We start from the raw sequence: 72,089 nt of genomic DNA, 5'->3' as shown, positions 1-72,089 counted from the left end.
CCACTAGCATATATAAGTGGACTAGTTTACCTGGTGAGTTACCCCAACTAAAGAAATAACCGCTCCTTGGAGTTACACAGTACAGGTCTTACGCCTAAAGTGAAAATTCAGGATCTCAGGACCAGCAAGGCAGCATTGGGTAGCCTGGCTAGGACTAAGAAAACTAAGCAAGGGGAGCCTATAAAGTGCGGGGAAACACTGATGCTGAGAGCAAGATTCATTCATCCACAAGGTATTTATGAGTATCTCGTATGTCCTGGGAATTCAACTAGGCAGGAGAGAGAGAGAAACAGAGAAGACATAGACACTGCCTTCAGGAAGTTCACAGTCATGTTGAGGAGATGAAAAAGAAAACAAATAATTGCAAACCAGTGAGCAATATTTACAGGATGAACTAGGTACAGTTATACCCACAGAGGAGTCATTGGTCAAACTTGACCAAAGAAATCAAGGAAGGCTTCATATGGGAGAAGGTATTTAAGTTTGATTTTGAAGGCTATGTTTTTCAGTTAATCAATGGGCTTTCCTTTCACTCACAATAAGTATCAAGGACCCTGCAGGGCTACAGAGTCCTGCATGACCTGTTCTCCTGCACCTCACCACTCTGGTCTCATTTCTTACTCTGCCTCCTGCTCACTCTGCTCCAGCCACACTGGCCTCCTAATCGCTCCTGAATGTGCCAAGCGCACCTCTGAACCAAAACCTTTGTACTGGTTATTCTCTTTGCTGCTCTTCTTCTTTGTTCACGTGGATAATTCCCTCACCACCTCTTAAGTTTTTGTTCAAATGTCGTCTTGTCAACCCTGTTATGTTCTTTGTAAAACTGCAGCTTCCTGCACACCACCTCTATGAACTCTTGGTTCTCCTTATTCTGCCTTTTCTTTTTCATTTTTACCATTGCATTTATACCTTTCCCGTGTACTCTGTAGTTTACTAATTTATTTATTATGTTTTGGGCTTCCCTGGTGGCTCAGAGGTTAAAGCGTCTGCCTGGAATGCAGGAGACCCGGGTTCAATCCCTGGGTCAGGAAGATCCCCTGGAGAAGGAAATGGCAACCCATTCCTGTATTATTGCCTGGAGAATCCCATGGAGGGAGGAGCCTGGTAGGCTACAGTCCATGGGGTCGCAAACTGTTTTTGTCTGAGTAGGGTAAAAATATAAGCTGAAAAAAAAGTCAGCAATCTTTATTTTGTTCACTGATATATCCAGAGTGCCTAGAAGAGTGTCTGTTCCATGGGCATGTCATAAATGTATGTGGAATGAATAAAGGATGAACGAAAGGATTAGCCAGACACCTCTTTTTTTCAGACATCTTTTTTACAGGTGTCTTCCTGAGAACATATAGGACACGGGTTTGCAGAATGCAGTGGTAGAATACACTTTTGATACTCACTATAAGGAATTATGTTCCCAGAAAAAAGCTCAAAAATAAGCCACTCATATTTTATTACCCAAGCTCAGTAGAAACTTAGAAATGTATCATTTGAGCAGTGCTAAAAATAAACATTTTGCAATTGTTCCTGTCATCTATAAAATTCTCTGGATTGGAAAGTATGTTTCATCAAACCGTTCATATATATTCTACACCCACTGCATCGATTTCTTCATCTCTGTTTAACTTTGCAATCCAACTTCTGCTTTTTTAATAACCATTTTAAATAACTATTTTTGCTGTATTTATATTCAGCCTGGTTCTATGATATTTTTTAGCTCCCGAGGGCATCTGCTGAGAACCTCTAGTTTAAGAACAACTTCTCAAAGGTAAGAACTCTACTGTTTACACCTTAAAAGCTACTCTGAAGTGCATTTTAACATTTTAACAATGGCAAAACAGATATATTCAGATTAAATATATCACCCTCATCAGTTCAGTTCAGTCGCTCAGTCATATCCAACTCTTTGTGACCCCATGAATCGCAGCATGCCAGGCCTCCCTGTCCATCACCAACTCCTGGAGTTCACCCAAACTCATGTCCATTGAGTCAGTGATGCCATCCAACCATCTCATCCTCTGTCATCCCCTTCTCCTCCTGCCCTCAATCTTTCCCAGCATCAGGGTCTTTCCAAATGAGTCAGCTCTTTGCATTAGGTGGCCAAAGTATTGGAGTTTCAGTTTCAACATCAGTCCTTCCAATGAACACCCAGGACTGATCTCCTTTAGGCTGGACTGGTTGGATCTCCTTGTAGTCCAAGGGACTCTCAAGAGTCTTCTCCAAAACCACAGTTCAAAAGCATCAATTCTTCAGCACTCAGCTTTCTTTATAGTCCAACTCTCACATCCATACATGACTACTGGACAAACTATAGCCTTGACTAGATGGACCTTTGTTGGCAAAGTAATGTCTCTGCTTTTTAATATGCTGTCTAGGTTGGTCATAACTTTCCTTCCAAGGAGTAAGCGTCTTTTAATTTCATGGCTGCAATCACCATCTGCAGTGATTTTGGAGCCCCCCCCACCCTGAAAAATAAAGTCAGCCACTGTTTTCACTGTTTCCCAGTCTATTTGCTTTGAAGTGATGGGATCGGATGCCATGATCTTAGTTTTCTGAATGTTGAGCTTTAAGCCAAATTTTTCACTGTCCTCTTTCATCAAGAGGCTCTTTAGCTCTTCTTCATAAGAGAGTGAAAAACATTTTTTGTAACTGTGTGTGTTGACAATGTTAACTAGACATTGGTGGTGATCATTTCTCAATGATATACAAACATTGAATCATTGCATTGTACATCTGAAACTAATGTAATATGTCAATTATACCTAAAAAACAACCTCCCATTCAGTCCCATTACTGCTTGGTAACTTCTGAGACTGTAAATCACTGCACATGGAAAATGTCAGGCAGAAGTCACAAGTGGATTCTGAAATGTTAGTCCATTCAATAATCTTGTTAATAACTCCAGTTAAAAGACACTTACTCCTTGGAAGGAAAGTTATGACCAACCTAGATAGCATATGGAAAAGCAGAGACATTACTTTGCCAACAAAAGTCCGTCTAGTCAAGGCTATAGTTTTTCCTGTGGTCATGTATGGATGTAAGAGTTGGACTGTGAAGAAGGCTGAGCACCGAAGAATTGATGCTTTTGAACTGTGGTGTTGGAGGAGACTCTTGAGAGTCCCTTGGACTGCAAGGAGATCCAACCAGTCCATTCTGAAGGAGATCAGCCCTGGGATTTCTTTGGAAGGAATGATGCTAAAGCTGAAAGTCCAGTACTTTGGCCACCTCATGCGAAGAGTTGACTCATTGGAAAAGACTCTGATGCTGGTAGGGATTGGGGGCAGGAGGAGAAGGGGATGACAGAGGATGAGATGGTTGCATGGCATCACTGACTGGATGGACGTGAGTCTGAGTGAACTCCGGGAGTTGGTGATGGACAGGGAGGCCTGGCGTGCTGCGGTTCATGGGGTTGCAAAGAGTAGGACATGACTGAACGACTGAACTGAACTGAACTGAATGATATTCCAGTTAATAATCTTATTCTATAAAACTCATGCAAACATCTACTGGTGTCCCAGCCCTTCCTGACTTAGTCTTAGTCAGTTTGGACTTCCATAATGAAATACCATAAACTGAATGGCTTATAAAAACAGAAATTTATTCCTGCCAGTTATGGAGGCTAGAAGTCTGAGATCAGTGTGCAGCATGGTCAAGATCTGATGAGAGTCCTCTTCTGGGTTGTAGACTGCAGCGTCTAGGTGTATCCTCACATTATAGAGAGCAGAACATAGGAAGCTGGCTCTTGTGACTCTTGTAAAGGCACTAATCTCATGCGTGAGGGCTCTATCCTTATGACAGGATTTAATCCTAATTACTTTTAAATGCCTGCCTCGTAATGCCGTCATACCAGGGATTAGAGTTTCAACATAAGAATCTGGGAGTAGGACGCAAACATTCAGTCCATCTGAACACTCATTCACTCTCTGTATACCAAAGTAAAGTGAGTGGTGAATATTTAGCGGACAAGCCCACAGAAACTTCTTGAGTATCTATTATTGTCAGCTATAAGAAATATTTTCTTCCCTGACAATTCATGTGAGCAGAGATATAAAAAGCAACATAGAATGACTATCAGTGGAATAATATCAGCATGAGTCCTACAAAAGATTAAAGAGAGGAGAACGTGGCAGGATGGCATCATCAAAGACCACAGCAACTTTTGTGGTGGAGAAGAACCTGGAGCTGAGACTTTAGAAAGTGCTTCAACTTTTGTGCTACACAGAAGGTTCTGAAGATCACACAGATTACAAAGTACTCTCATCCACAGACCTGTGAGGTAGGTTTCATTACCATAAAGACCAGTGGCTTCTACCTTGGCTACCTGACCCATGGGTTGAAAAGCTGGAATGAATTAGACTTTGTCCCAAGTGTAAGGAATAAAAGAAGATAAGTGCCTGTTAAGTCAACAGACTGTCAAGTTTTCTTCATCTGAGTGCCACTCACCTGGGTGTTTTCACTTTGTGAAATTTAGCCATATACCCACAACTTGGATACATTTCTATATATGTTATATTTTAATCTATAATTTCACTTCAAAATACTTCTTCATTTAATTTAAATACTAAAAAATCATCTTAACATCTCTGGAAAACTTAAGAGGGTTGGTCATTCACAAATTGGGATAAATTGGTTTATCATTAGTGTTACCAGTGCCCAGTGTAAGCTACCTGTGTTGTTCAGTTTCCCAGTCATGTCTGACTCTTTGCCACTCCATGGACTGCAGCACACCAGGCCTTCCTGTCCCTCACCATCTCCCAGAGTTTGCTCAAGTTCATGTCCATTGCATCAATGATGTCATCCAGCCATCTCATCCTCTGATGCCCTCTTTTTCTTCTACCCTTGATCTTTCCCAGCATCAGGGACTTTTCCAATGAGTTGGCTCTTCACATCAATTGACCAAAATACTGGAGCTTCAGCTTCAGCATCAGTCTTTCCAACGAGTATTCAGGGTTGATTTTCTTTAAGATTGACTGGTTTGAGCTCCTTGCTGCCCAAGGGACTCAGGAGTCTTCTCTGGAACCACAGTTCAAAGGCATCAATTCCTTGGCACTCTACCTTCTTTATGGTCCAGCTCTCACAACTGTACATGACCATGAGGAAGCCCAAATCCTTGACTATACAGACCTTTGTTGGCAGACTGATGTCTCTGCTTTTCAACACTGTCTAGATTTGTCATAGCTTTTCAGCCAAGAAGCAAACATCCTCTGATTTCATGACTGTAGTCACCATCCTCATTGATTTTCGAGTTTAAGAAGAGGAAATGTCACTCCTTCCACCTTTTCCCCTCCTAATTACCATGAAGTAATGGGCCCAGATGCCATGATCTTAGTTTTTTGAATGTTGAGTTTTAAGCCAGCTTTTTCTCTCTCCTCCTTCACCCTCATCAAGAGATTCTTTAGTTTCTCTTCACTTTCTGCTAGTAGAGTGGTATCATCCTCATGTCTGAGGCTGTTGATCTTTCTACCGCCTATCTTGATTCCAACTTGTGACTCATCCAGCCTGGCATTTCTCATGATGTGCTCAGCGTATAAGTTAAATAAACAGGGAAACAATAGACAATCCTGTCGTTTTCCTTCTCAATCCTAAACCAATCAGTTGTTCCATACAGGGTTCTAACTGTTGCTTCTTGACCTGCATACAGATTTCTCAAGAGACAGGTAAGATGGTCTGGTATTCCCATCTCTTTAAGAGCTTTCCACAGTTTGTCATGATCCACAAAGCCAAAGGCTTTAGCATACTCAATGAAACAGAGGTAGATGTTTTTCTGGGATTCCCTTGTTTTCTCTATGATCCAGCAAATGTTTGTAATTTGATTTCTGGTTCTTCTGCCTTTTCTCAACCCAGCTTGTACATCTGGAAGTTCTTGGTACACATGATACAGAAGCCTAGCATGCAAGATTTTAAGCTTGACCTTACTAGAGATGAGAGCAATTGTCAAATGGTTAGAACATTCTTTAGTACTGCCCTTCTTGGGATTTGGGATAAGTTAAAAGAAAGGGAGAAAGGGAAAGTTATACCCAACTAAATGCAGAGTTCTAAAGCAGAGCAAGGAGAGACAAGAAGGTCTTCTTCAGTGAACAATACATAAAAACAAAGGAAAACATTAGAAGGGGGAAGAATAGAGATCTCTTCAGGAAAATTGGAAATATCAAGGGAACATTTCACCCAAAGATGGGCACAATAAAGGACAGAAGTGGTAGAGACCTAGTATGACCTTGGACAAATTACTTAGCTTCTTAATGACCACAGTTTCCTCTTCTGTAAAATTAAGACAGTAATAGTATATGCACCTCAGGGGTGGATCTGAAGATTAAACTAATTAATGTATGTAAGGTGTGTAGAGCAATGCCTGACACATGTATTTTACTTTTTATTTATTTATTTTAATTGAAGACTAATTACTTTACAACATTGTAGTGGTTTTTGCCATACATTGACATGAATCAGCCATGTGTGTACATGTGTTCTGCATCCTGAATCCCCCTCCCATCTCCCTCCCCATCCCATCCCTCTGGGTCATCCCAGTGTACCAGCCCTGAACACCCTGTCTCATGCATGGAACCTGGACTGGTGATCTGTTTCACATATGACAATATACATGTTTCAGTGCTCTTCTTTCAAATCATCCCACCCTTTGCGTCTCCCACAGAGTCCAAAAGATTGTTCTATACATCTGTGCTGTCTCACGTACAGGGTTATCATTACCATCTTTCTAAAAATTCCATACATATGCGTTAGTATACTGTATTGGTGTTTTTCTTTCTGACTTACTTCACTCTGAGTAATAGGCTCCAGTTTTATCCACCTCATTAGAACTGATTCAAATGTATTCTTTTTAATGGCTGAGTAATATTCCATTGTGTATATGTACCACAGCTTTCTTATCCATTCATCTACTGATGGACGTCTATGTTGCTTCCAAGTCCCGGCTATTATAAACAGTGCTGCGATGAACATTGGGGTACACATGTCTCTTTCAATTCTGGTTTCCTCTGTGTTTATGCCTAGCAGTGGGATTGCTGGGTCATTTGGAAGTTTTATTTCCAGTTTTTTAAGGAATCTCCACACTGTTCTCCATAGTGGCTGTACTACTTGGCATTCCTATCAACAGTGTAAGAGGGTTCCCTTTTTTCTGCACCCTCTCCAGCATTTTTTGCTTGTAGACTTTGGGATAGCAGCTATTCTGACTGGCTTGAGATGGTACTTCATTGTGGTTTTGGTTTGCATTTCTCTGATAATGAGTGATGTTGGGCATCTTTTCATGTGTTTGTCAGTCATCTGTATGTCTTCTTTGGAGAAATGTCTGTTTAGTTTTTTAGGCGATTTTTTGATTGGGTTGTTTATTTTTCTGGAATTGAGCTGCAGGAGTTGCTTGTATATTTTTGAGATTAATTCTTAGTCCGTTGCTTCATTTGCTATTATTTTTTCCCATTCTGAAGGCTGTCTTTTCACCTTGCTTATAGGTGCAAGGTTTCCTTCATTGTGCAAAAGATTTTAAGTTTAATTAGGTCCCGTTTGTTTATTTTTGCTTTTATTTCCATTACTCTGGGGGTGGGTCATAAAGGATGCTGCTGTGATTTATGTCAGAGAGTGTTTTGCCTATGTTTTCCTCTAGGAGTTTTATAGTTTATGGTCTTATGTTTAGATCTTTAATCCATTTTGAGTTTATTTTTGTGTATGGTGTTAGAAAGTGTTCTAGTCTCATTCTTTTACAAGTGGTTGACCAGTTTTCCCAGCACTACTTGTTAAAGAGAGTATCTTTTCTCCATTGTATATTCTTGCCTCCTTTGTCAAAGATAAGGTGTCCATAGGTGTGCGGATTTATCTCTGGGCTTTCTATTTTGTTCCGTTGATCTATATTTCTGACTTTATGGCAGTACCATACTGTCTTGATGACTGTAGCTTTGTAGTATAGCCTGAAGTCAGGGAGGTTGATTCCTCCATTTCCATTCTTCTTTCTCAATATTGCTGTGGCTCTTGGAGGTTTTTTGTATTTCTATACAAATTGTGAAATTATTTGTTCTAGTTCTGTGACGAATATCATTGGTAGCTTGATAGGGATTGCATTGAATCTATAGATTGCTGTGGATAGTATACTCATTTTCACTATATTCTTCTGATCCATGAACATGGTATATTTCTCCATCTATTTATGTCCTCTTTGATTTCTTTCATCAGTATTTTATAGTTTTCTATATATAGGTCTTTTGTTTCTTTAGGTAGATATATTCCTAAGTATTTTATTCTTTTCGTTGCAATGGTGAATGGAATTGTTTCCTTAATTTCTCTTTCTTTTTTTCTCAGTGCATAGAAATGAAAGGGATTTCTGTGGGTTAATTTTATATCCTGAAACTTTACTATATTCATTGATTAACTTTAGTAATTTTCTGGTGGAGTCTTTAGGGTTTTCTATGTAGAGGATCATGTCATCTGCAAACAGTGAGAGTTTTACTTCTTCTTTTCCAATCTGGATTCCTTTTATTTCTTTCTTCTCTGATAGCTGTGGCTGAAACTTCCAAAACTATGTTGAATAGTAGTGGTGAAAGTGGGCACCCTTGTCTTGTTCCTGACTTTACGGGAAATGCTTTCAATTTTTCACCATTGAGGATAATGTTTGCTGTGGGTTTGTCATATATAGCTTTTCTTATGTTGAGGTATGTTCCTTCTATTCCTGCTTTCTGGAGGGTTTTTATCATAAATGGATGTTGAATTTTGTCAAAGGCTTTCTCTGCATCTATTCAGATAATCATACGGTTTTTATCTTTCAATTTGTTAATGTGCTGTATTACATTGATTGATTTGTGGATATTGAAGAATCCTTGCATCCCTGGGATAAAGCCCACTTAGTCATGATGTATGATCTTTTTAATATGTTGTTGGATTCTGTTTGCTAGAATTTTGTTAAGGATTTTTGCATGTATGTTCATCAGTGACATTGGCCTGTAGTTTTCTTTTTTTGTGGCATTGTTGTCAGGTTTTGGTATTAGGGTGATGGTGGCCTCATAGAGTGAGTTTGGAAGTTTACCTTCCTCTGCAATTTTCTGGAAGAGTTTGAGTAGGATAGGTGTTAGCTCTTCTCTGAATTTTTGGTAGAATTCAGCTGTGAAGCCGTCTGGTCCTGGGCTTTTGTTTGTTGGAAGATTTCTGATTACAGTTTCCATTTCTGTGCTTGTGATGGGTCTGTTAAGATTTTCTATTTCTTTCAGGTTCAGTTTTGGAAAGTTGTACTTTTCTAAGAATTTGTCCATTTCTTCCACGTTGTCCATTTTATTTGCATGTGGTTCCTGATAGTAGTCTCTTATGATCCTTTGTATTTCTGTGTTGTCTGTTGTGATCTCTGCATTTTCATTTCTAATTTTGTTGATTTGATTCTTCTCTCTTTGTTTCTTGATGAGTCTGGCTAATGGTTTGTCAATTCTATTTATCTTCTCAAAGAACCAGCTTTTAGCTTTGTTGAGTTTTGCTATGGTCTCTTTTGTTTCTTTTGCATTTATTTCCTCCCTTATTTTTAAGATTTCTTTCCTTCTACTAACCCTGGGGTTCTTCATTTCTTCCTTTTCTAGTTGCTGTAGGTGTAGAGTTAGGTTATTTATTTGACTTTTTCCTTGTTTCTTGAGGTAAGCCTGTATTGCTATGAATCTTCCCTTTAGCACTGCTTTTACAGTGTCCCGTAGGGTTTGGGTTGTTGTGTTTTCATTTTCATTTGTTTCTATGCATATTTTGGTTTCTTTTTTGATTTCTTCTGTGATTTGTTGGTTATTCAGCAGCGTGTTTTTCAGCCTCCATGTGTTCGAATTTTTAATAGTTTTTCTGCTGTAATTGACATCTAATCTTACTGCATTGTGGTCAGAAAATATGCTTGGAATGATTTCAGTTTTTTTGAATTTACCAAGGCTGGATTTCTGGCCCAGGATGTGATCTATCCTGGAGGAGGTTCCATGTGCACTTTAGAAAAAGGTGAAATTCATTGTTTTGGGATGAAATGTCCTATAGATATCAATTAGGTCTAACTGGTCTGTTGTATTGTTTAAAGTTTGTGTTTCCTTGTTAATTTTCTGTTTAGTTGATCTATCCATAGCTGTGAGTGGGGTATTAAAGTCTCCCACTATTATTGTGTTATTGTTAATTTCCCCTTTCATACTTATTAGCATTTGTATTACATACTGCAGTGCTCCTATGTTGGGTGCATATATAACTTATATTTTCTTCTTGGATTGATCCTTTGATAATTGTGTAGTGTCCTTCTTTGTCTCTTTTCACAGCCTTTGTTTTAAAGTCTATTTTGTCTGATATGAGTATTGCTAGTCCTGCTTTCTTTTGGTCTCCATTTGCATGGAATATCTTTTTCCAGACCTTCACTTTCAGTCTGTATGTGTCCCTTGTTTCGAGGTGGGTCTCTTGTAGACAACATATATAGGGGTCTTGTTTTTGTATCCATTCAGCCAGTCTTTGTCTTTTGGTTGGGGCATTCAACCCATTTGCACTTAAGGTAATTATGCACTTAAGGTAATTATTGATAAGTATGATCCCATTGCCATTTACTTTATCACTTTGGGTTTGAGTTTATACACCCTTTCTGTGTTTCCTGTCTAGAGAAGGTCCTTTAGCATTTGTTGAAGAGCTGGTTTGCTGGTGCTGAATTCTCTCAGCTTTTGCTTGTCTGTAAAGCCTTTGATTTCTCCTTCATATTTGAATGAGATCCTTGCTGGGTACAGTAATCTGGTTTTCAGGTTTTCTCTTTCATCACTTTAAATATGTCCTGCCATTCCCTTCTGGCCTGAAGAGTTTCTATTGAAAGATCAGTGGTTATCCTTATGGGAATCCCCTTGTGTGTTATTTGTTGTTTTTACCCTGCTGCTTTTAATATGGTTCTTTGTGTTTGACCTTTGTTAATTTGATTAATATGTATCTTGGGGTGTTTGCCTTGGGTTTATCCTGTTTGGGACTCTCTGGGTTTCTTGGACTTGGGTGACTATTTCCTTCCCCATTTTAGGGAAGTTTTCAACTATTATCTCCTCAAGTATTTTCTCATTTTTTTTTTTTTTTTGTCTTCTTCTTCTGGGACCCCTATGATTTGAATGTTGGGGTGTTTAACATTGTCCCAGAGGTCTCTGAGGTTCTCCTCGTTTCTTTTAAATCTTTTTTCTTTTTTCCTCTCTGCTTCATTTCTTTCTTTTTTTTTTTTTAATTTTTTTAATTTTAATTTTTTTTTTTGCTTCATTTATTTCTACCATTCTATTTTCTATCTCACTTTTCCTATCTTCTGCCTCCGTTATTCTCCTGTTGGTTCCCTCCAGAGTGTTTTTTATCTCATTTATTGCATTATTTATTATTTATTGACTTTTTTATTTCTTCTAGGTCCTTGTTAAACCTTTCTTTCATCTTCTCAATCCTTGTCTCCAGGCTATTTATCTGTAACTCCAATTTGTTTTCAAGATTTTGTATCATTTTCACTATCATTATTTGGAATTCTTTATCAGGTGGATTTCCTATTTCTTCCTTGTTTAGTTTGGTGGGCATTTATCCTGTTCCTTTGCCTGCTGGGTATTTCTCTGCCTTTTCATCTTGTTTAGATTGCTGTGTTTGGGGTGGCCTTTCTGTATTCTGGCAGTTTGTGGTTCCTCTTTATTGTGGAGGTTGCTTGCTGTGAGTGGGGTTGGACAAGTGGCTTGTCAAGGTTTCCTGGTTGGGGAAGCTTGCGTCAGTGTTCTGGTGGGTGTAGCTGGATTTCTTCTCTCTGGAGTGCAATGAAGTGTCCAGTAATGAGTTTTGAGATGTCTATGGGTTCGGTGTGACTTTGGGGAGCCCGTATATTGAAGCTCAGGGCTATGTTCCTGTGTTGCTAGAGAATTTGTATGACATGTCTTGCTCTGGAACTTGTTGGCTCTTTGATGGTGCTTGATTTCAGTGTAGGTGGAGGCTTTTGGATGAGCTTCTATCAATTAACGTTCCCTGGTGTCAGGAGTTTTCTGGTGTTTTCAGGTTTGGACTTAAGCCTCCTGCCTCTGGTTTTCAGTCTTATTCTTACAGTAGCCTCAAGACTTCTCCATCCATACTGCACTGATGATAAAACATCTAGGTTAATGGTGAAAAGATTCTCCACAGTGAGGGACACCCTGAGAGCTTCACAGAGTTACATGGAGAAGAGAAGTGGGAGGAGGGAGATAGATGTAACCAGGAGAAGAGGGGGAATTAAAAGGGGAGAAAGCAGTCTAGCCACTAATCAATTCCCTATGCACTCTCCACAGTCTGGAGCCCTCAGAGAGCTTCAAGAGTTACATAGAGAAGAGAAGAGGGAGGAAGGAGATAGAGGTGATCAGGAGGAGAAAAGAGGGAATCAAAAGGAGAGAGACAGATCTAGCCAGTAACCAGTTCCTAAGTGTTCTCCACAGCCTGGAACACACAAAGAGATTCACAGAGTTTTGTAGAGAAGAGAAGGGGGTGGGAGGAGATAGAGGTGACCTGGGGGAGAAAAAGGAGAGTCAAAAAGGGGAGAGAGTAATTAGGCAGTAATCACACTCCTATGTAAAAATGGGTACTGAAGATTGGATTCTTAAAGGTACAAAATTGATTTAAAAAATACCAAAAAGTAAGGATTAAAAATCTAGAGTAGAGGTTAGACTCTCAAAAATACAATATTAAAAAAATCACAAAAATTAAAAAATATATATATGAAGTTTTCTTTAAAATAGGGGGCTTTTTTGCAAGATAATCAGTTCAGTTCAGTCACTCAGTCATGTCCAACTCTTTGCGACTCCATGAATCGCAGCATGCCAGGCCTCCCTGTCCATCACCAGTCCTGGAGTTTACCCAAACTCATGTCCATTGAGTCGATGATGCCATCCAGCCATCTCATCCTCTGTCGTCCCCTTCTCTTCCTTCCCTCAATCCCTCCCAGCATCAGGGTCTTTTCCAATGAGTTAACGCTTCGCATGAGGTGGCCTAAATATTGAAATTTCAGCTTCAGCATCAGTCCTTCCAATGAACACCCAGGACTGATCTCCTTTAGGATGGACTGGTTGGATCTCCTTGCAGTCCAAGGGACTCTCAAGAGTCTTCTCCAACACCACAGTTCAAAAGCATCAATTCTTTGGTGTTTGACGCTCAGCTTTCTTCACAGTCCAACTCTCACATCCATACATGACCACTGGAAAAACCATAGCATTGACTAGATGGACCTTTGTTGGCAAAGTAATGTTTCTGTAGGTTATAAATATATATATATATATATATATATATATATATATATATATATATATATATATTAAAGTTTAAAAAACGATAATAGTAAAAATATATCTAGGACTTTCTCTGGAGCTGTTGTGGCCAGTGTGGGGTCAGTTCAGTTTCAGATAGTTCCTTGTTCCAGCTTATACTTCTCAAGATCTATAGGCCCCTTTCAACGTAGCCAGTGCTAACTACAGGGTTTTAATCTATTGCACCTGTCACTTCCAAAGCGGTTCCCTCTGTTTATTTGGCTTCTTCTGTTTGCAGGTCTCTTCAGTGTCTAATTTCCTCCCTGACACAAGGGGGCGGAGGTGGTCTCTTGTTTAGGCTCACTTGTTCAGTCGTGCTGTGGGGAGGGAGGAACACTGCAAACAAATATCACTGGCGTGTGTGGTGAGTGCTCGCAGTGTCTGGGCCACACTGGGTTTGCCCCCGCTTACGGCGTGCGTGCTTTCCCAGTCTACACTGCTCAGGCTCTGGGTTGCTCTGGAGAGGAACTGTCTAAAGTGGGCCCTGGGTTGCGTGTACTTCCCAGGTCTAAGCCACTTAGGTTCAGGTTCTCGGGTACTCCACAAAGGCACAGACTCGGTTGGGCCTGTGTTTTGTGCCCTTCCCAGGTCTGAGCAGCTCAGGTGACTAGGTGCTTCATGAGCGCACTTTCCCCAGGTAGGGGGTGCATCTTATCGCCGCCTCCATCCCAGCCACTCTCAGGCCTGCTGTGTGTCTCTTCTGGGGAGCTGATCTCTGACTGCGACCCTCGGTGGATGTCAACCATCCAGAGTCCCAGGAAGTCTTGGTTAGCAACTGGGAGGCTGCATGAAGTTTGGTAGAGCATGCTGTCTCTGGGGCCGAGATTGTCCCTTTCTGGCTCTGGCTGCCACCCGCCTGCCTCCCTGCCTCCAGCGGGGGATGGGCCAGTCCAAAGATGGCTAGCTCTCCTCTGGTATTCTCTCAGCCCTTTGTTCTGTGAGCCGTCTGCAGTTAGGTTTAAGAGCCTTAGGTTAGGGCTTTTTATGGGATAGTTTCTCTCTCTCTCTCTCTCTCTCTCTCTCTCTCTCTCTGGCTCTCCCACAGTTTCGGTTGCTATCTCATGTTAGTTCCCTCAGATTGCCCTCAGGGTGTTCAGGGCCGGTCCTTACCCTAAGCAATGCAGCCTGTGCCTCCCTGTTCAGCCCCCACTTGCTGGTGGTGGATGAAAGTCTCTGGGCTACTTCTCTGGGAGTTGCCATTAGGCCCGAAATCTGTGGGTTATTTATTTTTCCTCTCGGTTATGTCGCCCTCTGAGATTCCAAAACTCCCCATAGACCCTCTGGTGAGGGGATTCCCTGGTGTTTGGAAACTTCTCCTCCCGTTCCTGGGATGGGTCTCCATCCCTAACTCTTTTGTCTCTCTTTTTATCTTTTATATTTTGTCCTACCTCCTTTTGAAGACAATGGGCTGCCTTTCTGGGTGCCTGATGTCCTCTGCCAGCGTTCAGAAGTTGTTTTTGAGGAATTTGCTTGGCGTTCAAATGTTCTTTTGATGAATTTGTGGGACAGAAAGTGGTCGCCCCGTCCTATTCCTCCGCCATCTTAGGACCGCCCCCATAAGTATTTTAAAGAAAGAAAAATAAAAAGCAGATGTTCTTGGCTTATTTCACTCTTGTAGTCACAAAATATCTAAATCAGAGTTTACAGTCAGGTTCCATGGAAACTTCACATGTGAGTTCAGTGAGAAATTGTGAATGAAAACTTATCATTTTTATATGTTATGTGCTGCTCAGTGCTAGTGCTTACAGTGGGGGATGGTGACCCAACAGCCCTGCTAGCAATTTCATTCAGAGGTCTTTAGCCCCACTGTGTGACACACAGTAGGACCATGTTCGTTAAGTTAGCGTATTCTCAGTTTTCAATGTGACAATTGCTGAGCACTGTACTGCATGGATAGGGTGATTATAGGCTGATGATATCGGCCTCTTTTTTCCATTTGTCTCCCCAAACCTCCTCTTGTAAGCCACCAAGCCACCAGCTGCCTTAAAAGTGGTGAGGAAACTTAACTAGTGTAATGGAAAATCCCAGGGAAATTTTTATTCTAAAGAAGGAAATTTGGTGTGCCACAACTCAGCTATTCATGTAGCTTTGCTATTATTGTAAACATTGCAGAACATGGATTATTTGTTGTATGTAAATTTTAAATTGTATTGTAAAGTCTTCACATTCCTTGCAATCTTCTCATTTGGTTATGTTTTTATACCTTTCCATTTTATATTAATAATTATATTTTACATGACCAATGATCACCTGTGATGATTTTCAAAGATGAGTCATAAGATGAAAGAGAAAAAGTTTAGACCTAGGCTGTGAAAAGTTCTCTTGAGGTTAATGATGAAATGACAGTCATTTGAAGAATTTCACTGCACTGATAAAATAAAAGACATAAAAGAAGTCCATTTATACAGTGAAGGCTGATTATCAATGGCTTTTACACGGGCTGGTATTTGAAGTTGTCCTAGTCCATTTTGGTAGGCTCATGATGACTCCTATAGCCAAGTCCATTTCTGTTCCCCAGAACCTGTGAATGTTACTTTGTTTGGAAGAAATGGTCTTTGCAGATGTGGCAAATGGTTTTAAGATGAGGATATTATCTCGTACTGTATGGTGATGCAGTCACATGTTCTTATAAGAGGGAGATGACAAGGGCAGTTGACATAGAGAAGAAGGTGATGTAAAGACAGAGCAGAGTTAACATTCACAGTTTCTAGGGATATCTTTGGGGGGCATTTTTTAGTCTACTGCATGTAATATGAGACACTGAGAATGTTCCACTCTCAAAAGTACAATAAATCAACACAGCAATGACAAGTCACATGATACTGAAGAGGCTTTGTATAAAAAACTGAAGAAGCAGAATTTCTTTACCCAGGTTGATGAGTTAACAGACCTCAGAAGTAAATATTCTGTAGCATTTGTAAGATTTTTTAATGATGATAATATTTAAAAAAAACCTTTTCTGTGGCAAAGGGTAGAGCAAAGCAAGAAAAACACAGGAAATGTTGAGTGTCTTTGTTTCTAGAAAAGATGGTTATCCTGGGTGCAAGTATAAATAACAATGTTCCATTAAAGGCTGGTTCCATGAGAGGTTTCACCATGAGTTATTAAAAAAAAATCCTGATATTATCACAGCAGACTGACTTCTTCAAAGAGAGGTGCTATTGAAAAACTCTGGGAAATGATTTAAAAAACTTATGGTGATGCTACAAAAAAATGCTTAACTTTATTAAACAGAGACCTATTCATTCAAAAATGTTTAAAAGTCTATGAAAAAAAAACTGGACAAAGAACACAAGTGTCCTGCTACCCACAGATATCTGGTGACTGGCAAAGGAAGACTTCTTAACAGGGGTTTGAACTGAAAGGTGAATTGCAGGACTGCTTTCAAGAAACTAGAAGGCCAGATTTTGCTGGGTACTTTGAAGATGAAGAATAGCTACAGAAACCAGCATTCTAGGCAGACATTTTTGATCCCATGAACAAGCTGAATAAGTCTCTGTAAGCTCCTGAAGAAAATGTCTGAACTTAAGTGACAAGATTTGTATTTATAAATACAAATTTGTAAATACAAGATCTTGTATTTAAAAGGAAACTTGAGTCTTTGAAAAAATCACATTGTAAAGCGAAATTTCAAACATGTTTCACCGCTGCTTTGGATTAGAAGAAACCAGCAAGTTTTGAGTCTTACTAAAAATGACCTGGAAATAACAGAGAACAAAACTGAACAGTTTTTTTTTTTTTTTTTTCCTGCTTCCAATCCAAATGGATGACTGGGTGAGGAAACTTTTTTTTTTTCCCCCTGAATGTTCTGTGCTTGGCTATGATAGAAGAGAAAGAAATTCGTGATCTACAATTTGATCACACACCAAAGATGAGATGTACTGTCTTGCCCCTAGACAAGTTTTGGATTTTGGCAAAATAAGGGTATCCTGCCATTCATAGAAAAACTATGATGGAATTCCCTGGTAGTCCAGTGGCTGAGACTTCAAGCTCCTGATGCAGGGAGCCTGGGTTTGATCCCTGGTCAGGGAACTAGATATCACATGCCACAATTAAGTGTTCACAAGCTGCAACCAAAGATCCCACATGCTGCAACTAAGACCCGGCACAGCCAAATTTTAAAAGGAAAGAAAGGGGCGATCCTAAGATGGCAGAGGAATAGGATGGGGAGACCACTTTCTCCCCCACAAATTCATCAAAAGAACATTTGAACGCCAAGCAAATTCCACAAAACAACTTCTAAATGCTGGTGGAGGACATCAGGCACCCAGAAAGGCAGCCCATTGTCTTCGAAAGGAGGTAGGACAAAATATAAAATATAAAAAGAGAGACAAAAGAGGTAGGGATGGAGATCCGTCCCGGGAAGGGAGTCTTAAAAAGAGAGAAGTTTCCAAACACCAGGAAACACTCTCTCTGGTGGGTCTGTGGCAAGCCTTGGAATCTCAGAGGGCAAAAAAACCAGGAGGAAAAATAAATAAATAATTAAAACCCACAGATTATGTGCCTAACAGCAACTCCCAGCGGAGCAGCAGCCCAGATGCTTGCATCCCCCACTAGCAAGTGGGGGCTGGACAGGGATGCGCGGGCTGCACTGCTTAGGGTAAGGACTGGGCCTGAATGCCCTGAGGGCAATCTGAGGGACCTAGCTTGTGATAGCAACCCAGACTGTGGGATAGCTATCCCTCAAAAAGCCCTAACCTAAGACACCACCCACTCCAGTGTTCTTGCCTAGAGAATCCCAGGGGTGGGGAAGCCTAGTGGGCTGCCATCTCTGGGGTTGCACAGAATCGGACACGACTGAAGCGACTTAGCAGCAGCAGCAGCAGCAAGACATCACCAGGCCTGCTCACAGAACAAAGGACTGAGCAGAGCTAACCGGCTGTGGACCGGCCCATCCCCCATCAGAGATAGGCAGGCGAGGGCAGCCAGAGCCAGAAGGAGGCAATTGTGGCCCCAGAGAGGCATCCTCTACCAAACTGCAAGCAGGCTTCGTTGCTAACCAAGACTTCTTGGGATTCTGGATGGTCGACATCCACCGAGAGGGTCGCAGCCAGAGATCAGCTCCCAAGAAGAGACATATGGCACACCTGAGAAGGCATGCCTGTTGTACATCCAGAAAACCAAGTGGCAGGGATGGGGGAGGCGATAAGTTGCAGCTTTCAACTGGGGATGACTGTGCTCGCCAAGCACCTCACCTGAGCTACTCGGACCTGGGACAGGCACAAAACGCAGGCCCACAAAGTCTGCACTTTTGTGGAGTACCTGAGAACCTGAACCTGAGCGGCTTAGACCTGGGGAGTGCATACAACCCAGAGCCAGCATCAGACAGCTCCCGGCAGAGCAACCTAGAGCCTGAGTAGTGTAGACTGGGCAAGCACACTCGCTGTGAGCAGAGGCAAACCCAGTGTGGCTGAATCACTGTGAGGACATGCCAGTGATATATGTTTGCAGTGTTTCTCCCTCCCCACAGCACGACTGAACAAGTGAGCCTAAAAAAAGTGACCACCACCACCCCCCTTGTGTCAGGGCAGAAATTAGACACTGAAGAGACCAGCAAACAGAAGAAGCCAAAATAAACAGAGGGAGCCACTTTGGAAGTGACAGGTGCAATAGATTAAAACCCTGCAGTTAGCACTGACTACATAGGAAGGGGCCTATAGACCTTGAGAAGTACAAGGTGGACCAAGGAACTATCTGGAAATGAACTGACCCCACACTGTCCACAACAGCTCCAGAGAAAGTCCTAGATATATTTTACTATTATCATTTTTTAAATTAAAAAAAAAAAATTAAGTCCCCTATTACTCCTTTAATTTTCATTTTCACAACCTACTATTACCTTGCCAAAAAACCCTATTTTAAAGCAAACTTCATATATATATATTTTAATTTTTGTGACTTTTTTTAATATTGTATTTTTGAGAATCTAACCTCTAGATTTTTTATCTTTGCTTTTTGATATTTGTTATCAACTTTGTACCTTTACAAACCCAATCTTCAGTACCTACCCATTTTTACTTGGGAGTGAGATTACTGGCTTGACTGCTCTCTCCTCCTTTGGACTCGCCTTTTTCTTCACCAGGTCATCTCTATCTCCTCCCTCCCCCTTCTCTTCTCTACCCAACTCTGTGAATCTCTTTGTGTGTTCCAGGCTGTGAACACTTGCTGCTGCTAAGTCACTTCAGTCGTGTCCGACTCTGTGCGACCCCATAGATGGCAGCCCACCAGGCTCCGCCATCCCTGGGACTCTCCAGGCAAGAACACTGGAGTGGGTTACCATTTCCTTATCCAATGCATGAAAGGGAAAAGTGAAAGTGAAGTCACTCAGTTGTGTCCGACTCTTTGCGACTCCATGGACTGCAGCCCACCAGGCTCCTCTGTCCATGGGATTTTCCAGGCAAGAGTACTGGAGTGGGTGGCCATTGCCTTCTCCAACGGAGAAGCGGAGAACACTTAGGGAACTGATTACTGGCTGGATCTGTCTCTCTCCTTTTGATTCCCCCTATATCCTGCTGACCACCTCTGTCTCCTTCCTCCCTCTTCTCTGTATAACTCCGTAAACATTTCTGAGGGATCCAGACTGTGGAGAGCACATAGGGAAGTGATTATTGGCTAGCTTGTTCTCACCTCTTTTGATTCCCCCTCTTCTCCTCCTGATTACCTCTATCTCCCTCCCCACTCTTCTCTTCTCCATGTAATTCTGTGAACCTCTCCAGGTGTTTCTCACTGTGGAGGAGCTTTTCATCATTAACCTAGATGTTTTATCATTGATGCTGTATAGATGGAGAAGTCTTGAGGCTACTGTAAGAATAAGACTGAAAACCAGAGGCAGGAGGCTTAAGTCCAAATCCTGAGAACACTAGAGAACTCCTGACTCCAGGGAACATTAATCAATAGGAGCTCATCAAATGCCTCCATACCTACACTGAAACCAAGCACTATCCAAGGGCCAACAAGTTCCAGAGCAAGACATACCATACAAATTCTCCAGCAACACAGGAACATAGACCTGAGCTTCAATATACAGGCTGCCCAAAGTCACACCAAACCCATTGACATCTCAAAACATTACTGGACACTTCATTGCACTCCAGAGAGAAGAAATCCAGCTCCACCCACCAGAACATTGATGCAAGCTTCCCCAACTAGAAAACCTTGACAAGCCACCCGTACAACCCCACCCATAGCAAGCAACCTCCACAATAAAGAGGAACCACAAACTGCCAGAATACAGAAAGGCCACCCCAAACACAGCAATCTAAACAAGATGAAAAGGCAGAGAAGTACCCAGCAGGCAAAGGAACAGGATAAATGCCCACCAAACTAAACAAGGAAGAAATAGGGAATCTACCTGATAAAGAATTCCGAATAATGATAGTAAAAATGATACAAAACCTTGAAAACAAATTGGAGTTACAGATAAATAGCCTGGAGACCAGGATCGAGAAGATGCAAGAAAGGTTTAACAAGGACCTAGAAGAAATAAAAAAAGAGTCAATCAATAATGAATAATGCAATAAATGAGATCAAAAACACTCTGGAGGGAACCAATAGGAGAATAACAGAGGCAGAAGATAGGATAAGTGAGATAGAAGATAGAATGGTAAAAATAAATGAAGCAGATAGGAAAAAAGAAAAAAGAATTAAAAGAAATGAGGACAACCTCAGAGACCTCTGGGACAATGTTAAACGCCCCAACATTCAAATCATAGGGGTCCCAGAAGAAAAAAAAAAAAAAAACCATGAGAAAATGCTTGAGGAGATAATAGTTGAATACTTCCCTAAAATGGGGAAGGAAATAATAAACCAAGTCCAAGTAACCCAGAGAGTCCCAAACAGGATAAACCCAAGGCAAAATATCCCAAGACACATATTAATCAAATTAACAAGGTCAAACACAAAGAACAATATTAAAAGCAGCAGGGGAAAAACAACAAATAACACACAAGGGGATTCCCATAAGGATAACCACTGATCTTTCAATAGAAACTCTTCAAGCCAGAGGGAATGGCAAGATATACTTAAAGTGGTGAAAGAAAATAACCTACAGCCAAGATTACTGTACCCAGCAAGGATCTCATTCAAATATGAAGAAGAAATCAAAAGCTTTACAGACAAGCAAAAGCTGAGAGAATTCAGCACCAGCAAACCAGCTCTTCAACAAATGCTAAAGGATTTCTTTAGACAGGAAACACAGAAAGGGTATACAAACTCGAACCCAAAATAATAAAGTAAATAGCAATGGGATCATACTTATCAATAATTACCTTAAATGTCAATGGGTTGAATACCTCAACCAAAAGACAAAGACTGGCTGAATGGATACAAAAACAAGACCCCCTATATATGTTGTCTACAAGAGACCCACCTCGAAACAAGGGACACATACAGACTGAAAGTGAAGGTCTAGAAAAAGATATTCCATGCAAATGGAGACCAAAAGAAAGCAGGACTAGCAATGCTAAGTCACTTCAGTCATGTCCGACTCTGTGTGACCCCATAGACGGCAGCCCACCAGGCTCCACTGTCCCTGGGATTCTCCAGGCAAGAACACTGGAGTGGGTTACCATTTCCTTCTCCAATGCATAAAAGTGAAAACTGAAAATGAAGTTGCTCAATCATGTCCCACTCCTAGCGACCCCATGGACTGTAGCCCACCAGGCTCCTCCGTCCCTGGGATTCTCCAGGCAAGAACACTGGAGTGGGTTACCATTTCCTTCTCCAATGCATAAAAGTGAAAAGTGAAAATGAAGTTGCTCAGTCGTGTCCGACTCCTAGCGACCCCATGGACCGTAGCCCACCAGGCTCCTCCGTCCATGGCAAGAGTACTGGAGTGGGGTTCCAGGGTCTTCTCCAGGGAGTAGCAATACTCATGTCAAATAAAATAGACTTTAAAACAAAGGCTGTGAGAAGAGACAAAGAAGGACACTACATAATGATCAAAGGATCAATCCAAGAAGAAGATATAACAATTATATATGCACCCAACATAGGAGCACCACAATATGTAAGACAAATGCTAACAAGTATGAAAGGGGAAATTAACAATAACACAGTAATAGTGGGAGACTTTAATACCCCACTCACAGCTATGGATAGATCAACTAAACAGAAAATTTAACAAGGAAACACAAACTTTAAACAATACAATAGACGAGTTTATATCTATAGGACATTTCACCCCAAAACAATGAATTTCACCTTTTTCTCAAGTGCACATGGAACCTCCTCCAGGGTAGATCACATCCTGGGCCAGAAATCTAGCCTTGGTAAATTCAAAAAAACTGAAATCATTCCAAGCATATTTTCTGACCACAATGCAGTAAGATTAGATGTCAATTACAGCAGAAAAACTATTTAAAATTCGAACACATGGAGGCTGAAAAACACGCTGCTGAATAACCAACAAATCACAGAAGAAATCAAAAAGAAACCAAAATATGCATAGAAACAAATGAAAATGAAAACACAACAACCCAAAACCTATGGGACACTGTAAAAGCAGTGCTAATGGGAAGGTTCATAGCAATACAGGCTTACCTCAAGAAACAAGGAAAAAGTCAAATAAATAACCTAACTCTACACCTACAGCAACTAGAAAAGGAAGAAATGAAGAACCCCAGGGTTAGTAGAAGGAAAGAAATCTTAAAAATAAAGGAGGAAATAAATGCAAAAGAAACAAAAGAGACCATAGCAAAACTCAACAAAGCTAAAAGCTGGTTCTTTGAGAAGATAAATAAAATTGACAAACCATTAGCCAGACTCATCAAGAAACAAAGAGAGAAGAATCAAATCAACGAAATTAGAAATGAAAATGCAGAGATCACAACAGACAACACAGAAATACAAAGGATCATAAGAGACTACTATCAGGAACCATATGCAAATAAAATGGACAACGTGGAAGAAATGGGCAAATTCTTAGAAAAGTACAATTTTCCAAAACTGAACCTGAAAGAAATAGAAAATCTTAACAGACCCATCACAAGCACAGAAATGGAAACTGTAATCAGAAATCTTCCAACAAACAAAAGCCCAGGACCAGACGGCTTCACAGCTGAATTCTACCAAAAATTCAGAGAAGAGCTAACACCTATCCTACTCAAACTCTTCCAGAAAATTGCAGAGGAAGGTAAACTTCCAAACTCATTCTATGAGGCCACCATCACCCTAATACCAAAACCTGACAACGATGCCACAAAAAAGGAAAATTACAGGCCAATGTCACTGATGAACATACGTGCAAAAATCCTTAACAAAATTCTAGCAAACAGAATACAAAAACATACTAAAAAGATCATACATCATGACTAAGTGGGCTCTATCCCAGGGATGCAAGGATTCTTCAATATCCGCAAATCAATCAATGTAATACAGCACATTAACAAATTGAAAGATAAAAACCATATGATTATCTGAATAGATGCAGAGAAAGCCTTTGACAAAATTCAACATCCATTTATGATAAAAACCCTCCAGAAAGCAGGAATAGAAGGAACATACCTCAACATAAGAAAAGCTATATATGACAAACCCACAGCAAACGTTATCCTCAATGGTGAAAAATTGAAAGCATTTCCCGTAAAGTCAGGAACAAGACAAGGGTGCCCACTCTCACCACTACTATTCAACATAGTTTTGGAAGTTTCAGCCACAGCAATCAGAGAAGAAAAAGAAATAAAAGGAATCCAGACTGGAAAAGAAGAAGTAAAACTCTCACTGTTTGCAGATGACATGATCCTCTACATAGAAAACCCTAAAGACTCCACCAGAAAATTACTAGAGCTAATCAATGAATATAGTAAAGTTGCAGGATATAAAATTAACACACTGAAATCCCTTGCATTCTTATACACTAACAATGAAAAAATAGAAAGAGAAATTAAGGAAACAATTCCATTTTCCATTGCAATGAAAAGAATAAAATACTTAGGAATATATCTACCTAAAGAAACAAAAGACCTATATATAGAAAACTATAAAACACTGATGAAAGAAATCAAAGAGGACACAAATAGATGGAGAAATATACCATGTTCATGGATCGGAAGAATCAATATAGTGAAAATGAGTATAGATTCAATGCAATCCCTATCAAGCTACCAATGGTATTTTTCAGAGAACTAGAACAAATAATTTCACAATTTGTATGGAAATACAAAAAATCTCGAAGAGCCAAAACAATCTTGAGAAAGAAGAATGGAACTGGAGGAATCAACCTGCCTGACTTCAGTCTCTACTACAAAGCCACAGTCATCTAGAGAGTATGGTACTGGCACAAAGACAGAAATATAGATCAATGGAACAAAATAGAAAGCCCAGAGATAAATCCACGCACCTATGGACACCTTATCTTTGACAAAGGAGGCAAGAATGTACAATGGAGAAAAGACAATCTCTTTAACAAGTGATGCTGGGAAAACTGATCAACCACTTGTAGAAGAATGAAACTAGATTACCTTCTAACACCATAAGTGAAAGGAAAGTGAAGTCGCTCAGTCGTGTCCAACTCTTTGCGACCCCATGGACTGTAGCCTACCAGGCTCCTCTGTCCATGGGATTTTCCAGGCAATAGTACTGGAGTGGATTGCCATTTCCTTCTCCAACGGATCTTCCCAACCCAGCGATGGAACCCAGTTCTCCTGCATTGTAGACAGACGCTTTACCGTCTGAGCCACCGGGGAAGTCCAACATACACAAAAGTAAACTCAAAATGGATTAAAGATCTAATCATAAGACCAGAAACTATAAAACTCCTAGAGGAAAACATAGGCAAAACACTCTATGACATAAATCACAGCAGGATCCTCTATGACCCACTTCCCAGAATATTGGAAATAAAAGCAAAAATAAACAAATGGGACCTAATTAAAATTAAAAGCTTTTGCACAACAAAAGAAACTATAAGCAAGGTGAAAAGACAGCCTTCAGAATAGGAGAAAATAGTAGCAAACGAAGCAATGGACAAATAATTAATCTCAAAAATATACAAGAAACTCCTGTAGCTCAATTCCAGAAAAATAAATGACCCAATCAAAAAATGGGCCAAAGAACTAAACAGACATTTCTCCAAAGAAGACATACAGATTGCTAACAAACATATGAAAAGATGCTCAACATCACTCATTGTCAGAGAAATGCAAATCAAAACCACAATGAGGTACCTTTTCACGCCAGTCAGAATGACTGCTATCCTAAAGTCTATAAGCAATAAATGCTGGAGAGGGTGTGGAGAAAAGGGAACCCTCTTACACTGTTGGTAGGAATGCAAAGTAGTACAGCCAATATGGAGAACAGTGTGGAGATTCCTTAAAAAACTGGAAATAGAACTGCCATATCACCCAGCAATCCCACTGCTGGGCTTACACACTGAAGAAACCAGAATTGAAAGAGACACGTGTACCCCAATGTTCATTGCAGCACTGTTTATAATAACCAAGACATGGAAGCAACCTAGATGTCCATCAGCAGACGAATGGATAAGAAAGCTGTGGTACATATGCACAATGGAATATTAGCCATTAAAAAGAATACATTTGAATCAGTTCTAATGAGGTGGATGAAACTGGAGCCTATTATACAGAGTGAAGTAAGCCAGAAAGAAAAACACCAATACAGTATCAGATCAGATCAGTCGCTCAGTCGTGTCCGACTCTTTGTGACCCCATGAATCGCAGCACGCCAGGCCTCCCTGTCCCTCACCAACTCCCGGAGTTCACTCAGACTCACAGCCATTGAGTCAGTGATGCCATCCAGCCATCTCATCCTCTGTCGTCCCCTTCTCCTCCTGCCCCCAATCCCTCCCAGCATCAGAGTCTTTTCCAATGAGTCAACTCTTCGCATGAGGTGGCCAAAGTACTGGAGTTTCAGCTTTAGCATCATTCTTTCCAAAGAAATCCCAGGGCTGATCTCCTTCAGAATGGACTGGTTGGATCTCCTTATGGAATTTAGAAAGATGGTAATGATAACTCTGTTTGTGAGGCAGCAAAAGAGACACAGATGTATAGAATAGTCCTTTGGACTCTGAAGGAGAGGGCGAGGGTGGAATGATTTGGGATAATGGCATTGAAACATGTATATCATCATATATGAAACGAATCGCCAGTCCATGTTCGATGCATGATACAGGGTGCTCTGGGCTGGTGCCTTGGGATGACCCAGAGGGATGGGATGGGGATGGAGATGAGAGAGGGGCTCAGGATGAGGAACACATGTAAACCCGTGGCAGATTCATGTCAATGTATGGCAAAATCAATACAATATTGTAAAGTAAAAAAAAAAAAAAAAAGAATGCAAAAGAATAAAAAGAAAGAAAAAAAAACCAATAAACATTTTGCTGCAGTATTCAACTATTTACATGGGTAAGAATATTTTTTCTGGTATACCAAGCATCAAGAGGACAGACAAAAATGTTCTTATTTCATTTAATTTTTTAAATAAATTTTTATTGAAGTATTGTTGCCTTACAGTGTTGTGTTCGTTTCTGCTGCATAGCAAATTGAATCTTTTTTTGTATACATGTATCCACTCATTTTAGATTTCCTTTCAATTTAGGTCACCACAGATCAAAAAATGATCTTATTTCATTTTAAAATGAAATTCAAATGAAATCCATTTAAATGGATTTTAATGAAATGAAAATGAAATTCATTCCAAGTTCAACTGAGAATTAAATATTTGTGTAGCAAAAAAAAAAAAATCTAGCACAGATTACACATTAAATTTTATGCTTGAAACTAGCACAACATTTTCAATCAACTATACTTCAACTTAAAAAATTTTTTTAAAGAAAGTTTTTCTGCACTTGTAGTTTCTAAAATAATGCTTTAAAACAAAAAATCATATATATATATTAATTTTGTTACTGCTGCATTTATATTTGAGATGGATCACAGCAAACAGCAAGAAAATATTTTTTAATTCTTGTATAAATATGTATCTTAACTAGATTTTTATTCAGATTGTTTGGCTTATGATTTTAATAGATTAATTATTCAATAAGTGTTAAAATGTCATGTAGATAGCATTAATTAAGATAAATATATAGCTGTTATTTAATTTAAATGACCTAAGCCTACCTTAAGAAAAATTAAGTCTTATTCAGTTTAAATCAGTTATCCAACAAAAATTCATTGTTTCCTTATGAATTTTAAAAAATTATGAAAAGAAAGAAAGATTGATTTCAAAAAAGATAAGTTAAACTTAATTCCAAAATTTTCCAAGAAAGTCTAGCTAAAAAGTAATTTTTAGTTTTGAATAGGAGAAAATTACTCTTCCCTAGGAAATAGTCCACATAGTATATCTCATTAGTATCTCACACAGTAGGAATTTATTATAAGACTTTTAGGCCTCGTTGGATAAAGTAAAAGGTCAAGGTAACAGAGGGAAAACTTTGGAAAATTAGGAAAGTTTTCTCTATCTACACTAATGATTTGCAATAGAGTTGTGATTCTTTGTAGGGAGGGAGAACCACATTAAAAAATACAGTAGTAGGTGGATCAAAATAAGTAAATCTGCAGAAAGTCATCATTTTCTTCTAAACAGAACATTGACCATTATTATCTACACTTTCTTGATAATATAAACCAGAGATTTAATAATTTCTAAGTAAGGCTTCCTTGGGACCTGAAAATTATTTCCGGGTTTTTTTCCAGGGTAAGTAGATTGAGAAAAGCTGGCCTCAACAGTCAATTGGACTCCGCTTCCTATCTCATTTATTAATCAGGATCCAGTTAGGGGTCCGACACCACACTAGTAATTTGAGCAGGCAAAATTTAATATAAGAATTTTTGTGGTAAAAAGCAGTTAACTAAAAGGGCTAAGAGAGGACACAAAGGAGCACAAGAAGCGGAAACAGAAGGAGCAGCTTCCACCTCCAGGGTTGAGAGAAAGAGTGTCCAAAGAAGAAGCAAAGACTTTAGCAGAGGGTACCCACCACACAAGGCTGAGGTTCAGATCCTGTGGGAGAGAGTGTGGCCATGGGACAGGCTGGGGATTGGCACCCTTTGCCACTGTGCTGCAATGTTTGCACCTGGACACACCTCTCCTCCAGCAACAAAATACAAAGAAACCATGTGGGACTAAAAATAACTGTGCATGCACAGTTGGGACAAATTCTGAGCAAAAGACACAAACAGACTGAAAAACCCAACTGTCACTTTTGAAGAGTCCAGAGCAAAAGTATGGGGTTGGGAGTAAAAGCAGGGTCGACATCCAGACAAACCCTTACCCTCACCCCATATAAAGAACAAGCTCGCCCCCTCCATCCCCTGGGGAGTGAGCAAGCAAGGGAAAATGTTCTCTGTTTCACTCTCCCTCTGTTGCAGCAGGAATCCCAATAAAGCCCTGCCTGGATTTCTTGTCTGGCCTCTAGTCAATTTCTATTGACATGGAACAATGGACTGGTTCCAAATTGGGAAAGGAGTACATCAAGGCTGTATATTGTCAGCCTGCTTATTTAACTTATATGAAGAGTACATCATTCAAAATGCCAGGCTGGATGAAGCACAAGCTGGAATCAAGATTTCCGGGAGAAATATCAATAACCTCAGATATGCAGATGACACCACCCTTATGGCAGAAAATGAAGAAGAACTAAAGACCCTCTTGATGAACGTGAAACTCAACATTCAAAAAACAAAGATCATGGCATCTGGTCCCATCACTTCATGGGAAATAGATGGGGAAAGAATGGAAACAGTGATAGACTATTTTGTTGGGCTCCAAAATCACTGCAGATGGTGACTACAGCCAAGAAATTAAAAGACGCTTCCTCCTTGGAAGAAAAGCTATGACCAACCTAGACAGCATATAAAAAAGCAGAGGCATTACTTTGCCAACAAAGGTCCATCTAGACAAAGCTATGGTTTTTCCAGTAGTCATGTATGGATGTGAGAGTTGGATCATAAAGAAAGCTGAGCGCTGAAGAATTGATGCTTTTGAACTGTGGTGTTGGAGAAGACTCTTGAGAGTCCCTTGGACTCCAAGGAGATCAAACCAGTCAATTCTAAAGGAAATCAGTCCTGAAAATTCATTGGGAGGACTGATACTGAAGCTGAAGCTCCAATACTTTGGCCACCTGATGCGAAGAACTGACTCATTGGAAAAGACCCTGATGCTGGGAAAGATGGGAGGTGGGAGGAGAAGGGGATGACAGAGCATAAGGTGGTTGGATGGTATCACCGACTTGATGGACATGAGTTTGAGCAAGCTCTGGGAGTTGGTGATGGACAGGCAAGCCTGACTTGCTGCTGTCCATGGTCGCAAAAAGTTGGACATGACTGAGCAACTGCACTGAAGTGAACTGAAATGAACTGGGGGAGGCCAAGAACCTGGTCAGTATCCACCGCAGCTTAGTCTACAGGGAAAAAGAGAAACTCACTGGACAAACTCACTGTACGGTGCTTCTGTCAGGCCTCTCTCATGTCACTTGCAGCCACAATGGAGGTGGAAAACAAAGCACTCCAGAAGCAGGGCAAGAAGCCCCCTCCTCTGGTAGGGTCGTCCAAGTGCCCTCAGTATTATTAGCAGAGACAGATGGCAATGGAGAAATGGTCATAGTATCCCAAAGCAGGTCAAAAAAGATGGATTTGTATCAAAGGCAATAAATTGATAACAGGCACATTGCATCTTCCTGCTAACTAAGACATCTATCTCCCAAGTGTTCTACTTAGGATGTTCTATTTCTGTTAACAGAGCATGGGGAATATTTCCAAGCATATATCATCACATAATTATATCTTTATAAACTTTCTAACTGAACATATGGAGTGTAATTGTTCCTCAACCGAATACATTTCCCATCCTCTTAATGTATTTCTATTCTGATCAGTGAAAACCGTATTAAGTAGATTGTACTTTTCATCAACAGTTTAAGTTGATGGCTTTATGGGAATGTCATTTTCAAGCTTTTAAAGCCATATGATGTTGCAAATGATACAGCTACAATAGCTTAAAATTTTCACTTTCATCTTTCAAGTAATAAGATGATATTTTAAATACCTGATGGCTTGAGATATTTTTTGCATGTGAAATAGAAAAGCTAGGGAGCACTGAGTTCCAAAAGAATCATTCTAGTCTACATTGACCATTAGTGCTCTATGATCCACTACTGTTCAATAGTTTCACCAAGGGGTTTCTAGTGAAGCCTGAACTGACTGACTCGTAACTCACATGACTCTCCCATTTTATATTTTCTTCTTTAATAAGAAGCTGATTCACTAGCTGATTCACTAGCATATTTCTCTCATCCCATTTTTGATATTCATGATCCTTTGCCTAATTTATGTATAGGTGTATTATATCATTAGTCTCCAATACTACAGGTACAAAGTTAATACACATACAGAAAATATCTTCCCTTAGGTTTTCTCTTTATACAGAAGACTAATACAGAAAATCTTAGATGCGAAAACCCTATGTCTAAAAGTTTAAGGTGTTTTGATATAAAAGTAAAAACTTATAGAAAGTTGCCTAACTGAATTCTATATGATGTTTGTTTCATTCTATATGAACATTCTATATGATGTTCATTTCAGAATCATCAGTTTTACCAATCTTTAAAATTCACTAAAATCATTTTTGTCTTTGAAATTTTTAATAGTTTTATTTATTTATTTTTGGCCGTGCTGGGTCTTCAATGCTGTGCAGGCTTTTCTCTATTTGAGGCAAGTGGGGGCTACTCTGTAGTTTCCGTGCACAGGCTTCTCACTGAGGTGGCTTCTCCTGTTGTGGAGCACAGGCTGTATACAGATGCCCGGGCTTCATTCGTCAGTTGTGTCACATAGGCTCTGTAGCTGCAGCTCCCTGACTCTAGAGCACAGACTTGGTAGCTGTGGCATACGGGCTTAGTTGCTCCAGGGCATGTGGGATCTTCCTGACCAGGGATGGAACATGTGTCTCCTGCATTGGCAGGCAGATTCTTTACCACTGAGCCATCAGGCAAGCCCCTGTCATTGAATTTTGTCTAGTCTTGGTAGTAACAACAACCAGAAGACTAAAAATAATTCTTGCTTTTGGTAAAGGTGTGGAAAGTGGCTATGGCAACCAAGTAGTATTCCTGCCTGGAGAATCCCACGGACAGAGAAACCTGGCAGGCTACTGTCCGTAGGGTTGCAAAGAGTTGGACATGACTGAAGGGACTTGGCATGCACGCATTCAGCAACTAATGAAGATTTCATGTCTTGAAAAATCTGTTGGAGAACACAGTTTTCTGACAGGGCCAATGTATCAAGTTAAAATCATTGTGTGTGTGTGTGTGTGTGTGTGTGTGTGTGCACTCAGTCATGTCCAACTCTTTGCAATCCCATGGACTGTAGCTTGTAGGCTCCTCTGTCCATGGAACTTTACAGGCAAGAACACTGGAGTGGGTTGCCATTTCCTTCTCCAGGGGATCTTCCTGACCCGGGGATTGAACCTGCATCTCCTGCATTGATAGGCGGATTATTTACCACTAGCATTAAAAAGAGGATAGTTTTAAGGGTAATGTCTTGGGTTCATGATCACTTGGGGAGGAGAGGAGTTTGGAGGCATCAAGTCTACTCATTCAATAAAACACATGGGCTAAATTTCAGAGAAAACTGTCCAAGATGGGATTCAAAGATAAAAGAGAAGAATTTTCCACTGCATCAGTTCGGTTTCCTGCCTTCTACTCTGTCTGCTGCTCTGGCTCGCATCCTTACTCACTGGATCTTGCTGAGGGGTTCCTGGTCAATGCTTACCACTATCCTAAAAATACAGCAGATGAGGTCATAGCACCATCTGTAGGTCCCCAACCAGTAAGGCAGTTTAAGTTCTTCAATCTGATTCTCCGAGGCATTCTGAGGGGTCACGTGGTAAATAAGTCAAACTCCAGAGACAAATAGCTAACATCTACTGAGTGCTTTTTCTGTGGCAACCACTTTAAACACAGTATTTCTTTTAGTCTCCATAGTAACCAAATGATGTTTTACAGTTGAAGAATTGAAAGTTTAGTCAGGAGAAGTCACTTGACTGAGATCACACACGTGATGGCAAAGTAGTGAATCCAGGGTTAGGAGCCAGACAATTCAACTCCAAAGCTTATGCTTTCAACCATCATCCTGGATGTCTTAATATATCATCTACAAAGAAATGGTATTACCCAACCGGGAATTCTGCTGAGGCTTGCTACATATTTGCAGGACAGAGACTTTAGATAATGTATACTAAACGTATTAGAGACACTATCTTCTTGAGAAATTTCATTTGCTAATTTATGGATTTTTATTTTTAAGAATTTGCTAAATCTACACTTCCTCCAACCCCACATCCTCCAACTAGAAAAGTTTAGTGTTTTCCTTTCTGAATTTCTAAGGTAGGCTCTGTTAATGCCCTATGTAATGGACTGAGCATCATGCCCTGCTACCATGTGGAGAGAGGTTGAACACTTTAGTAAGAAAGGAGCAAGATCCACTTTGGGGAAAAGGAAAATGTTCTCCTTGTTCTTCACCCATCCTTACCACATTGAAGAATTGTTGCTGTTCCTTCTTAGAAACAGCAATTATGCAGTAGTTTGAGCATTCTTTGGCATTGCCTTTCTTTGGGATTGGAATGAAAACTGACCTTTTCCAGTCCTGTGGCCACTGCTGAGTTTTCCAAATTTGCTGGCATATTGAGTGCAGCACTTTCACAGCATCATCTTTCAGGATTTGAAATAGCTCAACTGGAATTCCATCACCTCCACTAGCTTTGTTCGTAGTGATGCTTTCTAAGGCCCACCTGACTTCACATTCCAGGATGTCTGGCTTGAGGTGAGTGATCATACCATCATGATTATCTGGGTCATGAAGAGCTTTTTTGTACAGTTCTTCTGTGTATTCTCGCCACCTCTTCTTAATATCTTCTGCTTCTGTTAGGTGCATACCATTTCTGTCCTTTATCGAGCCCATCTTTGCATGAAATGTTCCCTTGGTATCTCTAATTTTCTTGAAGAGATCTTTAGTCTTTCCCGTTCTGTTGTTTTCCTCTATTTCTTTGCACTGACCACTGAGGAAGGCTTGCTTATCTCTTCTTGCTGTTCTTTGGAACCCTGCATTCAGATGCTTATATCTTTCCTTTTCTCCTTTGCTTTTTGCTTCTCTTCTTTTCACAGCTATTTGTAAGGCCTCCCCAGACAGCCATTTCACTTTTTTGCATTTCTTTTCCATGGGGATGGTCTTGATCCCTGTCTCCTGTACAATGTCACGAGCCTCCGTACATAGTTCATCAGGCACTCTATCTATTAGATCTAGTCCCATAAATCTATTTCTTACTTCCACTGTATAATCATAAGGGATTTGATTTAGGTCATACCTGAATGGTCTAGTGGTTTTCCCTACTTTCTTCAATTTCAGTCTGAATTTGGCAATAAGGAGCTCATGATCTGAGCCACAGTCAGCTCCCGGTCTTGCTTTCGCTGACTGTATAGAGCTTCTCCGTCTTTGGCTGCAAAGAATATAATCAATCTGATTTCGGTGTTGACCATCTGGTGATATCCATGTGTGGAGTCTTCTCTTGTGTTGTTGGAAGAGGGTGTTTGCTATGACCAGTGCATTTTCTTGGCAAAACTCTATTAGTCTTTGCCCTGCTTCCTTCCGTATTCCAAGGCCAAATTTGCCTGTTACTTCAGGTGTTTCTTGACTTCCTACTTTTGCATTCCAGTCCCCTATAATGAAAAGGACATCTTTTTGGGGTGTTAGTTCTAAAAGGTCTTGTAGGTCTTCATAGAACCATTCAACTTCAGCTTCTTCACATTACTGGTTGGGGCATAGACTTGGATTACTGTGATATTGAATGGTTTGCCTTGGAAACGAACAGAGATCATTCTGTCATTTTTGAGATTGCATCCAAGTACTGCATTTCGGACTCTTTTGTTGACCATGATGGCCACTCCATTTCTTCTAAGGGATTCCTGCCCGCAGTAGTAGATATAATGGTCATCTGAGTCAAATTCACCCATTCCAGTCCATTTGAGTTCGCTGATTCCTAGAATGTTGACATTCACTCTTGCCATCTCTTGTTTGACCACTTCCAATTTGCCTTGATTCATGGACCTGACATTCCAGGTTCCTATGCAATATTGCTCTTTATAGCATCAGACCTTGCTTCTATCACCAGTCGCATCCACAGCTGGGTATTGTTTTTGCTTTGGCTCCATCCCTTCATTCTTTCTGGAGTTATTTCTCCACTGATCTCCAGTAGCATATTGGGCACCTACTGACCTGGGGAGTTCCTCTTTCAGTAGCCTATCATTTTGCCTTTTCATACTGTTCATGGGGTTCTCAAGGCAAGAATACTAAAGTGGTTTGCCATTCCCTTCTCCAGTGGACCACATTCTATCAGACCTGTCCACCATGACCCGGCCATCTTGGGTGGCCCCACAGGGCATAGCTTAGTTTCATTGAGTTAGACAAGGCTGTGGTCCTAGTGTTAGACTGACTAGTTTTCTGTGATTATGGTTTCAGTGTGTTTGCCTCTGATGCCCTCTTGCAACATCTACTGTGTTATTTGGGTTTCTCTTACCTTGGACATGGGCAATCTTTCCTTGGACGTGGGTATCTCTTACCTTGGATGTGGAAAGAAATTCCCAAAGAGAGGCAATGCCAAAGAATGCTCAAACTACCGCACAGTTGCACTCATCTCACACGCTAGTAAAGCAATGCTCAAAATTCTCCAAGCCAGGCTTCAGCAATACGTGAACCATGAACTTCCAGATGTTCAAGCTGGATTTAGAAAAGGCAGAGGAACCAGAGATCAAATTGCTAACATCCGCTGGATCATCGAAAAAGCAAGAGAGTTCCAGAAAAACATCTATTTCTGCTTTATTGACTATGCCAAAGCCTTTGACTGTGTGGATCATGATAAACCGTGGGAAATTCTGAAAGAGATGAGAATACTAGACCACCTGACCTGCCTCTTGAGAAACCTATATGCAGGTCAGGAAGCAACAGTTAGAACTGGACATGGAACAACAGACTGCTTCCAAATAGGAAAAGGAGTATGTCAAGGCTGTATATTGTCATCCTGTTTATTTAACTTATATGCAGAGTACATCATGAGAAACGCTGGACTGGAAGAAACACAAGCTGGGATCAAGATTGCCGGGAGAAATATCAATAACCTCAGATATGCAGATGACACCACCCTTATGGCAGAAAGAGAAGAGGAACTCAAAAACCTCTTGATGAAAGTGAAAGTGGAGAGTGAAAAAGTTGGCTTAAAGCTCAACATTCAGAAAACGAAGATCATGGCATCTGGTCCCATCACTTCATGGGAAATAGATGGGGAAACAGTGGAAACAGTGTCAGACTTTATGTTTTTGGGCTCCAAAATCACTGCAGATGGTGACTGCAGCCATAAAATTAAAAGGTACTTACTCCTTGGAAGAAAAGTTATGACCAACCTAGATAGCATATTGAAAAACAGAGACATTACTTTGCCAACAAAGGTCCATCTGGTCAAGGCTATGGTTTTTCCAGTGGTCATGTATGGATGTGAGAGTTGGACTGTGAAGAAAGCTGAGCGCCAAAGAATTGATGTGTTTGAACTGTGGTGTTGGAGAAGACTCTTGAGAGTCCCTTGGACTGCAAGGAGATCCAACCAGTCCATTCTGAGGGAGATCAGCCCTGGGATTTCTTTGGAAGGAATGATGCTAACGCTGAAACTCCAGTACTTTGGCCACCTCATGCGAAGGGTTGACTCATTGGAAAAGACTCTGATGCTGGGAGGGATTGGGGACAGGAGGAGAAGGGGACGACAGAGGATGAGATAGCTGGATGGCATCACCAACTCGATGGACATCGAGTTTGAGTGAACTCCGGGAGATGGTGATGGACAGGGAGGCCTGGCATGCTGCGATTCATGGGGTCGCAGAGTCGGACATGACTGAGTGACTGAACTGAACTGAATTGACTTGTTAGGATTGAGATAGATGTGCAGTGAAGTGAAAGTCACTCAGTCGTGTCCCAACCCAGGGGTCCCAACCCAGGGATTGAACCCAGGACTCCTGCGTTGCAGGCAGATTCTTTACCAGCTGAGCTACAAGGCAAGCCCAAGAATATTAGTTGGTAGCCTATCCCTTCTCCAACAGGTCTTCCTGGCCCAGGAAATCAACAAGGGTCTCCTACATTGCAGGTGGATTCTTTACCAACTGAGCTATCAGGGAAGAGATGGGTGTAGATATTAATAGAATAGAATCTATCTTTTTCCACTAGACACCAATTAGATTTCTTTGCCAATATCTCATCAATGTGTTTCATGTTATAATATAATCTGGATTAACCAAGGGGCGGGGGAAGAAATAAAGAAACTTCAAACTGCTAACTCTCACTCTGCATCCATTTCTCTCCCAAAGAATAAATATGATATAAAATTATATTAAAAGATATAACATTAAAATATATAGTACCCATATACAGACATGGTAATTTAGCAAGGATCAGCAGCTTAATATCAGATATGAACCCATGAGATAAAAAGTTTAATGAAATTTGCTCAAACTGTAAGAACCAGGATAATAATTCATAAGTAAAGTCTTAAAATTTTAGAGGAAAACTGTTAGCACTTGAAGCAATAATAATGCAGCTCAGTGGAATTAGTAATTAAGGCAATTTGTAATACTAAGTAAAACAGTGACAAGTGATGGTTTATCTCTCTTTTATGATTTTCATTATTTCAGGATCAAGAATATAAACACAGTACTTTTGAATCTAGAGACAATTCTTAATTATATGTAACTGTTCGTGAAATTTCTGGATCATCAAGGCCTTTGATTTTCCTTGGTTTAGCTGATTCTCTTTTCACTGCTTAACACTCCCACCAGAAATCTGCATCACATAAATGTCACTGTCTGCAAAGATGGCACTTGTAAGAGTTGGAGCTGGGAGAGAAAGGGAGGAAAGGAAGATAGAGAAATGAATGGCCTGAGAGTGTTGACAGGATACTAGAGGAAGACAAGAGTGGAAGCAGGAAGACCAGTCAGTAGGTTATTTCAATAATCTAGGCAAAAAGTGATGGAAGCTTAGACCAGGCTGGTAATTAGAAGTTGGCTTTTAAAAAAAGTGGTTGAGTATATTTTGAAGGGATTTGCTTGGTAGCTCAGTTGGTAAAGAATTCATCTGCAATGCAGGAGACCCTGGTTCAGTTCCTGGGTTGGGAAGATGCACTGGAGAAGGGATGGGCTACCCACTGCAGTGTCCTTGGGCTTCCCTTGTGGCTCAGCTGGTAAGGAATCCGCCTGCAATGCAGGAGACCTGGGTTCAATCCCTGGGTTGGGAAGATCCCCTGGAGAAGGAAATGGTCACCCACTCCAGGATTCTGGCCTGGAGAATTCCATGGGTATTTTGAAGATGGGAGAAAGATAAAAATCAAAGGATAACTCCAGGGTTTGGGAGCTGACTGGGGAGAAAGATCAGAACTACAGTTTTAAATATATAAAGCTTGAGATATTAGTAAAGTGTTGATTTGGCATTCCCAGGCCAAAATTTTTTTTCAAGACAATTAGTTGCTGGGGCCAGTTGACAAGAGTGACATTGAGGCATATCCCCACCTCTTACTTGGCCTTTTCCTCAACAGCGTATATGATGCAGAACTGCCTCTTAAACATTATCTAAAGTCCAGTCTCAAACCTAATTTCAAAATACACTCTACCCTCCATATTCACAGTTTCATAGTCAGGATTTTCAGTCTTCTCTGGGTTTGGTTGAATCTAAGAATGGGGAATCTGCAATACGGAGGGTCCTCTGGGGTATAGAATTTTATGTAAGGTACTTGAGTATCCATGAATTTGGTATCTACCTGGAGCCAATTCCTCTGCCCTGCTCTGATCACTGCAGGACAACTATGTACCATTGCATTTAAACCTACTTTTGAATCTCAAGAAGTTTAGTGCCACCCTCCTTCTCAGTACATTTCACTGAAATTATTTTCTCTTTCAATTGCCACCTCTTCCCTTCCCTCTTGGGATGATGGTATCACACCACCTTAATGGGAAAGCTGGGGTCATCTGCATTTTTCAGTTTACTATATCACTTTCTCACAATCATTATCTCAACTTTCTCCAGTCTTAAATAATGAGCTTTTTCTTATGCTCTAAGCACAGTTCATCACTCGTGTTTATTTTTCTTTAATCTTATCTGTTTCCTTCACCAAACTCTGAGTTCTTTGCCCAGAAATTGTGGTAGTTCTTTATAAATATTTATTGAAGTCAGGAATAAATGAATGAATGGTTTCAAGCTGCCTGGCTTTTCTGCCTTTCTGGATTTGGGCTCACAGTCCTCTCGCTAGAATATTCTATCTCTCTTGGTCTTAAGACCAAGACTAGATTGATTTTCATTAATGCTTGAGGAATAAGTGTCTCTGTTATTTAGACCCACCTGTATTATTAAGCACCGACTTTTCATACAAATGTTGGTTGGAAACTTACATGATCTTCTATTTGTGACTTCTCCACTTTTGCTGCCTTCATCTCTAAGGGAAAATAATGATAATACCATGTTTTATAGCTTTCAAGCTCTTTTCAAGCATAGTACTGTGTTTTATCCTGGCAAGAATGACAGTTGGAAAAGGCATACCTAACCATAGGCATAGCTGAGTTACTCTCTCTCCTTTTATATCCCTTCAGTTTATTCTTTTGGATTTTCAATCCCAAAGTAGTTTGAAGGAAAAACCATGCCTGTTAAGTTTTGCCATGCTTCCTTTGAGAAGATAACTGCAAAGGGTGATATAGGGTTGCAGATAGGAAGCAGTAATTCTGTACAGTTTTGAAGAGCTATTGTTTATCAAAGAGCCCTCATGATGTAACAGCTCACGATAAGTCCTCTATAAAGTTTAGTTTCCATATTTTCTTAAAAAAATCTCTCCTTTTTGATCACAGATTAGTTTTTTCCCCCAAGTCATTCTACCCCTCCTTGGGCTCTGTTGCTGCAGCTCCAGCATCAGTGAACCTGCCTAGCTCTCTGTGCCATTTGGCCAAGGACAGCGCTCCTGGGATCAGACCCAGTGGGTGAATCAGTTGTCCCTCTCAGCCACCTGTTTTACAACCTGGGGGGATAAAACAAAACAAAACAAAACAAAACAAAAAACTCTGTATCTCTGTTTTACTCTGAGTTTGGGAGACTATTTCTGCAATTTTTGTGACAAAGCTCTAGGGCCTCAGAGGCTGTAATTTCTCCATTGTAACAACAGAGGGCACCAATGCACCCTCTAAATTTAAGTTTCTCCCAGATCATGTGAGTCACCAGTAGCCTCCAGGACATTAAGATTTCAAACTTTTGGAGGTGACGGTATTTCCTGTCATAGCTGGCTCACAACGACTTTCCAAAAAGTATCTGCAGAATGAATCCTGCATCACATTATCCTCCTCCATCTGAGGGGCAGTAACCTTGACAGGAAAAGAAGTGTGATTCAGGTCCTTTAGATACCACAAGGGGACAGAATACATAGAGGAAATATTTAGAGGTAGAGTCAAGAAACAAAGTCATCTGTAGGAACTTTGCAGTCCACTGAGGAGGAGTCATGATGAGAAAGGTTCTAGTGGTCACTCTAAGTCCAAGTGTAGAATTATAAAAATAAGCAAATCTTACTGAGATCCCACCTACTGTGTGTCAACTACTCCATGAGATAATCTACATTTGTTATTTTATTTAATTATAGCAAGGCAGATGGATTTCCCTGCTGGCTCAGATGGTAAAGCAAGGCAGATATTTCATCCTGTCTTCAAATTAGCCAAAGAAACTATGTCTAAGAGAGTTCGGTTAGTTTACTTAGAGTTGCATAGACAGTTAAATGGTAGATTGAAATTAAGTCTGACTCTGAAGCCAGGGTGTGGTCTCCAGACCCACAGGAAAAGCACCAGTCAAAGGCCCTGGCTCAGCTTCCTTCTAGAGATGCTTCTGACATTAGAGAGGATGTGGATATTGAAAAGATGGTAAATGTCACGACAGACCACCAAAATGGTCCACCTACCTTAGGTATAGAACAAGGCAATGAGAACAAAGTCTCCTGAAATACCGGAAGAAATGGGTTCTATTACAGGAATACTTGGGTGGCCCAAAGTTTATGATAATCACTGTGCCTTAGCTAAAGCTGCTATAACAAATTATCTGAGACTGGGTGGCTTAAATAACAATTTATATTCTCATGATTCTGGGAGCTGGAAGTCTAAGATCAGGATACCAGCATAGTCCGGTTCTTAATGAAACTCTCTTCTTGGTTTACAAACTGCCAACTTCTTGTTGTGCCCTCACACAATGGTGAGCAGAAAGAGAAGGTAAAACGATTTGGTGTCATTTCCAGGGCTCCAAAGAGTTCTGGTAACACAGTCATTTATGTCTCAAGAATTCAGTGAGAGGCAAGGTGAGAGATAAGAAGTGATTTATTAGAACAGGACGCTTGTAAGGCTTAGAAGCAGACAGGCGAGAAATGCTTCGCCCCAAGAACTTACTACACTACAGCTTTATAATGAAAGGAAAAGCAGGGATGGGGAGAACTTCTTGTTCATTCTTGAGTAGATGTCATGCTTCTATCAGCAGCTTCTCCTCCAGGTTCAGCAGGGGGGTTTTCTTGTCCCTACATGGTCAAGTTAGGTCCACAAATTAGTGTTTTTCATGTGTTCAGAGAGCATAGCCTATAGATCATTAACTTACTGAGCTCATTGGGCAGGATGTGGGTCTCATGCCACCATTGTTTTATTGCTTGGGGGCACGTCTCACGCTTCTGTTGCATGGTTTTGTTGCTAAGCAAGCCTGCTTGCTTTGTGGCTAAGCAAACCTGTTTTTTTGGATAATCTTTAATTCCGTCTAGTCAAGGCTATGGTTTTTCCTGTGGTCATGTATGGATGTGAGAGTTGGACTGTGAAGAAGGCTGAACACCGAAGAATTGATGTTTTTGAACTGTGGTGTTGGAGAAGACTCTTGAGAGTCCCTTGGCCTGCAAGGAGATCCAACCAGTCCATTCTGAAGGAGATCAGCCCTGGGATTTCTTTGGAAAGAATGATGCTAAAGCTGAAACTCCAGTACTTTGGCCACCTCATGCGAAGAGTTGACTCATTGGAAAAGACTCTGATGCTGGGAGGGATTGGGGGCAGGAGGAGAAGGGGACGACAGAGGATGAGATGGCTGGATGGCATCACTGACTCAATGGATGTGAGTCTGAGTGAACTCCGGGAGTTGGTGATGGACAGGGAGGCCTGGCGTGCTGCGATTCATGGGGTCGCAAAGAGTCGGTCACGACTGAGCGACTGAACTGAACTGAACCCATATTTTTTTCTACTTACAATCCCCTAGTGAGAGTCACTATTTAATCACCTCCTTTGTCCCTTTACTCTGTCCCTATCAAAAGCAAGCTTTCCTGCATTTCTTCTTAGTGAAAGTGAAGTCGCTCAGTCGTGTCCGACTCTTTGCGACCCCATGGACTGTAGCCTACTAGACTCCTCTGTCCATGGGATTTTCCAGGCAAGAGTACTGGGGTGGTTTGCCATTTTCTTCTCCAAGGGATCTTCCCGACGCAGGGATCGAACTCAGGTCTCCTGCATCCCAGGTAAGCAGATGCTTTACAGTCTGAGCCAGTAGGAAGCCTGCCCCCGCTAGGCCCGCCTCCTTCGGCCGGCAGGATTGGCTCTTCCCCTATTTCCGGCTTCTGGGACCTCCCTCCCCACCCCGCCCCAGGAGACGGTTTCCGGTGTCATGGCGGCGTGAGGTCCCGGCAGTCAGTGAGGCGGCTGCAGGCCCGTCCCTGCGGAGCCGCTGGTCCGGCAGGCGGGGATGTGACCGCAGGCCCTGCCGGCCTGCCCCGGGCGTCGAGTCAGCTCCGTGTCAGCCCCCTCAGTCCGCACCGATGGCGGGATCCGGCTGCGCGTGGGGCGCGGAGCCGCCGCGGTTTCTGGAAGCCTTCGGGCGGCTATGGCAGGTACAGAGCCGCCTGGGTAGCGGCTCCTCGGCCTCGGTGTATCGGGTGCGCTGCTGCGGCACACCCGGCTCGCCCCCAGGAGCGCTGAAGCAGTTCCTACCGCCAGGAACCACCGGGGCTGCGGCCTCGGCCGCCGAGTATGGTTTCCGCAAAGAGAGGGCGGCGCTGGAGCAGTTGCAGGGTCACAGGAACATCGGTAATTGCCGCTGTTTCCCTTCTTGTCTTGCCCAGGTCCCAGTTTTAGCGTGCTCTCTCTCAGCCTGGCGTTCCGTCTTCCGTCTTTTAGGCTGGAGAAGTGGGTCTTGTCCTGTACTCATCACCGGGTACAAGGCCGTTTCCCATCCCCCTTTCACTCTGCAGTACGGGGAAGATTGTCTGCTTTGCTTATAGTAGATGCTCAGTAAATTCTGTTTTGCTTCAGTTCTCATTAGAGAATGTTGCACAGAGAATTGTCTTCTCAAGTGAAAGGAGGTGTATCTTTAGTAGATTGTCATCTCTTGTACGGAAATTTTTGAATCTTTGCACACCAGTGAAAAATGGGAAATATTTCTCGTACTTGTGACGTCAATACTAATAACTCGTATAGGTTGTTCTTGATACATATTTGGTATGGATTTGGGAGAAATGACTCCTAAATTTTACATAGGTGTTCGTATGGAAGTGTGAAAATTATACATGTGAACTTTATACTTTTAGCCAGGTAAGACCATGTTTCATCATTCAGATATTTAGAATGTAAGATATATAATGATTACTGGTGATTGATCTACGAAAACAGTTTTCATTCTTATTATACCAACAGAGAGCTTGTAATTAGTTATGGCTTTATAAATGTCTTACTTCCCGGCAGACATGATCCATATTTAATTTAAAGAGTGACCTCTTTAATACTACCATTTAAAGAAGAATGTCTTAATACTAGTGTTGCTTTTTTTTCCCTTTTCTTTTTCAAGGGTTGCCAAATGGTGTATATAACCTGGCTATTTAGGAGGGAATTTTTTTGGCCTAAGGACTTGATGAATCTCTACAAGATTGTTAAAATGTCATCTTGAATGTCTTAATCTCTCCTTTTTATATTTAGATAATAGAGCGCTATTCTGAATCAGGAAAGGATTTTCAGTTTTGATTTTCCGTGTTGTGACATTTAGGTTAAGAGTACTTAGTATTTGGATTTTTCTTCTGATCAGTTTTGCTTGGCACCCTAAGTGCATATTCACCCATCACTGAGTGCTTGGGAAACAGTTTGAATTATTGTGTCATATTTAATATCTTTTAGTAGTAATCTGCTGCTGGTCATCTCATCTTATTTTGTTAAAATAACCGAGTTCCCCAAAAATCTTACTCATGAGAAAAATAAATCATAGCGGCTTGCTCATTAAAGTTACCCTTCTCTAGACTCCCCCCGATATTTATCTACTTTAATAGTCACTCATTCTGAGTCTGGTTTTTAAACTATTGTAATTAATTTCTTTTCTAGTGACTTTGTATGGAGTCTTCACAATCCACTTCTCTCCAAATGTGCCATCACGCTGTCTGTTGCTTGAACTCCTGGATGTCAGTGTTTCGGAATTGCTTTTATATTCCAGTCACCAGGGTTGTTCCATGTGGATGATACAGCATTGTGCCAGAGATGTTCTAGAGGCCCTTGCTTTTCTTCATCATGAGGGTTATGTCCATGCAGACCTCAAGCCACGTAACATATTGTGGAGTGCCGAGAATGAATGTTTTAAACTCATTGACTTTGGACTTAGCTTCAAAGAAGGCAATCAGGTAAGATATACTTTCTCTCCCGAGCCCCTCAATGGTCTAAAACAAATATTTTTAAATAACAGAGGTGATTTAGTAGAGACTTAAGAGATATTTGGGGCTTCCCTGATGGCTCACAGGGTAAAGCACCTGCCTGCAATGCAGAAGACCCAGGTTCAATTTCTGGGTCAGGAAGATCCCCTGGAGAAGGGAATGGCTGCCCACTTCAGTATTCTTGTCTGGAGAATTCCATGCACAGAGGAGGCTGGCAGGCTCCAGTCCATGGGGTTGCAAAGAGGCGGACACGACTGAGTGTCTAATACGCGTGTTTGAGTCAGGTAGGGAGAGCTAATACAAGACAGCTCTGAAATTTTTAAAAGTACTTTACACAGAACACTGTTTTTCTTTGAGCGTTTGGTTAATTGTTGAATTACTGTTACTGATGTCTTCAGTCTTGGGACTCTAATGGAAGAACTCACATGACAGTTCTGGCAAATGGCCCATTCTCCATAGTTTATCTGCTCTTTGCAGAGTGTCCTTATTTTTCAGCAGTGCCTCATAGGCAAGAGAGTATCTAAAGAAATGAGCAGTTGTATGGAAAGTGTGCAGCTTGCCTTTGAGAACTATCCAGTTAATGAACGAAAGAATTATGATCGCCAAGGACTAAAAATTCTGGCATTTAGTGTGACATTGGCTTATCACACATTCTGAGAGGTAAATACACTGTAGAGATGGCTGGAAGGTGGGCAGTTTTTGATTGGTTATAATACTTACTCATTTTCTTTAGGATGTAAAGTATATTCAGACAGACGGGTATCGGGCTCCGGAAGCAGAACTGCAGAATTGCTTGGCCCAGGCTGGCCTGCAGAGTGATACAGAATGTACCTCAGCTGTTGATCTGTGGAGCCTAGGAATCATTTTACTGGAAATGTTCTCAGGAATGAAATTGAAACATACAGTCAGATCTCAGGAATGGAAGGTAAACTGAACCTGTGTTTTGCTTTCAGGTCCTTAATCCCAGTGTAAGAGTACTCAATTTATAATGATTTTCGTTGAGGTCTCTGATTGCTTTATTGCCTCCATATTCCCCTTACTACCTTTAATGCTACTTAACTCCTCAGTCCCATAGCTACAGATGCGCTAGGGAGCATTGCATGCTCACTGTTTTTAGCTGAGGCCTGGCATGTTGTAAGTGCTTAATAAAGTGTTTGAATGAATGCCTTTTCCTGAGGAAGCAAAAGTGGTTTGTTTAGTAAAGTAATTGTATTACATTCTAAAATATTACTAATACAGTAGTATTCTGTGAGGATTGTTAGAATGGATATTGGTTATTTACACGTGAAAACCTGGGGGCACGAATATGTAAAACCAGTAGCTCAAGGTCATACAACTGGATGTTCTGCCCCTCGTAGTCAGAAGTTCAGTGTTCTGTCCACAGTTCCACGCTGCTTCCTATTTGTGCTCTATATGTGAACTGTCCTGAGAAAGTGACTGCTGCTTATAACATTGTTTGCTTGGGAACATGGGTTGTAAGTTCCAACTGACATAGGAATTTACTTTGTGCATATTTGTGAGTTAAGAATTTTTTCAAATGTATTGGGGCTTGAATGTTGTGGTGGTATCAGTCTCTTTTAGACTAGGTGTTTGAAAAGCAATACAGTGTTTAGGAATTACTGATTTTGATAAGAAGCAAGTATTTTTTTAAGCATATAATACTTAGTGTGTGGCTGCTACAGAGTTTTATTTCTCTTAAACCCTTAGTCATCTAGGTCTGTTGAAACAGTTCTTGGAAGGAATACTTTAATAGGCTAGTAGTTGTACCTTACATTTGGCAAAAAAAAAATGCTGCTATTGGACTAAAACCAGTATCACTCTTTGTCATTAGTACCTGCACACAGTCCAGTGTACTTTGGGGGTACTTTCTCTAGTGCTTATACAGATAAACACATCAATTTCCTGCATTAGGCTTGACTCACTTTGAATTCTTTGGACTTTTTCTGCTTTGGACAGGGCCAGTTAGAATTAGATCACATTCAGTGATCTAGTTAATTATTAACTTAGGCATTTAATTTTTTTTCTTTTTTGGTGAAATTTAGAGGCTGATGTGTATTAAAGCAGTCCCCACTATTTGCCCCCTAGATAAAAATATCATTCTGTATTTTATCACTTTCTGTGGAGGCACAATTACCAAATATGAGCTTAGGCTCTGAAGTTAAATCTCTAGGGTTTATATCTTCCCTTCACCTCTAAGTGACTTATTTAGGTTTACTAAACTGTGGTTTACTTTCAGTAAAATGATGATAAGAGTGTTGAAATGATATCTAATTCTTAGCATCGTGTGTGGCCTGTGGTAAGTATTGATATTTGGTGATGATGATAAATCGAGTGTTTTTACTCATGTACACACTTCCATAGTGCTCCTGGAGAAAATGTAATGTTCCACAAGGATTTAAGGTATGAATAATGTGACAGGTGCAATTTTAAAATTCTGCCCTGGTTTCTCCTTGATAGTTGATTTTATTCCATCTGAAAACCAATTGAGGACTCATTATGAGGACACTCTGACTCACCTAGCACACGTTTATTTTCTCAGTTTGCGTTAAATTACATTTCTGTGGTTGCTTGGTATTTGTTTCTTTATTCATTCACCTAGTAAATGTTCACACAGTGTTAGATACTGAGAATGGAGAAAAAATTCCTCTTCTCTAGAAGTTTTATAATAATGTATGCAATCTCCTTCGTAAAGATTATAATCTTTTAGAAGAGAGTGTTTTCTGTTATATTTAACTTATCAAACTGTTCAGAGCTGTGTGCCTAGTACTCAACAAATAAGGACTGAACTGGATAACCAAAGAAGGACTTTTCTGTCTTTTTAGGCAAATAGTTCTGCTATTATTGATCACATATTTGCCAGTAAAGCAGTGGTGAATGCCGCAATTCCAGCCTATCACCTAAGAGACCTTATCAAAAGGTACATTACATGTACTTTAAACTTGCTTTTTTTCCTGAAAGGATTTATATTATTTTCTGGTTTGCTTAGTCATGTACAGGTTTTGCTTCCTTAGAATTAAAAATCTTTAGATATTCTATACAGACTGGTTTCTAATAAGAAACAAAGTAGTCAAGTCATTGTAGTAAATTTATTTTCAGAAGAGTGTTCTTTTTTTCATGGCTAGTACCAGGTATCAGGCTCTTACGCTCTTCAGTGGAAGCTGGATGACGAGTCACTGTATGTTGGGCCTTCTGTAACTCTGCCAGTTCTGAAAATGGAGAATAGGTGTTTAAAGAGTCTTTACTAACTAAAGACCAAGTTTACTTTGGAACACCAAAATAATGTTTCATGTAAAGTAATTACATATTATACTTTAAATAATTACCATTGAAAATTTTGGGGACAGATAGAGTGTTTCGCTTTCACCCATTCCCCTTAGTGGTAACATCTTAAAAATCTGAGTACAATGTCAAGACTGGGAAATTGATATTACAGTACATGGAACTCAGATCTCACCAGTTTTACGTGTACATATTTGTGTGTCTGTGTGTATGTTTTACAAATTACAGTAGTTTTAAGCAGCTGCTAGTAGCTGATACTAGATATTGCATGTTGCATTTTACATTGAAAAGAGGCAGTGTAAAATTACATTATAGATTCTAGGATAGAAGTCAAATTATATCATGGATTCTAAGATAGACTTAGAAGTCTCAGTTTTAGCATTGACTTTGTCATTTAGCTTGAGAGTTTTTTTTGTTTTTAATGATAACTTTATTCTTTTTCTTTCTGCAACTAATACTAGATTTGGAAGCTATAAAAAATTGTGATGAGAAATTATAAGCTCATTTTCTAGTGTTAGCACTTTGCTCTATTTCTTTTCAGTATTTTCCTTCGTATTTTGTTGTGTATGCATGCAAATCATTCAGACCTTTCTTTTTTTAGACTAAAACATAAATACTGAAAAAAAATGCATAGCTTAGTGAATACTTAGGAATATTATTATATCTACCATTTAGGTTGAGAAATAGAACTTTACCAGCCACTCTAGAAGTCCTCTGTGTACTCCATCCCAATTGCAAGCCCCTTCTTCCTCCTTAAAGAACCGCTGCCCTGATTTCATGGTTATTACTTCCTTGTTTTTATTATAGTTCTGTTACCTAAGTGTGCATCCCTAAATACTATAATGTTGCTCTTCTGTTAAGAACACTTTTAAGTTTCATTTACTTTAAAAGGTCCCTTTCCATCTCCTACCCTCCTTTTCCCTTGTTTATTTGTTGAACAGCCTGGATTGCTGACTCTGTATAGTTGTCCAGAGTCTGAATTTTACAGATGGTGTTATTGTAGTATGGTTTAACATATTGCCCTATTTTCTGTAAATTGGTGGTTGTATATATGGTACTGTGTTTTTTTAGGTTAGCACATAAGGTGGCTATCTCCATTTGATGTGTTAACAGCTGTTAATACTCAATGCCTAGATCCATTACTTTGTTAGGAATTGTAGAACAGTGATGTTCTTAGTCTCCTCGTTTCGTTAACTAAAGATGAAATAAACGCTTGGTTCTCTTAATTAGCTTGTTTTCATAATGAATTGGTTCCTTATCATCTTTCAAAGTGGATCATTTCCTTTTTGAAAGGTCAAAATATCAGTATTAACTAATGAATCTAAATATATTTGGTATAGTTCAATCCGTTGCAGTTCTTATCCTAATTGAAACTGAAATTATCTCATCTTTGATGAATGTGAGACTCTGCAGGTTAGCTTTGGCATACCTTGCTATCTTTTATAGCTTCATCACTATCTGGTCTGAGAAGATGTTTCCAGTTCAAAGTATACATTTCCTGCTCCAGACTTAGAAGTAGCCATTTCTCCAAGAAGCCTGGTTTCTTTTAGTAGGAAGTAGTGTTTCCCGCAGTCTGGGATGTGAGGCCATCTGGTTGTGACGTCTGTCACCCTGTTCAGCTAAACTGGCTGACTGGGCAGGTGTCTCCTCCCTCCCGCACAGCTCCATGTGCGGCCCTCCCGAAGCTGTGCGCTGGGTCGAAGTGGATGACCATCCCCGATAGAAGAGAACCAGTCTTTGGTCAAGGGTATATGAGTAGCTGTGCTCTCTGCTAGAACTTCCAAGTAAAAGGCACTCAATCGTGTCTGAGTCTTTGCGACCCCATGGACTGTACAGTCCATGGAATTCTCCAGGCCAGAATATTGGAGTGGGTAGCCATTCCCTTCTCCAGGGGGTCGTCCCAACCCAGGGATCGAACTCAGGTCTCCCACATTGCAGGTGGATTCTTTACCAGCTCAGCCACCAGGGAAGCCCAAACAAGCTCTCAAAACCATAGTCTGGGTATTAAGAATACACATCGCTGTTGGGGGGGTGATTGATTCTAGGCCTGTTAAGTGGGTGGAGTTCGCACTGACATTTCTCATTTAAGTTCAGTACCACAGCGTTTTTACTTCTGTTTTATACCTCTTTGCTTTTATGTCAAGAATTCTGATTCTTAAGGACAAAGAGAATGCCAGATTAGAATATTTCGTTGTTACTCATTTGCTTTATTCCACATTACACTAAAACAGTCTCAATAATAGTGCTATAGTAAGATTACTGAAAACAGTTGGTTTTGCATATGCTCTTCCTATTCTCCCATTTGAAAAATAGTTATAACCGTGTTGTCAGATTATACGGCTATTACATGCTATGCACTCTTTATTTTTCAAACACTCTGATTTAGTCTTAGTTCTGTGTGTAACTAGATATTTAATGTTCATCACTGGTCCTTGTTTGTATTCTAATCATTTTAGTGTACTTAAGCTTGTTCTTTTGATTGTAGGATTAATATTCTCTGAGTTCGTGCTTGTTAATAATAGTTAAACTGTGTTATTACACTTGAAAGTCTGTTTACTGAAGTCGCTCAGTCGTGTCCGACTCTCTGTGACCCCATGGACTGCAGCCTCCCAGGCTCCTCTGTCCATGGGATTTTCCAGGCAAGAGTACTGGAGTGGGGTGCCATTTCCTTCTCTAGGGGATCTTCCTGACTCAAGAATTGAATTGAACCTGGGTCTCCCGCATTGCAGCGGACGCTTTACCCTCTAAGCCTCTGTTTATCTGAGTATAAAAATCCTTGGCAGACATTTTTCTTGAACATTTTAAACATATTACAGTTGATCCTTGAATAGCATGGGTTTGAACTACATGAGTCCATTTATACACAGATTTTGTTACTACATCATGTGCAGTTGGTTGAATCTGCGGTGCAGAACTGTGGATACAGAGAAACTGGATATGGAGGGCCAGCTCTAAGTTAAATGGATTTTCAGCTGGGGAAAGGGTGTACTCCTAACCTGAAGTTGTTCAGGGGTCAACTGTAGTCCATTTTCTTGTAGCAAATAGTGTTGCTGTTGAAAGCAGAGTGCTGATGACACTTTGTTTTTAAGTAATTTGGTCTTTTGGTGTAAATGCTGCGAGGATTTCATGTTTTTGTTAAAAGTCTAGTGATTTTACCAGAATAATAGATTTTGATTGCTTTGGGTCTGAATTCTCAGGAAATATGTAGTTTTAGATCTTTTTGTTTGTTGTATGAAAGTATTCTTAAGTTACAATTCTTAGTGTTTGTTCCATTACTTTGCCTTTTTTTTCCTTCAAACACTCCCATTCTATATGCATTATTAATAGATTTTCTCTGACTATTCAGTATTATCACTCTCTTGAATAGTTTTTTATTTGTTTTATCATTTCTTTTTGATTTAACAATTTTTCCTCCTTTCTGGACATCATCTTTTGTTTTTATTCATCGTTATGTTACTTCTAGCTTAAGCTTAGTTTATGTAATGATTTTTTTCCTTTTATTCCTAATTCTTTTAGTTACCTGATTTTTGATATTTTCTAATTTTGATTTATGTTACTCTTTAATATCTGTGTATCTGTAAAAAATGCCTTGGCCTCATTTTCAGATGGTTGGTTATGGTGTTCCTGTGTGTTGTGGTCATGTCTTTCTTGCATGCATTTGTTGTCTGAGGGCAGGTTATTTTGCAGTCTTCTTTCCTTGTCTAGTAACTTGGTTATAATACTTTGTATGTGGCTCATTTTTATGCGAAATTCATTTTCCTAAATTTAGGAAGGTGTAGCTTTTCTAACTCGGAGAAGGCAATGGCACCCCACTCCAGTACTCTTGCCTGGAAAATCCCATGGATGGAGGAGCCTGGTGGGCTGCAGTCCATGGGGTCGCTAAGGGTCGGACACGACTGAGCGACTTCACTTTCACTTTTCACTTTCATGCATTGGAGAAGGAAATGGCAACCCACTCCAGTGTTCTTACCTGGAAAATCTCAGGGACGGGGGAGCCTGGTGGGCTGCGGTCCATGGAGTCACACGCAGTTGGACACGACTGAAGTGACTTAGCAGCAGCAGCAGCAGCCGTAGCTTTTCTAACTATACATAGCTCCTTCTTCTGTTGTTTTGTGTAGTGGTTTTTTTTTTTTTTTCCTTGCAGTCCTCTTGGCTCTTCCCTTTCCTTGCTTTTTCCTGATGTCTTTGTCTCTTTCTCTCTCAATTTTCATTTACCCCATCAATATGGGTTCTTGTCCCAAGATTTCTTTTCTCTGCAGGAAGGACTCTGCCTTAGACGGGAGCTTCAGCCGATTGGTTTTGAGAGATTATAATGCATTGGAGAAGGAAATGGCAACCCACTCCAGTATTCTTGCCTAGAGAATCCCAGGGACAGGGGAGCCTGGTGGGCTGCCGTCTGTGGGGTCACACAGAGTCGGACACGACTGAAGCAACTTAGCAGCAGCAGCAGCAGTGTCTAGATTACTTCAGCCCCCTCAAATCTTACAGAGGACCCCTTGTATTCATTTGTAATGTGCAACCCCTAGTTGAGTTTAAACTGCTTTTCTCAAATTGGTTTTTTGTGCTTTCTAGTGAATACCTGTTTTGGGGGATTATTTTTTCTCTGGGTCATCAGATTAATTGTTGTTTCTCAGAGAAAGAAACAAACAACGGAAGAAGTTCCGTCTTCATAGATGCCCATATGGTGCAAGTCTTACTGCTGTTGATGGTTTGTCCCTAGCCACTCGGATTTTGTTGTCTAGTGAGGTTACTTACTTTTGTTAGAGATGTTGTCCATAGATTGTTTTTATTTTGCTATCAAGTTGCTTTATTATTAGGAGGCTTTAATAAGACAAAAGTCATCTCACCTCTTTTTTTTTTTTTAATTCAATTACCGTAAATCTATGTCTAGCTTTTTTTCAGTTAGTGTTACAGAATGTGGATCATTTTCCTATGTTGTGTTTATTAATCAAAAACATTTTACATTAAAATATAGTAGTATGTCTTAGGTATGTATAATAATTTACTGAACTGTTTACTCATAAATGGCATTAATATTTTTTGTAGTTGAATGATTCAGAAAGTCATGCTAATATAATTAATGTTGTGGTGAATATTTAGACGTTTTTATTTTCTTTATTGGTTATATTTTCAAAAGATTTGATGTAAAGATACCTATTTTTGTGTTTTAGCATGCTTCATGATGATCCAAGCAGAAGAATTCCTGCTGAAATGGCATTGTGCAGCCCATTCTTTAGCATTCCTTTTGGTAAGTTGTATACATCTTTATTTTTTCTTGGTTATTTTATAATCAAATAAGATATCAGAACTAATTTATATTCCCAAGCTCCTTTGTCTAATATTCATCAGTTTATTGGGGGAGTTTGCATTTAATCATGTTGTAATGAATTTAACAGCCCCTCATATTGAAGATTTGGTGATGCTTCCTACGCCAGTGCTAAGACTGCTGAATGTGCTGGACGATGATTATCTTGAGAATGAAGAAGAATATGAAGGTCAGGGCTTCCTAAATTTTATTTTAATGTGTCTTTCCTGTGTAGAATAGACATACCGTTTCATAGCATTCTCATATTTTGCTAGTTTATATAGTGAGGATATTGAACTATATGATCTCTAAAGTACACTTACTTTTGACTCCTGCTGTATATTTAATGTGTCCCCCACCAGTTTCCTATGAGAAAGCTCTAAGCCCCAGTGTGATAGAGTTGGAGACTTTAGGAGGTAATAGGGTTAGATTAGGTCATGAAGCTGGGGCCCTTCTAATGGAACTGAGTGAGTGAGTGAAGTTGCTCAGTCGTGTCTGACTCTGTGACCCCTTGGACTGTAGCCGCCCAGGCTCCTCTGTCCATGGGATTCTCCAGGCAAGAATACTGGAGTGGGTTACTAGCAGCCTTTAAAACAGAATAGACAGGAGAGCAGTCTTTCTCTTTCTCCTCTTTCTGTCTTTGCCCATGTGAGTATCCAGCAGGAAGGCAGCTGTCCACACCCAGGCAGCAAATCTGCCTGCACCTTGATGTTTGAATTCCAGCCTTCAGAACTGTGAGAAACAAATGACTGTTGTTGAAGCCACTCAGTGTGTGGCATTTTGTTACAGCAGTCCCAGCAGACTGGAACAGTTCCTAAGGCTCTTTCAACTCTTTTACATCTGATAAACCTTTACTAAATAAAGAAAGAAGATTATCTTTCCCAGCAACTTCTTTCTTTCTGTCTGTGCTAATCTGCGCTACGCTTTCACTTCTTTTTAGCTCTTATTTATTTATTTTGCTTTTAACAATTCATTGACTCAAAACATATTTACTGAGTATGCACTTGCCACTGTGGATTTATTTCCTGTCTTCAGTGTAATAGGGGAGACAGTTCTATAAACAACTACAAGTATATAAATGATGACTTACATAAATCTGAAGGTTAGGGTAAAGTACTGAGCAGAGAGGAGGGCTATTGACCTCAGTCTGAGTGATGCATGAATAGACATCTCTACAGACATATAATATCTGAGTTCTGTTAGTAATTGAAGTTGCTTGACTAAAAGTTGAGGGGTTGAGCTAAAAGTAGCTCAGAGACACAGAGATGAGAGAAAATGTGGCATATTCAGAAAACAGTAAATTGTTTGGAATGGCTGTATCTTAGGATATTTAACAGTCAGTTAAAGCTAAAAAGGTAGCCAGAATACAGGTATCTAATAGACTTGTTTGATACGTTTGAGAATTTGGACTTTAATCCCAGAGATAGTAACACTGGAATGTAAATTACACAAAAGAACTTTGTATCGGGTAGAATAGTTCCTGGCTTCTGATAAGTATTCAATAAATATTTGTCCATTGTAAAATGCAATAAAGAGCTGTTAAAATTTAAACTAGGAGAGTGTTATAGTCAAACTTGGGTTTAATAAGAGCATTCTGGAAGCAGAGTGGTGAATGGACTAAAAAGCAGGACCAAACTTAGAAATATCAATTGTGCGCATGCTAAGTCGCTTCAGTCTGACTCTTTGCAACTCTGTGGACTGCAGCCCTCCAGGCTCCTCTGTCCATGGGATTCTCCAGGCCAGAATACTGGAGTGGGTAGCCATCTCCTCTTCCAGGGGATCTTCCCGACCCAAAGATTGAAGCCAGGTCTCCTAGGTCTTCTGTGTCTCCTGCATTGGCGGGTGCGTTCTTACCACTTCCCCCACTCGGGAAGTTCAGAAATAGCAGTTGCTTAGCACTGAACATTTTCTTTGTGGAAAATTAAACCATTACTGATGGAGCTAGTTTTACCACACTGTTTCTTGTAAGGGTAAATCATTTTATGTCCCTCAGCTTAATATAGTTACCTAACAAATGAAACAAACCTAATTTCTTTGAATCTGTGACAGTTGTAGGAATCTCCAATCTATACTTTTTAGAATGTCTTTTTATTTGAAATAATATTCTTACCCTCATTATTGTTTTGGAATTCCCAGGTAGCTCAGTTGTAAAGAATCCCCCTGTAATGCAGGAGTGAAGTGAAAGTCACTCAGTCATGTCTGACTCTTTGCAACCCCATGGACTGTATAGTCCATGGAATTCTCCAGGTCAGAATACTGGAGTGGGTGAAGTAAAGTGAAGTCACTCAGTCGTGTCTGACTCTTTGTGACCCTAGGGACTGTAGCCTACCAGGCTCCTCCATCCATGGGATTTTCCAGGCAAGAATACTGGAGTGGGTAGCCTTTCCCTTCTCCAGGGGATCTTCCCACCCCAGGGATCAAGCCCAGGTCTCCTGCATTGCAGGCAGATTCTTTACTAGCTGAGCCACAAGGGAAGCCCAAAAAGGGGTCACTGCGGCTGCATGGGCCAGGAAATGAACCTGGGCCTCCCTCATGACAGGTGAGAATTCTACTGCTGAACCACCCATGCGCAATTTGGGTTCAGTTCCTACGCTTGAAAGATTCCCTGGAGAAGGAAATGGCAACCCATTCCAGTATTCTTGCCTGGGAAGTCCCATGGACAGAGGAGCCTGGCGGGCTGCAGTCCATGGGGTTGCAAAAGAGTTGGATACAGCTTAGCAGTTAAACAACAACGGCATTGTTTTAATTAGGTCATTTACAGTAGTTCTAAATAATCTCTTGACATCTATTTCAAATTATTAAGTCTTTTAAGTGTCTACCTACTGTATTTAAGTGTCTCCTGATCATTTTGATTGCTGTAAAATTCAAGTGTGAACTTTCTTGAGTAAACCTTAGGGTAGACTGTGTCTGTTCTTTCCTGTGTATCTTGCTGTGTAACACCTTTTTTGCTACTTCTAAATACATTAAGCATTTAAATGCTGACATGTTAATTTAAACATTTAATGGCATTTAAACATTTAAATGCTTCAGTTCAGTTCAGTCACTCAGTCGTGTCCGACTCTTTGCGACCCCATGAATCGCAGCACGCCAGGCCTCCCTGTCCATTACCAACTCCCAGAGTTCATTCAGACTCACGTCCATCGAGTCAGTGATGCCATCCAGCCATCTCATCCTCTGTCGTCCCCTTCTCCTCCTGCCCCCAATCCCTCCCAGCATCAGAGTCTTTGCCAGTGAGTCAACTCTTCGCATGAGGTGGCCAAAGTACTGGAGTTTCAGCTTCAGCATCATTCCTTCCAAAGAAATCCCGGGGCTGATCTCCTTCAGAATGGACTGGTTGGATCTCCTTGAAGTTCATGCTATTAAGTCTTAATATTTAAGAGTCTTACATGAACTAAAGTGCAACAGACTTTTTAGTAGCATTAAATACCTTTGTCAGTTCTGATTAGCAAGGTCAGCTTCAGATTACACTAGTTTTGGGTAAGCTTGCCTTGCTGGAAATCATGTGAGGACAGCTGTTTTGTAATCTTGATGGCAGCGGGGAAGAAGTTAGATTTGAACCTTCCACTGAGACCAAAATGAATTGCAAGTTTTGTATATATTAGAGTATTAAAACAAGGAAGTAAGAAGAGGGTGGGGAGGGAAGGAAAAAGGGCAGGCAGGCAGGAGAGAGTAAAGGAAAAAAAATTAGCTAAAAAATCATAGGAGATTAAAATACACATATTCTTGGAGTGGAGAAGGCACAGTGTGCACTAGTGTGCACAGAACTCAACATACTGATTCAGCAAATTTTACCGTGACGTGAACCGCCGTAGACAAAGTATTTACAGTTCTTACCACAGAAAGAACCCCTGTAACGCAAGCCAATAGATAGTGGATAAAGGACACAGTTTATATGAAAGAATGTACAATATATCTCACACACATATTTCATTCTCATTTGTTGAAATATTAATACTGTACTCTGATATCTTTGTCACTTGTCACATTGACAGTGAAGATGTGGGTAAGGTATAGGAAAACATATTCTCATATGTCACTGGAACCTATATGAAAAGCCAGTTGGTAACTCTAGCAATTACAAATTCATTTGAATTTTGACCTAGCAGTTCCATTTCCAAAAAGTTAATTTAGAAGTACACAAGTGAAATGAGATGTATATACAAGTTTATCTGTTACAGTATTGTTTATAATGGCAAGCAGTTTCAGAATAGTTTAATTATTCATCAGTAGGACACATTAGAGAATTTATAGAATGAAATATTAAATCACCATAAAAATAAATGAGAAAATTTTGTGTAATGATATTGAAAGGTCTAAAAATGTAGTTTTAAAAAAGATTGGAACTTTTTATTTAAAGCATATATGATTATGTTTGCTTGTGTAAGCTTATAAAGTTTATGGAAGGTTACAGAAGAAGCTAATAACGCTTATTGTCTTCAGGGAGGGGAACAGAATGACATTTTGGAAAGTTGCAAGAAGACTTTTCTTTTGGATTTCAAATTATTTGAATGTATTAACTAAAACATTTAAAATATAAAAAAATTATTAAATGCATTACATTTATATTATTCTTAACTTAAGCATAATTTTAAAAATTACAGAAAATGATTTCATTACCTAGTTGTGTATTCTTGAATTTAAAATCTGAAAATAATGAATGCTCGCAAATTACATCAAAGTGATTACTTCTGTATTTATTAATAACCAGATATTGTAGAAGATGTTAAAGAAGAATGTCAAAAATATGGACCAGTGGTATCTCTGCTTGTTCCAAAAGAAAATCCTGGCAGAGGACAAGTAAGTGAATATTTTTCATAATTTGAAAATGATTCAGTGGTTATTAAAATCCTGTACAAAATGTTTTAATTTTAAAGAAAGATACATACAAAATGTTGCTAGGAATTAAGAATTTGCATTATCACGGTTTTTACTTTTTTGTACTTCTTTCTTTTTCCAAAAGTTCTATAATATGCATGTACTTTTTATCAGTTAAAAAAATTTTTTTTAAGTTGTTAATCTACTTTTTAAGCCATTGTATACAGCCAGCTGAATCATATGCTAATTTAGGTCAGGGTCAGCTACAGAAATATTTGGCCCAGTTTTTTCTAATTAAGTACAGTAGGAGAACCATTTAGGTTAGGTTCTGATTGTAATAGAATTATCAGTGATAATTTAAACAAGGAAAATGTACTGGACTGAGAATCCTGAAAGCTGAGTTCAAGTTTCAACTTGGCTTGTTTTATGAGGAACCTTAGTTTTTTAATCTATAGAATGTATAGGCTAAAAGTATGATCACAGTTTCTGAAGAAAACTCTGTGATCCTAAATTAAGTCTTTCTTTTATCTGTAGGTTCCCCCCCCCCCCCGAAAATAGAATATTGTTTGATTCTGTTTCTTAATCTTGACATCACTGACATTTGAGCTCGGTAATTCTTTGTTTGGGGAGCTGTCATGTATGTTACAGGATGTGTAACATCGTCCTTGGCCTCTGCTCACTGGATTAGCCTCTTTCCACACTCCTTCTCAGTTGTGACACCGGAAATGTCTCTAGACAGTGCCAAATGTCCCCTGGTGAAATCACCTCTGGTTGTGGATTTTGTCTTTCATGGTTAAATATTAGGAAAATTCTTGGCAACTGAAAAAAAGTGAAAGAAATTTCACTCTCGTCTTAATGAAAAGTTATTATTGCCAGTCTAGTGATAACAGCATTTACCTCATTCAGTGTCAGGAGCATACTAATAACTGCATCCTTGCTGTTTATTTATTCAACCAGTATTTATTGAGCATAACAGGTAGGATACAACAGTGAATGAAGCAGACAAAAGAATGTATAATGATAAGTGCTATGGAGAAAAAGAGATTGGAGTAGAGATATAAAGAGTGCCGTGGAGGGGTGGATGGCAGTTTTAAATAAGCAGGTGAGGAAGAACATAATGGATTACACTTGAGACAAAATTTGAAGGAGGTAAGGAAGAGAATTCTAGCAAAGAGAACAGCAAATTTCAAGGCCCTGAGTATTCCTGGTAGGTTTGAGAAGGGCAGTGTGGCTATGCAAAATGAGAAGAATGGAGTATAATGGGAGATTAGATCAAGGAAGTATGGGAGTATAGGACAGATCAAGGAACGAGAAGGAAAGGTATTGGAAGATTTTGAATTAAGAATTAACATGATCGGACTCAATCTGAGTGGCAAAATAGAGAAACAGGAAGAGTCTCCATCTTGTAGCCTACCAGGCTCCTCCGTCCATGGAATTTCCCAGGCAAGAATATTGGAGTGGGTTGCCATTTCTTTCTCCAGGAGATCTTGCTGACCTAGGGATTGAACCCAGGTGATGAAAAAAATAAGTTTGACTGAAAAGAGTAACAGCAGCGTGGTGCAGCTGAAGCGGCTGGGCCTGTACCCGAAGGTCACTGGGCCAGACCATCTCTGCCATCAGTGTAGCTTTGGGCTTCCCTGGAGGCTCAGCTGGTGCAGAACCCGCCTGCAGTGCAGGGGACCTGGGTTCCATCCCTCGGTTAGTAAGATCCCCCGGAGAAGGGAATGACTACCCACTCCAGTATTCTGGACCAGAAAATTCACCCCTACACATTCCGTGGGGTCACAGAGTCCAGCATGGCTGAGCAACTTTCACTTTTACTTTCATAAGCAAAAAGACACTGGCTTTATCAGTGCTGAAGAATTGATGCTTTTAAACTGTGGTGTTGGAGAAGACTCTTAAGAGTCCCTTGGACTGCAAGGAGATCCAACCAGTCCACCCTAAAGGAAATCAGTCCTGAATATTCCTTGGAAGGACTGGTGCTGAAAGTGATATTCCCAATATTTTGGCCACCTGATGTGAAGAACTGACTCATTGGAAAAGACCCTGATGCTGGGAAAGATTGAAGGCAGGAGGAGAAGGGGGCAACAGAGGATGAGATGGTTGGACGACATCATTGACTTGATGGACAGGAGTTTGAGTAAGCTCTGGGAGTTGGTGATCCTGGACAGGGAAGCCTGGCGTGCTGCAGTCAATGGGGTCACAGAGTTCGACACGACTGAGCAACTGAACTGAACTGACACGACTGAGCAGAAAAAATAAGCTTCTTTATCAACAAAAGAAAATAAGCTTCTAAGTGGAGAGTGAATGTAACTTTTGATAAATTCTTAAAATCACAGATTTAACTTCTTTCAGTTATTGAAGATGTTGCCTAGTTGGTAAAGTCAGCATGAATTTTTCAGTTCAATCATGTTAATTTTTTAAGGAATATTCAAAAAATACTGGAAAATAGAAAAATTCTTACAATTATAAACAGTAGTCAAGATTAAAATGATAGAACTCTACTGTAATTAATTACAAAATAAGTTATAAAATGTGTTTCCTCTTTATTTAGTTTACAGTGATAGAATGTGTAAAACTGTAGGTTATCTATGAAGCAAGGAGTAAGATAGGAAGCATTGTATTTCTTCTATAAGTGCATGTCTACTCATTTATTGAACTTTGGTCAGTAGATTTTGGAGTAATTACTAATCAGTTTAAAAAATCAGGAAGAGCTTCATATTCTCATTGGACATCATCTAATCTTCCTTTTATATTTAATGAAGAAGTATTTATTGCTAGAAACTATAGCTAAACACATTGGTTTTTGGAAGAAAAGGAGATATAAAATATCGACTATATCTAAGATGAGTAAAATGAGCATCAATTTTTAGCACTGGATGGTCTCAAACTTTGTCTTTAAGAGTAATGCATAGAACGGAAGAGGCAGAATCAGTTCTACATGTCCATTTTACAATATTAATGAATTTGGAAAATCCCATCATAAGCCAGAATGTCCTAGGTCTCCTTGTCACACTTCATCCTTAACAGAAATATTTGCGTGACCAGTCATAGGCAAGGCATGAAACTTTGTTTACCAATGCAGGCAGAGTTCATTAAAAAAAAGAAAAAGTATTGGATTTAAAGTTGTTTCTTTTTATATACTGGAAGTTTTTATGCGATTTGGAAATACTTTGATTTTTCAGCTAGGAAAAGGGCTCCGGGGAAATGAAAAGGGAAAACCTGCCTGAACTTACAGGTAGATCCAATTTTAGGAAAATGTACAAATGAAAGTTAAGAATCTGGAGATTGATGTCTGTCTGTTCTTGCCTCCACTTTGAAAGTCTCTGAGCGTCCTAGGATGCTCGCATCTCAGTTTGAAGAATATTGACGTAACAAAGGAGGCATCCAACTGAGGTGGGAGAGGCAGTTCTTTCCTGGTTCACATACTCACACAGTAACTGAGCAAGTCATTGCACTTGCTTGTAACTGTTGCTTTAGATTGTCACAATAAATTAAATTAGACTAATAAAGGAAGGTATTTCAGCTACCTCGGAGGAGGTAGTGGCACCCCACTCCAGTACTCTTGCCTGGAAAATCCCATGGACGGAGGAGCCTGGTAGGCTGCAGTCCATGGGGTCGCTAAGAGTCGGACACGACTGAGCGACTTCACTTTCTCTTTTCACTTTCATGCACTGGAGAAGGAAATGGCAACCCACTCCCAGTGTTGGTGGGCTGCCGTCTCTGGGGTCACACAGAGTCAGACACGACTGAAGCGACTTAGCAGCAGCAGCAGGAAAGGAAATTACCTAGTTTTAAATTTCTTCCTTACTATAGTTATGAGACACACAACACACACACACACACACACACACACACAGGAAGTTGGGAGACAAACAACACACACACACACACACACAGGAAGTTGGAAGACACACAACACACACACACACACACACACACACACACACACACAGGAAGTTGGAGAAGCACTGTTCTGAAACAGTTTTGATGAAAATGAAGTTACTTTGTTTTCTCTATTCTCTTACAGGTCTTTGTTGAGTATGCCAATGCTGGTGATTCCAAAGCTGCTCAGAAATTACTGACTGGAAGGATGTTTGATGGAAAGTTTGTTGTGGCTACATTTTACCCACTGAGTGCCTACAAGAGGGGATATCTGTATCAAACTTTGCTTTAATCAGTAACCTGAGGACTGTTTCCTGTTTCTCCTCTTCCATCTCCTGGGTTATTCTACATCTGAATGCAGGAGTACCCCCCTTACTATTTTAAGGGAATACTTTGTATCTTTATTCAATCCTGCTAATGTGCAGCCATTGCTCAAGCAGTGACTGGGTTGCAGACATTAGGCACTGCTTAGGACAAGCCCTTTTAGCTATTCATTGAGGGGTTTTAGAGCATCCATGTGGGCATCTTTTATTTGTGCAGTAGGGCAAGTGCTGCTCTTCAGTATGTAACTTAAAAAGATACTTTTTCATGTGATCATGAAGCAGGGATGAATACTATCCTGTCATAGGAATATTAACAAATTTGTTAGCATTGGTGACATCACCTACAGATTATTCCTTTATGTTGTTAGGTGGTTCTTCCTTATTGATATCCGTAGTTGGCACTGGATGCTCTCGGTAATTCTAAGTAATTGTCAAGCAGCAGTTCCCTACTGTGTTCTTAACACTGAGTTATGATTTTTTTTAAAGGAGTACTGTAGTACTGAATATTCCTTTAAAGAAACTGCGGTGAGCCTATCTATATATATTTTTTTTAATTAAGGCTTTTAAAATAGAAAGCTGATGCTTGATCTTGCACAATTTTTATGTCTAGTATGTATGCTCGAGTGAGTGTGCAGGTATGAAAGGTTAGAGAATATTTGAGTAGCATTCTTTATAGTGTGAATCTTGTGGGTTAATACAGTCTATGCCCATTTCTTCCCTACCTGTTTAATGTCTATAAGATTTAGGATACAGGTTTTTTGGGAGTTGGTGTGTCTGAAACAATGAAATGAGAAAATAGTCCATTCCTGAGAGGCCCAGAACACACAAGTCTAGACTGGATTACATTGAACCTCTCTTAAAGTAAGAAAACTCTTGTAAGAGTTTTGGTATACATAGATTGCCCCATCTTTCAGGGTCTGATTTCGACCCTGTATTAGCTCATCTGTTTTGTACTGACTCTTCTAGGATCATTGTTAAGATTTCTCAAGATAGAGTTCTGCCTACTATGATGGAAAATTTATATTGATTAAAAAGAAAGAATTAGTTGTTCAGTGAAGGGAAAAGAAAAAACAATAGGTGAAGGGTGCATAATCAAAGATTCTTTATTCTTCCTTTTTCTCTCATCTCCGTCCCACACCCTCTTTTCCTCTTCCTCCATTCTTTGTCTATCCTTAGCTGAAGAGAAGTTAGAGGAAAGCATCCTAGCTGGTCAGGTGGTCTGACTTTTGACTGCAAGGAAGTTAAGAAAGGTGTAGCTATAATAAGGTGGAAGTAGAAAGAAAGAAAAACTCATGAAGAATTCTTAAAAAGATTTATAGCAATCTAACGTGACCCCAGGTAGAGGCTACTAGTATTCATGAGTTCATGGGTACAGGTTGATTACATGCTCTTAGGAATTATAATTATGGATTCCTCTCACTTTACAGTAGATTGTCTTCAGAGATTTAAATCTTAGGAAATCTTTATAAAGCACTGATTATACAAAAAAAGTTATATACAGGTTATGAATTTTTTGTTTTCATAACTAAATGAAAATTTTATTTATTTATTTATTTTCCTAAGGAAAACACTTTTCTATCTTGCCCTGCTGGAAGGCTCCTCATATGGTTTTCCCTGTGGGTGCCATGCAGGTTATTGAGAGCCCAGTTAAGAATTGACGTCTTAGAGGATGAATTATTTTACCCTGTTCACACAGTTACTATTTGATATTTTAGTTAATCATAGTTACCTAATTCTTCAGAACTCTCTTTAATATTTATTATGAAGCCAAATTTGGTATAAGGAGGATAAATAATGACTTGCCAAAAGACCTTGTGGCCTGGTGCCCGAGGGAAAATTGTATAAGTAGCTTCTAATATGTGCCCTGAGGAGGAAGAGCTATTGTTTTTCATTTTGGCCCTTTCAGAGGTTTATTAGCTGGTTTGGTTTCAGGTGAAAATTGGAGAGAGTATTATGGAGACCTGAGCTTTCCTAAAACATAAATGTTTGTGTGGGTGCAGCTTCTGTGGTGATTAAAAGCACCAGGTCCTTCCGTACAGACTGATGAGCACAGTGCAAATGAGCTCTTTTCAGGGCAAGTATTCTGGTTAGCACGTACACCTTTCTCATTTCCCTTCCCCACCGCACCAAAAAGAAAAGTCCTTACAAATAAACTGCAGGTAGGCTTCTAAGCTTAATGATGCAGTGTGCTGCTAACATCTTGATGCTGAATTTCACAGCATTCTTTGATCGTCTTATTGTTGATGTATTCATCATGAGTATATGTAGTGTTTAACACTGTAGAATTCTATTACAGAAGATGCTAACTAGATTTTAAGTGTGCTGAGGAAATAACTGATGAGCCTAAGTAATCATGCATTGAATTAAATGTTTTATATTTGAGCCACAAAATTGAAAAAAGATGCCTCTTTTGATTTAAATTGTTATTTTATAGCTCTTAGCCCGTTACTACCAAAGATGACATTTGCAGATTTTTCCTCCCTCTTCTAATATTATAAGAAGTTTAATCTTGCTAACTTTTTAAAACCTGAACCAAATATTAAAAGATACAGTTTTCATCATCCTTTAGGATGAAATACGTACACAGAGATTTTGATTTCTTGAAGTTTTAAAAAAATTTCTTTTGGAGAGGTAGGGTAAACATAACAAAGGTTTGTGTTCACTTAACCCCTACCAGTTTGGGAAAATTTTATCTCAGGTAATTTTTCTTTCCCTAAATTAATATCTGTACTTCCTTCCTTCCCTCTTGCCTTCAAGTTTCTTCTTTATTGTCCCATGATGTTGTCCTGGTACATTTTTGTCCCAGAAAAGGCATGTAAATTGATTATTCTGTAGGAAATCTTTGGTTCTTTGGAAACATATTTGGAGGAGGTGGCTAGTTGGCCACTTTCGAAACTTTAATGCTGTATTTAGAGAAGAATAAATGGGGTTGGATGCCTCAGTAAAGATAGCACTAGCCAAAAGAAACTATTTGCTGCATTTTAAAGGCATAATAACAAAATGAGCCTCTTGCAATAAGAGATTGATCACATTTATTATTACTGGATGTCTTCCTTGTTTTGTGGCCATCAGATAGCACATCTTTAGGGAAAAAGTTTCTCTGCTATGCCTCGAGCCACTGCTATGGCTGCTTTTAGAACAAAACCATAAGTACAGTTTTTCTCATCCTTCTCCCTGTTTTCATTGAAACAGGTATTGCCTTCTTTTTAAAGGTACTCTGGCTGCTAAATAAAAGAGTGCTGAGCTATGTTAAATTAGCCTTTAAAAAAAATCTGAATTATTATTTAACTTCTCTTCTAGAATCATGTTACTTGTACTTGCAAATTTATTATAAGGAATGTTGCCAGAAAGAGTGCTGCCGTGTAAAGGAAGTAGAAGAGAAACTATGGGCTAAAGTTTGTTTCTGTCTTAGTTCACTGGGCTTCATGCTGGTAAGGGAGTCAGTTACCTTTCTGGAATAAATTGTAGCCAGAGTTACAATACTCAGATGCTGTGTTATGACTCATTTGAGTTATTTTTCAAATGCAGGTAACTGACATTTTGGCATCATTTTCTTAGGCTTTTATCCTAACCATATAAAATTAGGCCTAGCTTACATAATTTCTGCTATTAGTTATGCTTGGCAGCGTGACATTTTATTTTTTATAATTTAATGAAAATCAGCACCATAGTAGCTGATGGTAATTATACTGACATAGTTACTGGGTGGGGGTGGGGGAGACACTCAGTAACCACATGTTTTACCTGGCCTTTCATGCAAGGGTACGTGATAGGTGGCTTTATTCAGGTTAGGGTACAGATGGACTCGCATCATGACTTTTAGTCTGGTGGATGTGTAGACACTCAAAGATTTAAGCAAGTGCCTTGTGTTTCCTGGAAAATATTAAAACTCATTTGGGTGAAACCTTCCCAGATGATAGTAGTTCCTGCTCCTTTGCCTTTTCCTTGGAATAGCTTGTAGTTTGAGTCATGTAGTATAAAACTCCAACACATCCTTGGTTTGCCTTTTTTTTTTTGTATGTGTAAAACTGTTCATATTTGGGTTTTTTCCCCCAGTATTACGTATAATGGAAAGTCACAGTTGTCTAGCAGAATCTAATCCTTCCTTGGATGTAGTTCCATTTTTAATACTACGTTCCTTCTTCAAATCTTACTACTCTAGCTCTCTGATAAAATTAATTTCTTGTTAATTGTGGTCACAATACAGACCAAACTTTGGTCACAGCTCAAAAGAATTTCCATTTCTTAAGGTGCTCAATAAATCACCTTTACTTTTGAAATGTTAGCCTTTTCAGGTTAGGATCCCTTTCTAGCTTTCTCAATGAATAAAAGAATGTTGAATCTCTGTGAAATGGAATTCATCTGAGCCTCTTGTGGTATATTTGGATAAGTTACATTTTCTTAGTGATAGAGGAGTATGGTTTTAGTTTTTGAAATACCCAAAATTTTAGAGATTTTGTTTTGTTTTAGGTTAGCGTCTTCTGTGACACCACAGGATATGTCATGTTTGTTATCCAGTGTTTTTCACTGGATAACACAGTGAAAAATGTTTTAATTCACACAGTGAATGACCAGTAGATTAACACAGTGACATGTGATTGACAAGCACTTATGGACATTTAAGAAGGCATACAGTTTTACCTTTTTGCTGCAATTTTGGGCTTTTATAGGAGAAATGGGCTGTAAAAGAAGTACCTGTAAACCAGAGAGCATTTAGGAAATTGTTTATGGGTGGTCATGAAGGTGATCTTCAGGATATGAGATACATGGTTTACATAACCTTTGTTCTCCTGATGTGAAGTTTGTTTTCATTTTCCTACAACTCAGCACTTTTGTTGTCCATTACTGTTTACTATTTAGAAGGATTAATGTTTTATTTGCTTTATTTGTGCTTTTCAGAGAGTTGTCATAATCATGGCAGTTATGTTTGTGGCACTATCAGTGCCAGAATTCATGGGAAATTTATCAAATGATTGCAAGTTATTCGGCATCCTAAAGGAAACCGAGGGCTTTTTTGAAAGTCATGTATGTTTTATGATTAGCTTTGTGATCAGAGAGAACAGAGCATTCTGTATCGTCTTGCTTTATGTGACTATTGATCCATGTGACTGTTGATCCTTGTTGTGAAGTAAAAGAGCTTATTTTGTTATACTACTTTGTATGATGAACATAAGTCACACTCTGAAGGAAAAAACCCCAAACTGGAGTTGTCAGAATTTTTATTCCTATTTGCAAAACTCTTAGGTAATAACATCAGAGCTATTTCTTATCATAAACTCTTGATTGTCAGCAAGAGAATTATATGTAGTCGGTTCTGTCCCAGTTGGAATTCCCTTCCCTTTCTAAGCTCTCTCCTTAATAGTATTCATGATGTCAGGATAGTGAGTGTGTAAAAGAAAATGTAGTGAGGTGTTCTGTATCACACATCCAAAATCATGCATTTATGGACTCAAAATCTTTTCAGTTTTTTGAATTATCTATAGCTATTTTATTAGCATGGGTTGTCAAAAATCTCCCAGATTTAAGAGTAAAGAAGAGAAAAGTAATATAAACAAAGAGATGAGGGGAAGAAAATGGCTTCCTTTTTAAGGTGTTATTAATTGTTCATATAGTTTATGACCTAAAAATGATATTTATTTTTAAAAATCCAACTTTGGTACCTGTAACATAGAAACATTGCCTTTTCTATACATTCCTCATCATTGTTTGCCCAAAAAGTTATTTTAAGAGTGAATGAGACCAGATTAAATATCCATATTCAGTTTGGTCAAATTTTTAAAACTAAATATTTAAATGAGACTCTACCTTTTGTGTATTTGGTATACATCAGCACTTATGCAAATCAAGGATCAGAAAGCAACTGGGGACTAGCCATCTCTGTTTCCCTTTGCACATGGGGTACAGTGGGTGGCATTAGTATGCACTAGCTGCAGTGTTGTAGCACCTTATGGAAGTAAGTAGTGTTAAGTACAATAAAGAAAAAGTTAAGATGCATCTCTGTGGAATATTTACTTTGCAGAGTGTAAAGCTGTCATATCTCTTTTCAGCAGAATTTAACTCCTTCATTCTTTTTTTTTTTTTTTTGAAAAAAAATCTTAAATAATTTAACATTCCTTTATATCCTCCAAACAGTGTCAAATCTGGGGTAGAACAGATTTTTCCCCCCAAAGGACTCCATCTTTGTTCTTTTGTTCACTCTTTGAAATCCAGTTACGATCAATAGATTTTGAGAATTTATGGCTTCCTGTATCGGCACTGGAGTGGTTGGTTGTGAATATTAAAACCTACTACTGTTTTCCCTCAATAATATGTAATAGCTGTGTTCTTGCTTAGAAGGTATGGTTAGAAAAATGTGAACGATCACTTAAACCAAAGCCAGTTATAAGGAGTATTCTCTCCTGTTGGTTTACCTTCACCTCAGAACTACAAGAATATTACAGTACACAACAGCTGTCTGTAACATTTCTACCAGTTGTTTCAGTGGTATTTCTTGGCATTTCTTGGCACTATGGTTCTCTGTTCTCGGTGATGTCTTATTTTTTTGTGATTAAAAAAAAAAAATAACTGAGTGGGACTATAAATGTAGATGTGTATCAGTACCAAGAAATTCTTTTCTCAAATCTCTATATTTCTGATTTCTATTCAAGTCTTTTAAACATGTTTTTTCTTGCTGAGTAGCAAAGAACTTTTATTTTCCACTTTCCTATATGCTAAAAATGTATGGACACAGCATTTCAATTAACTGAATTGCATATAGTTTTTTTGCTGAAAACTTTATCTGTAAACACGATTGCCTTGTTCAGTTTTGTTGTAAACTGACTTACCATAAGATGCACTGTTGATATGCTTTTTGATGTGTGTTTGTTTGATAAGGGTGATAAAATAAAGCTTAAAAACAAATGAATTGCTTTTTATATTTCAACTATTTCTGTGTTTAGTATAAATATTCAGTTTAGATAACAGGTAAGTATACTTATTTTATGATTTAGTTTTTACTGAGAGCTACCATTGAAAACTTTTCATGTAGCTTCTTTCATTCATTTCTAAAGAATATAATTTTTCACTTTTGAAAATAGTGCATAAACTGACAATACCAAAATGTAATTTTTTATTTTGGAATAAATGTTTTTGATTATGTAGAAACAGCCTTATCTCATGAAAAGAACCAGAATTCATAATTGAGAAACTTGTGTTCTAATCTTGAATCTTTTATCAAGTTGGATGGCTTTAATCAAGTGACTTAATTTCTGACAACAGAGTGAGACCGTAGGTTCAACCATCAGTGTGGAGCATCTCCTAGATGATGGTACTATTTTAGATTATGTCATGTTTAATGTTCCCTTTTACGTTTATGAAAACTAAAGCCCAAATAGGATAAATAAACTTGCCCAACATTTACTGTGACTTACAGATGGTAATCATATCCTGGTGTGGCATGTTTTTTAGGAAAAAAACCTGGCTGTTCTGTGTGATGAATTCAAGGGAAAGAGACTGCCGAGAAGGATACCCTAAGAGACTGTTTTAAGAGCTCAGACTAGAGAAAAGGAGTATTTAAATGAGTAATTCTCACACTCCGTGTATAACAGAGTCACCAGGGAGGGCTTGTTAAAATGTGGAGTGCTGGACCCTAAGCTCTAGAGTTTATAACTGTAGTTTTCGCTGGGTTTGAGAATTTGCATTTCTACCAAGTTGTTGGGTTATACGGCTGCTGGTACTCTGGAGACCATACTTTGAGAAGCACTGGTCTGAACAAAGGGTGTGGGCTGTATGATTGAAAAGCCAGACCAAATTCTAGCTAATTGGGAATCATTGTCAATCCCTTCTTCTCCCTGATTACTGCAGTAATAATATTAACTAACAGAACTTCTTTTGTGCCTGGCACTGTGCTGACACTTTTTTGTACATTATCATTTTTTACCCCACATTTAATCCTTAATCACAAGCCTGTGAAGAAGATAACTGGTATTCACTTCATTGTGGGGGGGGGGGGGTGGAATGCTCATTTAGATGATTTACTGCTGATGGTTATACAGTAGGTAAATGAATGCCTGGCTCTAAAATAGTGCTCTTAACACCACTATGCTGGATTGCCTTCTAGGCAGCTCAACAATTCCTCTCTGGTCCATCTTCCCTTCTCCATTTTCTCTGATGCTACTTATTTTAGTCCTTGATCTCCTTACTTTATCTTCTAACAAGATCCTCATCTTCAGTCTCATGCTCTCCAGCCTCTACTTTGCAATGTTGACAGTTTTAATTATTAGAAATAAACCTGATCATGCTACTCTGTACTTCAAAAATTCTTCACATTATTTCCTATCTCTTTTTCTGCCTATTTGCCTTCAAAATAATATCTAATCCCCTTGGATTGGCACATAAGATTTTTCACAATCTGGCTTCTACAAATCGTGCTGCATTTCCTCCCTCTCTCTGTTTATGCTTTGTCTATACTAAACTACCCATCTTTTTACACATTCCATGCTTTTTCCTATATTTGGGGACAGGTACCGTGCATACAAGTGCAGATCTATTGGTGGAGAAGTGCTAAGGTTGGCACAGGGACCACTGTCGTCATGCATCTGGACCTGCAGTGGAAGCTAAGTCTGCCCAACCTTTCGACAACCATGAAAGCTTTATCACACACTTGGAATTTAGCATTGATACAGCAATATTCAATACACAGTCTATATTCAGTTTGTCTCAACTGTCTCAATATCTTTTATAACCTTTTTTTTTCTCCTCCCTAAGACCCAATCACGGAGAAGGCAATGGCACCCCACTCCAGTACTCTTGGCTGGAAAATCCCATGGATGGAGGAACCTGGTGGGCTGCAGTCCATGGGGTTGCTAAGAGTTGGCCACGACTGAGTGACTTCACTTTCACTTTTCACTTCATGATTGGAGAAGGAAATGGCAACCCACTCCAGTGTTCTTTCCTGGAGAATCCCAGGGACAGAGGAGCCTATTGGACTGCCGTCTATGGGTTCGCACAGAGTCGGACACGACTGACGCGACTTAGCAGCAGCAAGACCCAATCAAAATTCTTCTATGTTTAAAAATGCCTATTGAGAATTTGTGGGATGTTAGTGTCCTGCAGAATAGTTTGCAAAACACTAGCTTAGATTTATATTTAAATCTGTCCCTTTTCTTGTAATAAATGCTAACACTTCATTTAAAATGTGTTTTCCAGCAATTCCTTGGTGGTCTGGTGGTTAGGACTCACTGCTTTCACTGCCATGGTATGGGTTAAGTCCCTAGTCAGGAAATCAAGATCCCATAAGGTATGTAGCATGGCCAAAAAATTAAAAAATTTTAAAATGTGTGTTTTTAGGGGAAACTGTATTGCCTGTACTGTATATTTTATCTTGTGGATTTCTCAATCCACAGGGGAAGTAGAACTATAGTAAGACTATGTCTGACAAAATAGTAAATATCCTACAGAAAATTAACTATCTTCAAGACTATGCCTTTTAATTTTTGAAAAATTTTATTCATTTGTTTTTGGCTGTGCTGGGATTTTATTGTTCTGTGGGCTTTTCTCTGGTTACAGTGAGCAGGGGCTGCTCTCTAGCTGTGGTATGCAGGCTTCTCATTGCAGTGGCTTCTCGTTGTGGAGCACAGACTGTAGGGCATGCAGACTTCAGTAGCTGTGGCACATAGATTCTTTAATTGGTGCTCCTTGGCTCTGGAGCACAGGCTCAGTAGTTGTGGCACATGGGCTTATTAGTTGTTCTGTGGCCTGTGGGATCTTCCCAGAAAGTGAAAGTTGCTCAATCCTGTCTGACTCTTTGTCAGCCATTGGCTATATAGTCTATGGAATTTTCCAGGCCAGAATACTGGAGTGGGTAGACAGTCCCTTCTCCAGGGGATCTTCCTGACCCGGGAATCAAACGGGTTTCCTGCATTGCAGGTGGATTCTTTACCAGCTGAGCTACTAGGGAATTCCGGGATCTTCCCAGAACAGGGATCAACTCTGTGTCTCCTGCATTGGCAGGCAGATTCTTTACCAGTGAGCCACAAGGGAAGCCCTCCACCTCTTAAATTTAATATACAAGCAAGTAGATTTTTTTACATTCTATTTCTAATGACAAATTCCATGGTCAAAGAAAACCTGGAAGAATTAAAATATGTTTCTTTCTTGTCATTTTTGGGGCAGAAGAATTGGCATGCTGAAAATGGCATATGCTTCAGGGACTAAACTTTAAAAAAATATTTTAATGGAATATATGAGTTTAAAAGGAAAAGGAGGGAACAAGTAAGATCCAAGGAACCATCTTAATTGACAGATGTCTTAGTGATCTTTAATAAAAAAGATAAACTTTTATTGCACAAAGTTCCGTGACAAATAATGCTTAACACATGTTTGGGAATCATACCAGACAATATCCCAGAGGCCCTGCTAATTTACTAGGTGTGGTAAAGTTTTGACTCCATGAGGCATTCTGGTCATCATTTGTAGCTAACTGGAGAAATCCTTCCCAAACTCTTTAGTGAAATCAGTTGTACTGCATCCTGACTTTCTGTATTCTGTGAA

The 72,089-nt window shown here is 39.7% G+C and overlaps 1 protein-coding gene and 1 non-coding gene across 2 annotated transcripts; both read left to right on the top strand.

The window, feature by feature from the left end:
• The first annotated feature begins 959 nt into the window (after positions 1-959).
• On the top strand, positions 960-1,032 carry TRNAS-GGA (transfer RNA serine (anticodon GGA)). The gene has a single exon. It is a non-coding gene; the product is annotated as a tRNA-Ser (tRNA).
• A 40,874-nt stretch (positions 1,033-41,906) lies between these two features.
• UHMK1 (U2AF homology motif kinase 1) lies at positions 41,907-68,463 on the top strand. Its single transcript, XM_061400175.1, has 8 exons — positions 41,907-42,348; positions 43,630-43,922; positions 44,686-44,877; positions 46,775-46,869; positions 52,403-52,479; positions 52,628-52,726; positions 57,245-57,333; positions 61,382-68,463. Exons 1-8 carry the CDS (start codon positions 42,081-42,083, stop codon positions 61,526-61,528), a joined length of 1,260 nt encoding a protein of 419 aa, XP_061256159.1. The 5' UTR covers positions 41,907-42,080; the 3' UTR covers positions 61,529-68,463.
• The last annotated feature ends 3,626 nt before the right edge of the window (positions 68,464-72,089 follow it).

This window comes from Bos javanicus, chromosome 3, assembly GCF_032452875.1.
Source record: "Bos javanicus breed banteng chromosome 3, ARS-OSU_banteng_1.0, whole genome shotgun sequence".
Classification (NCBI taxonomy): Eukaryota; Metazoa; Chordata; class Mammalia; order Artiodactyla; family Bovidae; genus Bos; species Bos javanicus.
Note: the sequence above shows the minus strand (reverse complement) of the source record. Positions and strands in the feature narration are given on the sequence as shown.

Coding starts and splice junctions, on each gene's coding strand:
- UHMK1 (XM_061400175.1), top strand. CDS start 42,081: ATGGCGGGATCCGGCTGCGCGTGGGGCGCGGAGCCGCCGCGGTTTCTG. Junction 44,878..46,774: donor TCAGATCTCAGGAATGGAAG/GTAAACTGAACC, acceptor CTGTCTTTTTAG/GCAAATAGTTCTGCTATTAT. Junction 57,334..61,381: donor AAAATCCTGGCAGAGGACAA/GTAAGTGAATAT, acceptor ATTCTCTTACAG/GTCTTTGTTGAGTATGCCAA.